This window comes from Takifugu rubripes, chromosome 5, assembly GCF_901000725.2.
Source record: "Takifugu rubripes chromosome 5, fTakRub1.2, whole genome shotgun sequence".
Classification (NCBI taxonomy): domain Eukaryota; kingdom Metazoa; phylum Chordata; class Actinopteri; order Tetraodontiformes; family Tetraodontidae; genus Takifugu; species Takifugu rubripes.
In genome coordinates, this window is record NC_042289.1 from 9,452,218 (window position 1) to 9,510,617 (window position 58,400).

General features: G+C 48.1%; 6 protein-coding genes across 10 annotated transcripts; 2 read left to right on the plus strand and 4 right to left on the minus strand.

The window, feature by feature from the left end:
* Nucleotides 1-3,408: 3,408 nt before the first annotated feature.
* Nucleotides 3,409-20,710, plus strand: arhgap44a (Rho GTPase activating protein 44a). Of its 4 annotated transcripts, XM_029836526.1 has the most exons (23): nucleotides 3,409-3,752; nucleotides 9,199-9,238; nucleotides 9,369-9,488; nucleotides 9,585-9,661; nucleotides 9,820-9,931; nucleotides 10,008-10,084; nucleotides 10,159-10,273; nucleotides 10,405-10,473; nucleotides 10,562-10,643; nucleotides 10,822-10,949; nucleotides 11,398-11,509; nucleotides 11,768-11,849; nucleotides 11,977-12,057; nucleotides 12,190-12,303; nucleotides 12,382-12,473; nucleotides 12,575-12,758; nucleotides 13,293-13,310; nucleotides 13,396-13,581; nucleotides 14,509-15,015; nucleotides 16,096-16,241; nucleotides 16,312-16,707; nucleotides 17,253-17,304; nucleotides 18,212-18,343. In XM_029836526.1, the coding sequence occupies exons 1-22, from the start codon at nucleotides 3,700-3,702 to the stop codon at nucleotides 17,258-17,260; spliced, it is 2,799 nt and encodes a 932-aa protein (XP_029692386.1). In that variant the 5' UTR covers nucleotides 3,409-3,699; the 3' UTR covers nucleotides 17,261-17,304; nucleotides 18,212-18,343. The 4 variants fall into 4 exon arrangements, with proteins under 4 accessions (XP_029692386.1, XP_029692384.1, XP_029692385.1 ...); XM_029836524.1 differs by lacking the exon at nucleotides 17,253-17,304 and having other exon boundaries at nucleotides 18,212-20,710; XM_029836525.1 differs by lacking the exons at nucleotides 13,293-13,310; nucleotides 17,253-17,304 and having other exon boundaries at nucleotides 18,212-20,710.
* Nucleotides 20,711-21,354: 644 nt separating this feature from the next.
* Nucleotides 21,355-23,198, minus strand: LOC101073812 (RING finger protein 222). Its single transcript, XM_011604030.2, has one exon. It carries the CDS (start codon nucleotides 22,720-22,722, stop codon nucleotides 22,111-22,113), a length of 612 nt encoding a protein of 203 aa, XP_011602332.2. The 5' UTR covers nucleotides 22,723-23,198; the 3' UTR covers nucleotides 21,355-22,110.
* A 153-nt stretch (nucleotides 23,199-23,351) lies between these two features.
* ndel1b (nudE neurodevelopment protein 1-like 1b) lies at nucleotides 23,352-29,431 on the plus strand. The gene is made up of 9 exons (XM_003964695.3): nucleotides 23,352-23,498; nucleotides 25,003-25,099; nucleotides 26,175-26,328; nucleotides 26,982-27,130; nucleotides 27,255-27,391; nucleotides 27,471-27,641; nucleotides 27,730-27,821; nucleotides 27,908-28,053; nucleotides 28,134-29,431. Exons 2-9 carry the CDS (start codon nucleotides 25,014-25,016, stop codon nucleotides 28,213-28,215), a joined length of 1,017 nt encoding a protein of 338 aa, XP_003964744.1. The 5' UTR covers nucleotides 23,352-23,498; nucleotides 25,003-25,013; the 3' UTR covers nucleotides 28,216-29,431.
* Nucleotide 29,432: 1 nt separating this feature from the next.
* On the minus strand, nucleotides 29,433-33,839 carry LOC105416457 (acyl-CoA synthetase family member 2, mitochondrial-like). Its single transcript, XM_029836173.1, has 16 exons — nucleotides 33,539-33,839; nucleotides 32,872-33,067; nucleotides 32,666-32,794; nucleotides 32,445-32,498; nucleotides 32,169-32,287; nucleotides 31,385-31,547; nucleotides 31,213-31,308; nucleotides 30,983-31,134; nucleotides 30,819-30,910; nucleotides 30,656-30,729; nucleotides 30,465-30,572; nucleotides 30,235-30,386; nucleotides 30,008-30,149; nucleotides 29,797-29,907; nucleotides 29,657-29,725; nucleotides 29,433-29,582 (listed from the first exon to the last, which is right to left on the minus strand). Exons 1-16 carry the CDS (start codon nucleotides 33,637-33,639, stop codon nucleotides 29,526-29,528), a joined length of 1,815 nt encoding a protein of 604 aa, XP_029692033.1. The 5' UTR covers nucleotides 33,640-33,839; the 3' UTR covers nucleotides 29,433-29,525.
* Nucleotides 33,840-34,364: 525 nt separating this feature from the next.
* On the minus strand, nucleotides 34,365-41,094 carry LOC101074035 (acyl-CoA synthetase family member 2, mitochondrial-like). Of its 2 annotated transcripts, none has more exons than XM_029836172.1 (16): nucleotides 40,934-41,094; nucleotides 40,414-40,609; nucleotides 40,208-40,336; nucleotides 40,081-40,134; nucleotides 39,841-39,959; nucleotides 39,320-39,482; nucleotides 37,264-37,359; nucleotides 37,028-37,179; nucleotides 36,864-36,955; nucleotides 36,698-36,774; nucleotides 36,519-36,626; nucleotides 36,289-36,440; nucleotides 36,062-36,203; nucleotides 35,831-35,962; nucleotides 34,686-34,804; nucleotides 34,365-34,611 (listed from the first exon to the last, which is right to left on the minus strand). In XM_029836172.1, exons 1-15 carry the CDS (start codon nucleotides 41,038-41,040, stop codon nucleotides 34,700-34,702), a joined length of 1,824 nt encoding a protein of 607 aa, XP_029692032.1. In that variant the 5' UTR covers nucleotides 41,041-41,094; the 3' UTR covers nucleotides 34,365-34,611; nucleotides 34,686-34,699. The 2 variants fall into 2 exon arrangements, with proteins under 2 accessions (XP_029692032.1, XP_029692031.1); XM_029836171.1 differs by having other exon boundaries at nucleotides 34,686-34,754; nucleotides 35,852-35,962; nucleotides 40,934-41,093.
* Nucleotides 41,095-47,305: 6,211 nt separating this feature from the next.
* metrnla (meteorin like, glial cell differentiation regulator a) lies at nucleotides 47,306-52,569 on the minus strand. Its single transcript, XM_003964696.3, has 4 exons — nucleotides 52,206-52,569; nucleotides 50,356-50,744; nucleotides 48,200-48,259; nucleotides 47,306-48,109 (listed from the first exon to the last, which is right to left on the minus strand). The coding sequence occupies exons 1-4, from the start codon at nucleotides 52,301-52,303 to the stop codon at nucleotides 47,796-47,798; spliced, it is 861 nt and encodes a 286-aa protein (XP_003964745.1). The 5' UTR covers nucleotides 52,304-52,569; the 3' UTR covers nucleotides 47,306-47,795.
* Between the last annotated feature and the right edge of the window lie 5,831 nt (nucleotides 52,570-58,400).

Sequence of the window (58,400 nt, forward strand, 5' to 3'; positions counted from 1 at the left end):
AACAAGGACACTTTAGCAACATTCCTGTGCAATGAGCTCATTGATAATCTATATTAACAATAAATCGGTGACAAGAACCTCTAAATTATTTGAGATCATTTATAATCTCTTTTAACGTCAGCAACTTTAAAATCGCCATTAGCCAACCAACAAGGCTCTCACAAGTTGTGTTGTGTGTGCGCGCGCATGTATAAACACGCCGTTTCTCACAACTCAAACACGTCAGCGCCGTGCGGCGGCCGGAGCTCGCCACACCCTGGCAAACTCTCTTGGAGCCGGTGCTCCAGAAGAGGTGGCAGAATGTGGCACGCACGGTTTTATTGAGAGATTTAACACGTCAATGAGGTTGCCGGGGGCTAATAGCTGTCACTCCCTTCAGCCCGTTTCTGTCTGTGCTCTGAAGGATGATAAAATAAATAACAAAAACGCCTCGGAGACGCTGTAAAACTTCCTGTCAGGAGTTTATTGAGTCTAAAAGCTCTCAGCTCTGGTGAATATTCATTAGGAATCAAGGGAAAGTGTTTATTCCCACGGTAGCAGGTCACATTTTCCTTCAATTAATGCAGTTTTTTTAAGATAATAACTAAGATTTCAAGCTAACCAAATCAACCTGTGACCTCCAAAGTTGACCCTGAATGGAAGAGTTTAGTTTTTTTATGTGTTCTAATGTACGTTCTGGGGTTCTCTTTTAATTCTTAGTATTAAATAGAGATGAGAGAAAAAAGATTTGAATGAAATCTGTGTTAGCGGTGTTCCGTGCCCGCCCACACAGCCGCAACACGTCAGGTTAACGTCGTTGTTTTGACACCAACGACAGACGGGATGTGTGTTTTATGGAGCTGAAGAGCTTCATTGGATTCTGGCTTCCACCAAAAGTGACATTTTTACGTCCCGCTCCTCGCTGCCATTCCTCAGCGCCTCTTGTTTAATCCTTCTAAATTAGCATCGGTGCGTTAGAGGGCAGCATCTGTGAGCATCTGCACACGGTCTCGCCCTGATAGCTCCATTTGGAAAAAACACCGCACATATTCGGGCAGGCAAACCTTCCAATCAGAATCTCCCATCTCGACACCGAAGTCGCCTGTTGCGTCCAAACGGGGACACGTTTTCAGGCTTTAATAGGTGCTCTTTGTTTAACCAGGGTTTAGTCTCAGAACTGCAGGCCTGCCAGTCAGCAGACCTGCCTGTAGCTTTGAGTGCGATAACCATCATTTTCTGTCACCCGATGCGTGTTTAAACAGCTCCAGGAGCCCTGTGATGGTTTGGGGGTTTTTCTTCAGCTCAGACGATCCAGCGGTTTCAGCGGCGCTGGTCGGGACGGCCCTCACGGTCCCGGCACCTCCATTTCTCCATCTTGGTGATCGAATCGGCGTAGTTTTGTCTGGTTTAGCACTAAAGTGAGCGAGTTCTCTTTGCGAATGACCTGGGCGGCGAGTGCGTGCACACTCACGTACACCCTGATGAACATGTCACAGGTTCCTTTAATGAGAGACCAAAGGCTCGGAGCCGTCCGGCCCTCACACCCACAGCCATTGATCTGGGTAATGTGATGCTGCGCCTCTGAAGATAAAACACAAGCGCGGCGCGCCGGGCGATCCCACCAATCTTCCACTCCAGAACTGGCGGCTTTTAACTTGAGCAGTAATTAGCGCTGTCCCAGCGCCCCCACCTTGTTTGTTTAGAACAAAGCTAACATCCAGCAAGCCCCAACCCATCTAAGGAGCACATGCAGAGGTGAGCTCCAGTGCAGGGGGGCACAGGCTGTGCGTCTGACCAGCAGCAGTGGTCATCCAGAGGCGAAGGTATGACCCCAGAGAAGAGATCATTAGGAGCACCGATTACTCCCCACAGGAGGGGGCAGTGGGGGGGGGGGGGGGGGGGCGGACACTCTGTCATCCCACTGACTGGCAAGAGCAGCAGGAACCCAGATGGAGAACTGTCTAATGCTCTTTTCCTGTCGTGCTGCCATGAGACGCATGCTGTTTCTCCAAATCCACCTCAAGCGGGTGGGAAGAGACTTCCTCGATGATCTAGACGTGCCCAGAGACCCCGCAGGGGCTGGAAGTTTTTTTGGGCTGTGGAGAGGTCGGGGTGAGGATCCCAGGAGAAGCATTAAAAAAATGTTCCCTGCTTCTGGGTGGGGGCAGGGTGGGCGCCTGGCCCAGGAGCGGCCAGTTTGTCTGAGTGGGGCCTAATGAAAACAAATGATCCTGGAAGGTTGAAAGGTTGAGATCAAGGCAGAGGGATTCCCTCCCTCCCTTCCCCCACCCCCACTCCACCCCCACCCCACCCCCCACCCCCCGCCCCTCTCAATTTTCAGCGTGGGAGATTAATGAGGGCACAGAACAACCATGTCTCTGTATCATTTACTCCCCGAGGCCCCCCTGAACCTGATGTCAGGGGGCACGCTGCCCACCTGTTGGTGACCTTTTGACACCCAGCCGTGGGGGCAACGCCTGGCTTGAGAGGCTGCGAGCGTACGTCCTGCCCCCAGCACAGACCAGGGGATGTTACGCTGTCATGACTTGACCCAAAACTTCCTCCAATGTGTCCATATTTGACAACAATCAAGATGCACTCGCATGACCTGACATGTCCGGCTCAGTCGTCATTTTACTTCCTTCTTATTCAAAACGGTTTTTATTTACCAGAAGTGAGTCGGCTGGTGACACATGTCAGGACAGGATGCAAAGCATTTCATGTGATTTGCCATTTCTTTTATGAACACATTTCATTTGAACGCGCAGGCATGTGTTTGAACCTGTCAGTGGACGACTTTGCACGGGCTTCACGTGGCGCTGAAGTGGTTTTGAAGAACAAGACCGCCCCCTTCTGGAGTGTTCCGCTCCATGCAGCAGCGGTGGCTCATGGAGCCGGTCACATCCATTAATGTCAATTTAACAAGAACAAGAATTTAACAGGACAGCTGATCAATGTAAAAAAAAACATTATCAGCTTTATGCTAGCTGGTTACCTTTGTTTAACTGTTTAAAGTGGCGTTTTCTTTATTTTGGGTGCAATGTCGAGTTTGGGCCACTAGATGGAGACATTTGTTAGATGGAATAGTGGTTTTCGCTTGTTTCTGTTTTTGTGCACAAGCTAATGGTCCCGTTTAGGGAAGGGGAATGGATGCATTAAAGATAGCTGGAAATTAACACAAAGGTTATTATTGTTATTTATATGGTTGTTATAACTATAACTTGTGACAAACATCTATAATACTACTAGTGCTAAAAGTAATAATAAGAATAAGAATGCACACATACATAGATATTTTTGCGATAGTTATCGGTCTGATCATGGAAGAATCTGAATATACCAGCCAATGAGAGTGAGGGCGCGTCTAATCTGGTCCCACGCTTGTGTCTTCATTCGCCTTTAAACTACATTTCCCACACTGCATTGCTGCGCAGCCGCTACTTGTCGCCGCTGTCGCTCTCTCTGTGAGTGTCCGCGGTGAACTGGGTCCAGCATCCCTGCGCAGGCAGCGGGGGCACAAATGTAGATGTCCAATTTTCATTGCATAAAAAAAGATGTAATGGCGGGATGCTTCCGCTGTCGGCTGCCTGCCATGAAGGGAGAGGGAAACATGTGAGAGCGGATTCTGCGCTGCGCCTCTGTGGAGCCCGGACCGTCACGCTGAGAGAAATAATGCGGAATATCACCCCCCAGTAGGCGTTAAAAGACAGAAAATACAAAATGAAGAAGCAATTCAATCGGATGCGCCAGCTCGCCAACCAGACAGTGGGGAGGTAAGTGGCCTCTTTTTTATGCTCGCCGGGCCAAGTGAAAGAGAACCCCCCCCCCCCAGATCTGCCGGCCGAAAATATGCCAATAATGTTCACACAGACCTTATTTCTGTCATGTTTCTGAGCGGGGTGTGTAATAAAGAGCGCAGCCGGGGAACAAAAGAATGTTGTGTGTTTAAAACGCCTTTGGTGCTTTCATAGTGTGCATGCGTAATGTGGTACCGCATAGGCAGCGTGGAGGCGCATTGCTCCACTACAACCTGCCCACGGAAATTAAATATAGACAAGGTTATATAGGCTGGCGTGCTGCGGAATGTCATGAAGAACATGTCAAAGGTGTGAATTGCTTCACCTGCAGCCTCCGAACCTGTCAGAAGGTGAGCGTGATGCGGGCGGATGCGGCGTGGGCTGCGACGCGAGGAGGGGGGAGGAAGGAAAAGGGCGCTATGTTTTCATTACGCAGTAACATATCAGCTGTGAGGAGGGAAGCACCTCCTGGGAGTGGGTTAACACGCATTCCTGAAGGTCGCGCTCGGCATCTGGGTCTTATTAAGCCCCATTTGGACATAGTGCACCGGGAGTTTATTAGTGAGGATGCTCAATCATCAAACTACCCCCCCCCCCCAGACCAAACCCCATATGAGAATATTTGTTCACCTCGTGAGGGGGGGCAGAGCAGCTCACGGTAGAGCTGAGGTCCTCCCAGCTCGGTCCCGGGGTATTGGTGTGGTTGGAGGGGGGGTCATTGTTCCAGGAGGTGTGGGTCATCATGATTATAGGTCCAAAGGCTGTGCGCTGCAGCCTTTGAGGGGGGGAGTTCTCATCTTGTCTCCGTCACTCACCTCCTTGGTGGAAGCTGCACACATTTCAGCGTGACTCATGCGTGTGCGCGGGGGTGGGATTCTGGGGAGGTGTGTGGGCCAAAGAAGATGGAAGAGAGTTTGTGGCCGTGTGTCCTATTGCGGCCTGCTGAAGGGCTCCACGTCAGCTCCGCCTTGACCCTCAGCACATCCGTACTGACCAGTGACAAATGAGGTGTTTCCATGGAAACGTTCCAAACATTCCCATCGTTCCTCCTCCTTCCTGATGTGATTGCTGCTGTTGCAGGGCCGGGGGCATTAAGGCTTTTAACGGATGCTGAACACAACCAAAACTCCCCCCCTTTTTATCACCACTGATACCAAATCTGCTGCCTCGTCTCTTCTGCATCCCTGAGTCGGTTCTTTCTTAGCGGATCTTATGGGATGGAGACTGAAGGACTTTCTCGCTGGCGGGTTAGCGGACAGGTGTGCTGTGTCAGCGTCCCTGTGCAGCCACCTCGGCGTCACGTGGACGCGTCGACCAATCTCCTCGGCCCGAGCAGGTCCTCCTACTGCAGCCATGCGTGCAGCCATGCGTGCTCCAGAGGAAATGTGCGCTTGTGCAGCGGGTGAGGCAGGAGGGGGGCCCGCAAAGTGAGAAATTCAGCGTGAATTTGCCCTGATTTTTGTCACTTTCGCACGGCTCCGTCTCGGCTCGTGTTCGTCTGCTGTCTGCAAAGCCTCCCTGCGATTCTGAGAGGGTTTTTTTTTTTTTATTCGGTGAAATGTTCCTACGCACCAAACCCGTCGGGAGGAGACACTTTAGGTCCAGCCAGCTCCCCTCCTTCATTTCTCTTGACCTATTTCTCTATTCCCATTTCACTGCCCTATCTAGGTCTCGGACGGGCTGGTGAAAGATCCCATCGTGCGGCACAGAATTCAAGTGAAAGTGCCTGCTCTATATTTCAAAGAAGGCTGCTGCTGTAGCCGAGACCTCCTGAAGGATTGCCGGTCTTTTATTACGAGGAAATGGCAGCCCATTTGTGGGCTGACACATGCGCTGCAGATGCGAGAGAATCTGTGAGAGGAGAGGGGAGGTGACACTTGCTCGCTGGCGTGAAGGTAAAGCGCAGCTATATGGAGGCCTCAGAGCGCGCTCTCAGCCAGTCCGCACCAGAAATAGATCTACGTTTGTTGTCCATGGTGAGTCTTTAAAGCCAGACCTGTAGCTTTAATGAGGCTTTTTGTGACACCAACGACCCCCCCGTAACCCTGGCAGGGCCCCCAGGAGCTGATGGATAAAGGTTCCCCTGTTTTCTGCATCCCACATCATGCTGAAACACTACCCACCTGTCCGGTACCAACAGGTTGTCGCCCATTTACACTTTAAATCACCATGGAGATGCTGCTGGGTTCAGCCTCAGTCATGGCGTATCAAGATCGGCCCGGACTGTCGTGCGCGATCTTATCTCCAACAGGAAGCGACCCGACCTCGGGGGGGGGGGGGGGCAATTCCAGCAGAGGCCACGGCGAGATTCCAGGAAGATGCTTCGAGGTTTCCCTTTAATAAAAACGTTAAAGACTGTTGCCACAACAGCCCCCCCTAAATAACGTGGGCTCAACTCTTGGAGGCGCTTGCACGTGTTCGTTCCCAAACCCGAAGCTTTGGCTTTTGTTTTGGCTTTTCCTTTAACCTCCGTTAAAAAGGAGTAGCAACAATTGGATTGTTGTTTTTAGAAAGACCCTTCTACAAAGGAGAGGGGGGCAACTCCCTCTTCACATGCTACTTCCTTGAATTCTAGATTGTCATTACACTCAAAACAGGAAGCATAAATCCACTAATTACACTTTCCTGATTCTTATTAACAGTAGCAGCAGCGGTAGTGGTGGCTGTATTTTGGTGAATAAAGATGGGCAGCACGTGTGTGTGTGTCTGTGTGGGTGTGTGTGGTGACCAGCCAGGGTGGCTCCAGCACCGCCCTTTGACCCTGAGGAGAAATGGCCGTGGTTGCTCGCGCACACTTGCGGGACTCTGGACTTCGCACGTGGCATCGGTCAGGTGTGTGTGTTAAACACACAGCTGGAAAAATGCAGTCAAGTCACATGACAGAGGGTTTCTGGTGTAGACTGTTCACCATGAATAAAGTTATTAGAGATAATTCAACGCTTGTGTTTTCAGTGAATCGTTGCAAAATGCTGCGGGCTCGCTTGGTCGCTCTCTCTCTCTCTCTCTCTCCTCGCTGGACGGGCATGTGTGTGTGTGTGTGTGTGTGTGTGTGTCTGCCAGTTATTCTTGCATACTTAACAGAACTGTGACCTAGTTTGCTGGACAACTACAGTAAGTGGGTTTTTCTGTTTTAGTAACCTTGCATCCCATCAGCCCCTCTGCTCTGTCATTTGGGAGGTGTGGGCCTCTAGATGCATGTACACAGGAGTGGTGGTGGGGGGGGGGGCATCAAATGGAGACTTATTAACAAAGCATCTCCAGCATGAGCCCGTGTCTGCACATGTAGGCGCTCATGTGGGCTTCATGCCAGTCCTCCAGGCAGGCTGGTGCCCTGTTGAGGCCCAGGGCCACCATTCTGCTCTGCTGCCCCCCCCCCCCCCTTCCCCTCTGCACAGCATAGGACCTAGCTTCAGTGGACCCGAGTCCAGAGCGTGGGGCACTCTCAGGTGGACCTGTGGCCTGACGGTTGCTGGAGTCGACAGATGGCCAACAACGCAGCGTGTTGAGGGCTACGGATGTCGCTTTATTCACATTTAGATTATGTTAACATGGATTATTCATGCTCTCATAAACAATGCAAAGCACTGGAGGGCTGAGCAGGAGGATTTATGACATTAATGTATTGCGAGATAGGAATTTTTGAAGCTTTCTCAGATGCAAGGGCAGAAATTGCTCGACGGCACGTGGTCCATATCTTACTTTTATGAAATTACAGTGACTTGGAAAGCAAACGGTTCCTGGGAAACAAATCTACACGAAAATTCCTTTTGTGTTTGGACAGCTGTGAATACAGAAGCCCAGATTTCCTACTCTAGACTCTCCTCTTCATCATTGGCACAGTTCAAATTCTCCCAGAGTCTAGTTAGACCGACGGATTCCATTTATCAATCTGTGGATTACAAACATGTGTTCATGTTTGTATTGAGTCATCAGCACCTCCAGGTACAGGAATGCCTACAAAGTGGCAGATGGTTGGCATAAACCTGGCAACGTCTCCCTCCTCCTACGCGGCTGCCAGCTTCTCCACGCGGCCGACTCTCCCCCAGAACCCTTTCTGCACGCTGTCTGCAGAGACTGATTCCTTTCATAGCCCTCAAAACCTTCCGTCTGTTAGCTTTAGAAGCTAGCCAGCTCTATTTTCCCCCGTCTTCCAGCCCGCGCACGTCTACTTTATCTCTTCTCGGGCCACTTGTGTACAACACTGCTTTCATAAGAGGAAATACCACAATCTGAAAACAAACAAGCTCAAAAGAACAAGACGCTCCGTTTGTCTTTGAAGAAAGGCTCCAATCTGCTGGAAGTCATCATGACCTCTCAGCAGCGATCTGCAACAAAACCAGATGGCTGCCTTTAAATTTTCATCCTACCAAAACGTTTCATTCCGACCTTGTGTTCTATCATTTTGAGCATATCATGTGTTCAGCAGTGTCCTCACTGTTAAGGACGACCATGATGGTGCCACAGGATTAGAGTTCCTGAGCCCGACGCCCAGGTCACCGGCATCATCAGACGCTGCTAACTGATAATGGACTGCTGGATGTTCTGCCCCACTGGGGTTAACATTTAGAATTTGGAAGTGTGAAACTCGGTGCTTAATTTAGCTGCCCGACCAGAGATTTATTTGAGGCTGCAGGGAATCTGAACCAAACTTTTCACACCCGGCTCAGGATATTTTGGTCCCCCCCTTTTGTCGCTGCAATCTGCGATCACACTAATCTCCACATGGAATGCCAGAATTCACTCGCTGTCGCTCTCTTTCCTCCACAAATATGCACACACTTCCTGGATTTTTCATCATTTTCTACATTGCTCAGCTAGCCGAGGGCCATCAGTTCACGGTTTGACCCAGTTCCCATGACTCCACGCTCACATCTTGGCACAGACATCAGGCGACACTAATAACGGACGAAAAGCCTGACTTTTAGTTGTTTGCTTCACTGTATGGCGCGCGTACAAAAATCTATACGTCAACAATAGACAGATAAAGTTGTGTTCCCATATTTGAGACTGATAAGAGATTGGACAGGAAAACTATTTTGGTGCTGATGCATGTCAGAGCACAAATGAAATGTTTTCAATGAGGACAGATTCTATCTTTAAATTAATGATATTTTTAAAAAATGTATTATGGGTAACCGGCATTGGCACAGTTGGCGTACAATAGCAGGAAGCAGTCATGCAGACAGGAAGAGGAAGTGTTGGGAGAGCATGTGCACCATCCAGTGGCCTGCCTCCCCTGTCAGTCAGCAGTTCCTTCAGAGCAGGAAGTGCATGTTATCCTTCAGCGTGATAAGCTGCTGGTGAGGAAAACAAATCAAAGTGGATACATGATAATGCAGCATCAACTCTGCTTTTTCCCTTTGGACTTCTGCTAAATCCGCTCATTTAAAATGCTAAATGAAATCCTAAAATCTCTCCACAGGGCGGAGAAAACAGAAGTGCTGAGCGAGGACCTTCTCCAGGTGAGCCGTGGCATTGGCGGTCTGTTGGCGGCCCCGCCGACTGTCAGGACCCCGGCGCTCTAATGCACGTGCGTCGGGACGGCTGTCATGAGACATTCTGCTGAGTGTTTGCGTTCGTGTGTCTCTCCAGGTTGAAAAGCGTCTGGACCTCGTCAAACAGGTGACGCACAGCACTCACAAGAAGCTGACCGCCTGCCTGCAGGGTCAGCAGGGAGCTGACACAGAGAAGAGATCTGTCAAGTCCCCTTCTGTAAGCACCAGAGTCCATCTTTCTCCCGGCCGGTGAGGCTACAACAGCTGAATCCTCGTAGAAGCTTTATCCTGTCATGTCGCATCGTGTTTTCAGAAGAAACTGCCACTGACCACCCTGGCACAGTGCCTGATCGAGGGAGCGGCAGTCTTGGGGGATGACTCGCTCCTGGGGTAAGTCAGAGTAACATGCATGAGGTCACAGCCTTCACAAGCACACACGCGCTGGGATGGGGGGTCGGCTTTAGGTATCGACTGGGCTATTGAATTCTCCTCTGTCCTCATTACCCTTGTGTGCCGTTCAATCGCCTCTGATTGGCGGCGACTCACAGGAAGATGCTGAAGCTGTGCGGAGAGACAGAGGAGCGGCTGGCCCAGGAGCTCATCCAGTTTGAGTTCCAGATAGAGAGAGATGTGGTGGAGCCTCTGTGCCTGGTTGCTGAGGTGAGACTTTCTGGCACAAGCTGCACTTTTACCCTCCAGGCCAAGACCCCCACTTTTCTCCCAATGTTCTCGGCAGGTGGACATCCCCAACATCCAGAAGCAGAGGAAGCACTTAGCCAAACTAGTCTTGGACATGGATTCTGCCCGGACGAGGTTAGAGACACGCTTAGAGACGTCCACGGATTTTATGGAGCTGAAACTTCCTTTTCCGTTTGCGTCCTCTGCAGATATCAGCAGTCATCAAAATCGTCCAGCCACCCGAGCTCGCTGCAGCCTGGCACAAAATCCGAGTCCCTCAGAGAGGAGATGGAGGAGGCAGCCAATCGGATGGAGATTTGCAGGGTGAGACATCAGACGCAGCCGCCCCCTCTGATTTATGTCCCTCCTGCAGGTTTTACACACAACGGGGCCACAATGACGGGTCCTCGGATCCATTCAGATTCATTTCGAATGATTCATTTCCTCTGTTTCAGGACCAGCTCTCGGCAGACATGTACAGTTTTGTGGCCAAAGAAATAGACTATGCAAACTACTTCCAGACGGTAAGTGCTCTTACACTCATTCAATATTGTGCGTTTACGGGATTTGATGAGACGGTTGCATGTTTTCCCCTCGTCTCACCTTTTCTAGCTGATAGAAACGCAGGCAGAATATCACAGGAAGTCATTAGAAATCCTTCACAGCATCCTGCCCCAGATTAAAGCCCACCAAGGTGAGTGTTCATGCGCGCTCACGCGTGCGTTCGTACTGAAACGACCATATTTTCCTGACCGTACCGCTTTACTTTAAATTTCCGCAAGTTGCGTTTTAGGAAAACAAGATGTCGCGTTTTAATTGTCAACGAGGCGTCTCCAAACATCCCTCCAGCTCGTGCCGATTTGTTTTTGCAGAGGCGTGGGTGGAGAAGCCGTCTTTCGGCAAGTCTCTGGAGGAGCACCTGAACATTAGCGGGAGAGAAATCGCCTTCCCCATCGAGGCCTGCGTCACCATGCTGCTCGAGTGTGGCATGCAAGAGGAGGTGGAGGGCACAAACACACGCACACACACACACGCACATAGACACACTGTCTGTTCCCGTGCAATCTGAAGCAAACACAGATATCTGTTTAAAGGATCCTTAAGAGCCGAACGAGTCCATTCACTAAGGAAGGCCACTGGAGTGCAGGTTTATTCCTTATCGCCACTTTTGTAAAGATAACCTTGAAGTGACTCACACACACATTCAGGCAAACGGAGTGAGCAGTCAACATGAATAGAGGCACCAATCTGTGGCAACAATGCCACTGTATCCTTCAAAAAAATGGCAGGATTTCTTTAGGATGATTCAGTGAACTGTGAATGACTGGGAGCCGCAGTTATTTTTATGATTTATTATGCAGCATCAGGTGTGGCAGCGTTTTTGTGCTTGTCCTGCTGGACCCCAGAAGTGCGTCTGATCGTGGGTTTCCTGTGTGTGTGGGTTGCAGGGCCTCTTCAGAGTGGCGCCTTCGGCCTCCAAGTTAAAGAAGCTGAAAGCGTCGCTCGACTGCGGGATCGTGGACGTGCAGGAGTACTCCTCCGACCCGCACGCCATCGCAGGTGCAGTAAACAACGCCAACGGAAGTGTCCTTGTTCAAGGTTTCCATGACAACCGCCTCTGACCTGTTGCTGGTGTTGCTTTTGCACAGAAAGGTGGATGTTTTGGAGTTGCTGTGTGATTTCCAGCAGCTCGGTGCTCAACCTTTTTAAGCGGAGCTGATTATTTAAATATTTGTGTGAAAACTGAGAAGAGCTGTCCAGGAGTGTCCACGTATCACCCAGACCTCAAATCTGTTGGTTTCCTTTCTTTCTCTGAAGGAGCTCTGAAATCATACTTGCGTGAGCTCCCTGAGCCCCTGATGACCTTAGAACTCTACGACGAGTGGATTCAGGCCTCCAAGTGAGTGTCTGTTATCCAAACTAAATGCATTTTGTTGAGTTGTCTCAGAAAACAGTTAAAAAGTCTCCACAAATCAAACACCTGGAAACAGAGACTGGCCGTGACTTAACGGGTTTTGATTTCCCAGCGTCCAAGATATGGACAAGAGACTACAAACACTGATGTCCACGTGTGAAAAGCTCCCCACGGACAACTTAAACAACTTCAGGTCAGCCCGAACTCCCAAACGCTGGGTTTCGCTAACTCAAGGCCATTTTCTTTGGCCTCTGTCCCACCAGCCTGTTCAGAACTGATGATCCTGCCTAAGATGAAGAAGCTGATTCTGTTTTCAATCCCGTAGGTATCTGATCAAATTCTTAGCCAGGCTCAGCGACTACCAGGACGCCAACAAGATGACCCCCAGCAACATGGCCATTGTCCTCGGCCCCAGCTTGCTTTGGACCCACACCGAGCCGTACGCGTTGACCTGTTTCACGATGACCCCGGATCCTTCACTTTGTGCTTCCTCACTTCTTTCATCCCTTCTTTGCAGGAACATGACAGAGATGATGACTACGTTGTCCCTGCAGATAGTCGGCATCATCGAGCCCATCATCCAGCACGCTGACTGGTTTTTCCCCGGAGGTACAGGCCACCTATAAAGTTTCAAACCAGTAAAATCAGTAAATCTGGGTTCACACCCCTGTAGTTCCCACGGCATCAATCCTCCGTTTGTCCATCCTCAGAGATCGAATTCAACTTGACCGGCAGCTACGGCAGCCCGATTCACACCAACCACAACTCCAACTACATCCCCATGCCCTCGCCGGACATCGACCAATCAGAGCACAAGCAGCAGCACGATCAGAGCCGGCGCCCACTGAGCGTCGCCACGGACAACATGATGCTGGAGTTTTACAAGAAGGATGGGTACGGTGCCGAGCGCATCCTTCTGCTGCCCACCTCTCTCTCTCTTTCCCTCTCGCTCCCTCGCTCCATCCGCCCACGCCTCCTCTCAAGCATCTGATAGTCGCTCTTATATCTGAGGAAAGAGAGAATAAAGATGCATAATATCACTGCAATATTTGTGCATATTATACATCTGGTCCCTCCTCATTTGTCGGCATTCATCAGTAGGACTGAGGGTTCATTAACGTTCAGCATCCGTGTCTGCGTGGCTATTAAGCAGAACAGTGTCTCTCAAATTGTCCCCCAGTCCTCCCACACCCAGCTCCTCCTTCCCGGTCCGACTCGCACGTCACCTGTCACCTGTGCTGGTGGACAAACAGTTTAGATTCATTCTAAGAGACAGCAAAAGTCCATAGGTTGGTAGATAAACACATCATCTCACCTCGAGTGTCCGTGCTGTCCCCACGTCTCACTTGAGGGACTTTAAGACTTCCAAACGTGTCATATTTCCTTCTGACCTCATATCCCTTCTGTCTCTTCCCCCTGTTAATGCAGCATTAGGAAGATACAAAGGTACGCTGCTTTGCACATGCTTACCTCACTACGTCCTCTTTGACATCGTATTTGACTAACTTCCTGTGTGGGCGTGTGTCCGCAGCATGGGCGTCCGGGTGATGGACACTTCCTGGGTGTCCCGTAAAGGTTCGGCCACACTGGCTCGCAAGACCTCGTCCACACCTCCGGGCATGCCAGGCTCAGGCCCGGGGGACGCACTCATCCCCGAGCAGCCCGGAGAGCTCGGCGCGTCCCCGTTGGGGACACCACCACCTGCGGAGAGACTTTGGTAAGTTACCGCGGAGACCGTTCCTGTTCTTTTTTATTGCCGTCGCAGTCATCGTCATCATTAGCGTCTTTCCAAACCACCTCTGACCCTCGACGTCTTAAATGTCCCTCCAAACTCCTCGTACCGTTTTTCTTTGTCCCTGCCCTCATGCTGTTTTTTCCAATCTGCTCATTTCACTTCTTGGTTCGTCGGGTTCATGCGGGTAAAAGGTTCCGACGTATAATTTTACCGCAGGACTGTATTTAAAACGCTATTTCTCTGGTGTCGACTGTGCACACTCCTCCGCTTGTCCTTCACGAGCATGCAAATCTTTCCGATGCTCCATCTTTGTGGCTTGGCTTTCTCAACTTTGGCGCCAAACTGCTTCCTTTTCAGTTCCCAGATCGGTTGCACCTTTTTTTTTTGTTGTTCTGAATGTCATCGCCAAACCTTCAAGTAACCACCGCCCGCGTGTCGGACAGGTGATTTTTACGGCTTCTTGCTTTGCTGACTGTCCCCTCCTCTCCTGTGGCTCTTTCAGCCAATGAAAGGGCTTTGTGTCTGTTCCTCACTGCGCCGGGCTGGCTGCAGGACCTGCAGTGTAACCCTACCACTGGCAGATGTTCAGTCACCGGACCAGAACTCTGTGCAGTGGGCAGACACAAGCAGATCACAGAGGGAGTCTGGTGTTGTTTTCTTTTGGCAATTAAAAAAAACCCTTTGTTTCCTTCCTGTTCTTGTGCTTGCTTTTCTATTTTCACTCAGCTAACTGTGCGCTAAGCTCAGTGGCCACCGCTCGCGCTCCAATGCAGTTCTTCCTTTGTTTTGTTTTCGGTTACCAGCCGACTGACGCTGACATCCAGGCCGCCCTCTGTCGCTCCAGAGCATCTCGCTTTAGTCACTAGAGCTGTTTTTGTTTTGTGCTGTCTATTCTCTTAATATCTGCAGCGCAAACAACGTGTCGCCCAATCGGTCGGACACCTCGCACGGCCACCCACCCCCAGGGGAGGACCGGCCGCCTCCCCCTTACCCCACCTCCTCGTGCAACACTGCCCAACACCACTTCTACCCCAAAGCCCCTCCCTGCGCTCGGCCCGTGGCACCGGGTCCAGAATCCCAGCCCCCCGGCTCACCTCCTCCCCCACTTCGCTGGTCAGGCTTCACTCCTCCCGCCCCGCCCCCCTTGTCCTCCTCCTCCTCCTCCTCCTCATCACTTGACATCAATTCAAACCCCAAGCCCAGCTGCCTGCACTTCCCCAAGCACAGCCCGCCTGGGGAGATCTTGCATGCGCCCCCACCAGACGCAAACGCTTCACCTCTTTACATCAAAACCCCATTGGTGCTAGCCCGCCATGACCCATCCCTTGGCAACCCCCCTAGCCTCCCTTCATCTGTGCCCCCGCCGTGGGCTGCCTGTCCATGTATCCGAGAGCGAGGACCTCCCAGGCTGACTAGGTAAATACACCACACCCATGGCCGCTGTGGAAGACTCACGGTGACGCCTGTATCTGTCCTATAGCTCGCTGGCTCATCTATTTTTCTTTTCTATTTTTTTCTTCCCCCACCTCCTTCAGGTTGCCAACGTCAGATTCTGTAGCATTCAGGTTGTCCAGGGATGCTTCTCATGGGGTTGCTTAGCAACTGAGGATGTTTCTTATACAGTGCTGGGTATACAGACCGAGTCGAGGATGCAGATAAATATGGCTACGTAACAGCGTGTAGACTGATTTATTCTACAATTTCAGCTGCATTTACTCGATATCATGTTAATGAAGCAAGGAAGAGTTTTGTTAACGTACAGATTCTTTTATGTTCTTGCAGTAGAGCACCCGAGTGCAAGTGGTGACGGTTTTCTGACTCACATCTCCTTCATTGCAACAAACCTTTGTCAGCGCTCTGTGCAGGTTGATGAAATAATTACCCCCCCCCCCCTTCCGTGGTCTGAAATTCCTTGACGGTGGATTCATTTTTGTAGATGTTGCATAATCCCAATATTGTCGTGTTTGTTGTTAAATCATCCAGGTGTTCGTCCGTCTTGTGTTCAGGGGGAGGAAAATGATTGCATGTTAAAAGCCACACTCATTATTTCTGTCTTTTAGCACTATGCTAATGATAGCATTGGTCTCATATTTGATGTACAATGTTGTGTATTTTACAGCTCTCGGTGTTTTTTTGCTGAATACAGACACCACAGATATGTGCACCATCTGTTCACTCGCGCTGCATAGGATGCCTCGGGCTAGGTGGCGCTTTGTCAGCAGTGTTTTGAGTTCAGTTAAGCTCCCAGCTGGACTGCACTTGTGTCAATATCATTTTTCAAAATACTCCTATTTTCTAATGCATCTATTCAGAACATACTGATGCAAATGTGTTTAAATGTTTTTTTTGCCAATGCAGCTTAACTGTGTCATTTGAGTCAATCTCTGAAAGGTCAGAGATGTTTTCTTGATGATGGTGGAGGTGGTGCTGGTGGCAGCTGTTCAACGGTAGCCCGCCGTACTATTTGATGGCTGATATTTGCCTGTCTTGTTTCAGTTCGCTCAAGAGTAAAGAGCTCTCCCCTGTCACTGGACACAAAGCCATCCAGGTGGCTGGTCCAACAGTCCCCCCTAGCAGCAGTCCACAGAGCAGCAGCCAGTCCCCCCATTCCACAGAACACAGTCCACACACCCTTCACAAAGGTGGGACCATTTTCTATTTTATGCGTTAGAGATTTAGATAGGCAGCAGTAATGATACTTTACCTTTTCAGGTTCCAAAAAGTTGGCCCCAGCTCCTCCCAAGGTCCCCTACAGCCAGTCTGGTGGGTTGTCTGACCAGTCCACAGGTCAGCCTTCGCCAGTCAGCCTGTCCCCAACGCCTCCCAGCACGCCTTCTCCATATGGACTGGTCTGCCCTTCAGGGCAAATGCCGCCACCTAGCCCCGGGCAGACCCCACTTGGGACAACGCACTCCCTTTCATCCCCACCGTCCCTGACTGGAACGCTCACCAAGTCACGACCTGCTCCAAAGCCCAGGCAGCGACCCAGTCTGCCCCCTCCTCAGCCACCTACAGCACCTTTGGGACTCTCTGCCCCGGCCCCGGGTCCTCAGCCCCTGGAGCAGGGCTTCCTGGACGGGCTGTCTCCTGGGGAGAGCATGTCTACAGGTAAACACCAGTCCGTGCCAATGGCACCACCGCCAGTACAGGTGGGGCCGCAGCGCCCCTCCCTCAGACTTGCTGTGGCACTGTCCAATGGGGACGGTGGACGAGTGTAGGACTCTGTAGGACACTGTAGATAATAAAACCGGTGATCAAAAATTGCCTTTAAGACAAAGAATCCTGAGAAAGGCCGAATCCAGCATTAGCATTTTGATGCTACTGTAGCGAGCGAATCTCCTGACCTACTGTATGTATTCATTGCTTGTGTTATGTGATGATGTTTCTGGGTAATATGTGGAAACATCAGAGCAGCATAGCCCGTCCTGCTTGTATGGAAGTTGCCATCATCACGTGCTCTCTGTTTATCTGTGTTACCCAGACCCTCATCCGTAGAGGCTTACGCAGGTCTCAGGAGTCCAGGCGTGGAAACCTAGCCAGACAGACCCTAAATTATATCTACAGTGTGATGTTGTGATGATGAGGTGTTCTCTCATTATATACCAACCATTCTGTCACTTCTTGTCCCCCTGCTATGATTGTGTACCCTGCAGCTGTGTGAGGCCAGGGATTCAGTGTGGGCTAAGTGTGAGGGGGACTTTTAGGGTAAGCCAGACCGTCCCCGTCTCCATTCGCTCCATCTCACTGCCTGGCCTCTCGGTGTGGTTGCCTCTGGGGTCTCCTGAAGCCTGCCTCCAACGTGTCAAACACCAGCTCTCGATCGGAACGCTACCACCGTTTCATCCAAGCGGGATCTCACGATTGACCCCCCCGCCAGGGTGCGGCAGACGCACGGCTTCAGGACTTCCCAGAGTGCACCACACTGCGCTCACATCGCAGACAATGTCACTTTAAGAGGGTCCATCCTAGAGCCCCTACCCTTTTCACTCCCCATTCCCAGCCCTGTCGCAGCACTCTTACCCCTCTAACGCTCATTTCGCCACTCTCGGGGGGGCTTCAGGTAAACCCCCTCCCATCGCTTTTTATGACCTCCTTTTTACAACGCCGCCGCACTTCATTTCATTCGTTCCTGAGATTTGCTGCTCCGACTAAAGGCAGCCGCACCTTTAGAGCATATTTAGAGCAAATACTGTATTTTGTCCGCAAGAGATTTCCGTTGTTACTTTTGGCCCACTTGGTGTCTCGGCGCCATTGTTCCACAGTTCCACGCACATCTTGTTGCCTCTGTGTTGATTATCTGGCCATTGTTGTAAATGTATGAAGTAGTGTGTCATTTTTGATCTGTTGCTGTTATTGATCTGACCTCATGTCTGTTGAAAACTCTGGAAAAGACTCGTGTGACAGGAAGCACACAGACCCCCCCGCTACCCCCCTGTGCAATCTGTGGCTTTTGTGATTTGATGCAGAAGAGAACGATTAATATTTTTTCTGCTCTCTTCCATGTACTTACACTTCATTGTCATCTTTACACACCCTTTTTCTCCCCCCTCTTGTTCGCCACTTCCATGTCTGCCTTCATCACACTCACCTCCCACGCCACACCCCCCATTAGACATCTTCAATTACGAAATCCCCTCCATCAATGTCAATCTGGACAGCCTCATCGACGAATTCAGCGGCGTCCCGTGCAGAAGGTCCATGGCAGTGACAGACTCTCCAGAAGGGGGCGCTGTGCCTGAGGAGGAGCCCCAGAGCACCACTCTATGACCTTAAGGCACCAACTCTCGCAGCACGCCTGCGGCTGGACGCCCTCCTTACTGCCACCATCGAGGCCTGATGGTACCCTCAACAATGCCCACCCGAACCCAGAAGTTGAACACATCTGCTGCAAACTCGTCTCTTACAACTACTCGCTATACAGAAATGAGATTTTCAAAAAACATACACACAAACAAACACCAAAATGCCATTGTAGAGGAACAGTTGCCTTTTAGTGGAAGTTTGCTAAGCTTTTTTTATTTTATTTTTTTGATGCAGTGGTCTCGTTCTGTCATTCTGTTTCTCTTTTTTTTTGCCTTACTACGACATGCAATCGTCTTGCAATATTATATTCACAAGCTTCTACTAGGTTTAGTCGGGGAAACTCAGAGCCTGACATGGTTAGGAGCAAAGCCCATCCTCAGGGGGACTCGGAGAGACCAAGTGAGATGTCTCACGGCACTGGCAGGGTATCGAAAGTTTGTGCACACTAATGAACCGCTCAGCGCTGGAGAGGGGATTTGGAACTTTTGACTCCGCCCCTTTCGGCAACCTTCCCCTTCCCCAGAAATGACCTTTACCTTCTCACAGTCCAGCTCACTTTATACCAGCACAGTATTTGAAAAGAATGTGACTGTAAATCGTTGTTTTTCCTTTGGAGCTCGCCTCTCGTTGATTTTTGGACGAAGCACCGCAGCGCTTTTGCATGAAAAACCAACGTGAAGAAACTAGTTTGTATCGCGGGCCTCTTTTGTGCGATTGTTGTTTTCATTTCCAGACATTCAGACAACCCAGGAGCAGTTTGACGATAATGGATGGATGACTACACTGCCTTTAGGTTCTTATGATTCTCCCTGGTGACCTTGTCTCAAGTGCTTCAGGCTCAGTGACCTTTGACCCCTGGTGTAAATACAAATGCTGTACATAAGTGGGTGTATATAAGTGAGAGGAAAAGTATATGTAAAATGCATATCTTCTATATAATATTATATGTGCTCATATTTAACATGTGTGGAAAGTGAGAATTTTGTGTTTTGGGTCCCTGCACACACCTGAACAGAACTGTTTTGTCGATGCTGCAGCACAAAATGCCAAATTTCTCCCGGAAGTCCCGCGTTCTGAAAAGGTCAGCTTGGACAGGTTATAGCACCATTAAGTTGTACTCTAATAAAATTCAAATATGTTGTTTTATATTATTTATTTATTTATCTTGAGCGCCAACGAACGGATAACGTTCTGCACGCTCGGGCCGATACATGTGAAAGAGCCTCGTCTTTTATCATAGACGTTATTTAGAAATCAGACGACTGCTGCAGCGTGACCCGTTCAACGGCAAAAACGTGAAAGGTGAATAATCCTGTCAGTTAAAGTGCAATTACGGTGTCCGCCGATCCACCTCAGTCTCGGCCAAAGTCCCCAGGTCCTACAGATCAAGTATTTTTGAGCTTTTCCCTTTGGCTTTGTGAGTTTCTCTCTGGCAAATTGAAGTGGTTCCTCGAGTGGTATGCTTCTGTGTGTGTTCAATGGACTCTGATGGTGTTGATAATTACATTGGTAGTCGTGGTGATAATACTGTTTGACAACAATTGCAAGTGCCCTCATGCTGGTTGTTCTTCTGAAACTATAGGCATAATCAATGTGTTAGGTGATTTGATTTTCTGTGCTGACTCCTTACATCTCTAGGAGGCGGGGGGACGGGGGGGTGCGCACACTGAATGTGACATTTCAAGATTTTATGTTGACCTCACAGGCAAAGGGGAGCTTGTGTGTGGACGAGGGTTAGTCGGGACCTGCTGCTGCGTGTTCGTGTCCACCAGGTGACCCTCCCAAAAGCATGCGACATACCCCAAAACACTTGGATCTGGTTTCAACCGGGAAAATTGACTTTACGGACATTTTAAAGAGCTTATTCTGAAGAGCCGCCTTTTGCACCAGAAGCGAAACTGTTTGGACTTGTCAAGCTTTTTTTTGTCATACGGGAAAGTTGTCTAAAATAAAGATGAACTTGTTTATATTCAGCAATAGAGGCTGCAGTTGGGTGGTTTGAATTAGGGGCAAAGGCAATTGAAATCTGGAGAAATTGTATGCATGTGCTTTTGGTAGTCTTTTGATGGTCCACATTTTGTGTCAATCACTGTCCTTTGAGGGGATGGGGGGGGGGGGGGGGGGGGGTAGACCCTCGTAAAATGACAGCGGGGAATGTGGATTGAAGCTCGAGTGGTCCCGAGGAGGTTCCCAGAGAAGTCCATGTTGCCTGCTGATGTCTCGCCTCCGTCTGCTTTACTAGTGTCGGCCAAAAACCTGCCACTTGTTTAGCTCACCACACCCCCCCCCCCCCCCCCCCCCCCCCCCCCCCCCTCTGCTTAGCATATCAACACAGTGCGTACTGTGCAGCCTACCTGCAATCCTTATTAGAATGTCAGAAATAAATAAATATATATATATATATATATATTAAACTACATTTTTTATAATGTGCCCTGCTTTGTGTGAATCTTTTCCCGGCTGTGCCTTTTCTGTAAGTTTACATCCATGAAGTTATAGGGTTGTTTAGAATGGTGGGTCTGTATTAGATGTTTCACAGGGCAAGAATTCACCTACAATGATTTCAGCTCTTTTCTCCGTGATCACCCCACCCTTCTCTGTCAGACTGAAACAACTTGAACACAAAGCATCCACCTTCTCCTCCCTGCATTGGACGACCAGGTATGACTGGAAAGCAAATGCCTGAAGAGCAACCTGTAGGACTGGATCAGCAGGAAGGCCTGGGTCTTCTCCGAGGGGTGGACGTGTTTGTGACAAAGTTCCTTCTGAGACAAGGGATCATCGTTCAGTGCCAAACTCACCGTCCCGGTTTGCTCGGCGCAGCCACCTGCTTCCTCATTCCTCGGGCCCTGGAAGTACAGTACTGGGAGTACTGGGGGGGGGGGGGGGGGGGGTGATCCCAAGCTGTAGTCCAGCAGGGATATATCTCTTTACAGCAGGCAGGCACCAGCGTCTTTCCATCAGAACACCACATCAATTATTTCTCAGTCAGTGTTTTAAGGGCGGCTCTATTTACATCCTCTGTTTCCATCGTATACAAGACTCTTATATAAGATGCTTTTGCACGGTCTCATAAAACAAAAGAACACCTCGTGATATCTCTATAATTAAAGCTTAAATTAAACTTAAATGTAAGTTTTTTTTTTCTTTTTTCCCCATTTTTATTTTACACGTTGCACACAGAGCAGCGTGAAGCAACGCGCCTATAATCCTAAAGTTAATGTTGTAATTGTAAAGCCGCTGCTTGGAAACTGCATCCAACAACAAAGTAACGTGACAATGAGCTGGAGTGCTTTAGCAACAATCGGATTAAATGGTATTCTTTATTGCATTCTTGACACATCTCTAAAGGAGCCTGGTCAAAGTCGCTGAACACTGTAAAAACACTGGTTAAAAAAAAGCAGGGATCTTTACGAGCCCAACGCTCATAAATAACCCTTTTTTTCGTCTTTTTCTTCACATAAAACCAGAAAAACGCGTTAGGAATGCAAAACAACACACTAAAGATTTACCAAGTTTAGACTGAAAACCCAGTAAAGTGCCTCGGAGCAACATTTTCTCCGAAAAGAAGGAACGTCAAATCTTAAATAATAAAAGGAAAATTTGTCTTTGCCAGAAAAACAGCTATTCCACAAGTGTCAGATCAGTTTCTAAATCTCAGCAACAAAGTCGATGGCACTTCTTAACCCGGCCACGCTAGTCAGTGATTTATGCCAGTAAAATCCACGGTAAAGTCGCAGCCACCAGTGCCATTATGGTGAACAGCGTTAGCAGAAAGAACAGACACCGCGCCGTTGTGCAAATCTTGCGCCTTCTCCTACGCTGGGGTTGAACCGCGGTCATCACGATTCTCAGCGCATCGTCGTCAGCCATGGGTCGCCCCTCCGCGCTTATGATGAAAATAGACGCGTTGTGGTTGGGGTTGACCAACCTCTGTCGACGGAGACGCTCGCAGAGGGCCCTTGAGCATTGAAAAAGCCACCTGACGCCGGGAGGAGGCTGCCAGTCCGGAGAGGCGCGCTGTGCGCCCCGCAGCTGAGGAGGAAGAGGCACCTCAAGCGTCTGCGCTTCATTCTTGTCCCCCACGAAGGACACCAGCGTGTCCTTTTGTTTTTTGATGAAGGTCAGATGTCGACATATGGGACATACTATAGTGTCTCTGATGATCCCATTGCTGTTGATGCAGACCAGCGTTTTCACCAGACAGTCGTGGCAGAACACATGTCCGCAGCACAGGGTCCTCTCTGTGCCCGACAGACACTCATAACACACCGGGCACTCCCGCGCGTCCTCCTGGCTGTCTTGCTTCTCCAGCGCCATGAAATCAGATGTCCATCGGTTTCAATCAGAGAGGCTCCTAAGCGGAGCGAGAATCCCGCCTCACCTGCTCAGCGCACCCGAGTTTCCTGACTCTTATTTGTGGGTGGAGGCGAGAGCTGCGCCTCGTAAAACAGGGCCTGCCACCTGTGGATGCAGTGACTCAACCGCGCACTCCGAAACGCAGCTCGAAACCGGCTCGTTCCTATTTCCACAACTTCAAATATATGGTCGCCACAACGCTTCGTTTGTTCTGAGCAAATGCCAGATAAATCTTGAAATTCAATGATCGTGCTTTTATGATGAGAGCAGTTGGACCAGCAGTTCGTCCGCTAGCAACAAGCCCACTGTTGTTGAATTTTGGTGACTTTAGACAGAATTTTTTTTTTAAGTGTTGTAGATTTTTTCCGCAGCTGCACTATACCTAAACCCTATAAAGAGTAATACTTTTATAAATCAAATTTATTTTAACATTTATCTGTTAATCACACGCCATCTGGTGGCAACTTTGAAAACTGAATGCTACCGGTGAACGCCCCCATCTATGGCGGCCCCGCCCAGTTTTGACGTTGACGTAAAATGACGTAAGGTCGTGCGTCCCCTTCACGCCTTACGTCGCTTCCGGGAGACGCGTTGGCAATTTCCTAAACATAGCTCACTCACTTCTGTGTCCACCGAGGCCGGGGACGTTCGAGAGGCTCGTTTGTTGGATTAAACACCGGCTGGGAGACGGACCGCTGGGAAAGGGAGACTGCTGGACACCACTTGGACATGAGCAGGTACCCAAAACCTACTGGAAGACCTTCGGTGCGGGCACGTTTTGTGTCGGTGAACGCGCGACTGTTGGTGTGATGACAGCTATCTGCACCGCATTTCGGGTTTCGTCTTAATTTTGTCTTCCGTTTTTAATGGTCTCTTTTGGGCCCGAGCCTCTGGACCGAGTGTCACGCTTGTGTTTGGGTCAGTTCGGATAATTACGGCCTATTTTTATTTTATTTTTGTCTTTATCGTGGTCACAATCCTCAGTTCCTCACAGCCAGGCTGTAAACGTCCATGTTTTCTATTCATTTTTTTTTGTTTTATGGGTTCACTTTTATTCAGGTGAATATAAAGCAGTTTCAACATTTATCCTGCTTTCCAGACTGCTCCACTATTGTCTCTAAATATATTGTCACTTTAATAGTATATTTAACCCTGGAATACTCACATTTGAGGGATAGATCTCATAAGTGTTGAGCTCACATGTCTGCTTCTTCCTCTTTTTGAGGGGGTGGTTACCCTCAGTGACCCTGTGGTCCCAATCACCATAGCAACAGTGTCTTGTCACTCTCTACACCGTCGCCTCCGTTCCTGTATTTTGGTCTCAGATTTCCTTTCGAGATTCCCAAAGTAGTGTACTGACACGTGAGGGTCCTTGGCGTGTAGGTTGTGGATGACGCCATGTCAGAGGAATGCCTGAAGGGAAGAGCGGGTCCAGCCCCTGAGTCTAGGCCACCGTCTGGAAAAGCGGCACATCCTCCTATTTAGCGTAGTGGTGCCATAGAGAAGCCACATTTAGCTCCTGGCCGTTTGGTCCCGGTCGTCATCGTGATCCTGGAGACGGCGGGACGACGTCATCCGCGGCAGCAGCTGGATGTCCTCCCACGCACCCCGAACACTCGCCACAGGCCGTTCCACATGCATTTCATCACTTCCTGATCACATCTCTGTGTTTTCAGCCGCCAGGGCACAGCCAGGCTTCTTACGAACTCGCCACAAAAGAGGAAACCGTACACAACAGAAACGGGGCGGAAGACATGAAATCTAAAGATTACGGTTCAAACCTTCGGGCGAGGTTCAATTTTAAGTCCTTTTTTCAACAAGACTAAGTTTAGTCTATTGAGTTGAACTTTCTTGACCTCCACAACTGCTTCTTTTCAGTATTTTGACTTGGACATCATTGTGTCTACAACAGACAGAACATTATTTGTGTGTCAACAAATGGAGTCAACACAAATATGGAGACATGTGACCCTCCTACGCGCATAACAAGCCAGAACTGAAGCCAATTCAGAATCCATTCTATACTGGTGTGATCATTGATTATTCATTTAGCAGGATGGCATAATGGGGTCGGACAATGTCTCTTTTAAACACACAAGACTTCTGGTCTGTTTTACCATGAATGTGGACAAATATTGAATTTTGTCCAGACAAATTGTTTAGTTGAGATAAGAAAATGTGCACCGTGGACCCCTCGTGTCCTGGGAGGGGAAAAAGTAACCATAGTCCTTTAATCCTCAGGTTCTTCTGACATGGACAAAGAGATGATTCCCAAATTTGCTTCAAAGGACGAGGAACTTGATTACTGGAAGTCCCAGGCCCTCAAATATAAAAAGAGGTAGGTCGCACACAAATGAATATCGTCATTAGTTTCACACTGTGGGTTTAGTGTGAAGTTAACGGAGGCGACTTTATGAAACCAGGCTGCAGCTCCTCCAGCAGCAGCAGCAGAGCTGTTAACTCCTTCTGCCCGTGCCGGGGCGTGAAGGGTTAAATCTAATGGCTTTCCAAGAAATTCTTGCTCTGGGTTCATGGAGGGAATATTATCTAACCCAGGGGGTGGAAAAATACGGTGTGTACGGTTCACTGTGGCCTGGCTTACATGTGTTTGGAGACTTTCCCAGAAGTACATTTACAAAACACATACACATACACACACACACACACACACACACACACACACACACACACACACACACACACAGCTGTGTTGCGGTATGAAAGAGGGAAGTTCTGGGTCCCAGTCTGCTGATGAAGCAGCCGCTCTGCTGTTGGCATGTGTGGATTCACGGTGAGGCCGTCACCCCGCCGTGCGTCAGCTGATCTCAGAACAGTGCTGGCCACGGTGTCGTCACGTGCACGTACACAGGCAGAAAAACGATGATCCGTTTAATTTAGGGTACAAACATACTGCAGATTTATTGGTGATCATCTTGCCATTACCCATACTGCACTGGGAAATAGCGGTCGTGTCAGCTGTGACCCGTGTCTACACACTTCCTGTTTGTTATTCTCTGCCACTCTGACCTTTAACCTCACCCCCAGCTGAGGCGTCTTGATAGCAGGCCTGTTTTTCGGAGCCACTCCGCCGCAGCTCGGCTGCCTGCGGTTTATTTCCAGCCTTTAACCCGCTGAGCTGTTTCCTGTTTGGCAGAGACGTGAATGAAGGTTAAAAATCTGCAAAAGTCTGCCTGGCTTTTCAGTCGGGTTTATTTCTGGCCATTGATGATTAAGCTTAGTGGAAAACGCCTGAGCCCGGCTCACCTTCCAGGACAAAGGCCGGTCGGTTTTCCAGAGCCGGTGTCCGGGTTCATCCGGCCTGTCGGCTCTGCAGAGAGAATAGGAGCGCAGGCGGCAGGGTCGCGCTGCTGTTTGAAAGATCGCCATTTACGCGCCTGTGTTTGTTTGCACAGTTGCCAAGATGCACAAGAGGAGCTGCAGGAGTTCCAGGAAGGGAGCCGGGAGCTGGAGGCTGAGCTGGAGGCGCAGCTCTGTCAGGCGGAGCATCGCCTGCGAGACCTGCAGAGTGAAAACGAGAGACTGAAGAATGAGATTTGTAACCTGAAGGTAACTGAAACAGGCAGTCTGATCGAGGGCGGTATTCTTGGTGTCGGCCTGTGGTTTAAGACAGTCTCATTTATTCTTGCCTGTTTATCTGATCCCTGTGGGACCTTGAGGACAAGGTGCAGTGTGTTATCTGTGTGCTGCTTTATAAAGCGCGCTCTTAGGTAATCCTGCAGCGCTTCTTAAGTGGATTTTAGGATAAAGGAGAAAAAATAGAAACAAATGACAACAAATGACCAAATTCATTCATGAAACCATCTCAGCTGCAGGTCAGAGCAGAAAAGGATCTGGGATTCCACACACAGCTCAACATGAGAGCTTTATTGTAGCCTCTAACGCTAAAAATAAACCGGTGAAATGAACTGGAGGCTTCATGAATCATGCTTTCCCATCATGCTTCAGCAGAAACAATGCAGGCCCGCATCACTGCCCGACTGTTACAGTAAAGAGCCGATGGGCCTCCATTGGAACAAAAAGGCACATTCAAAGTGCAAAAAATGCAGAAGACCCTCTTATTGTCCCATGATTCACCAGGTTTTGTCAGGAGCGCCAGTATTCATCATTACTTGATGAACTGGAATGTTGTGGGCCTCAAAACAGGAACAATTTATTTTAACCAATCGATCAAACTAAATGACGCTCTCTTCCTGCTGCAGGAGAAGCTGGAGCAGCAGTACGCTCAGAGTTATAAACAGATCTCTGTGCTGGAGGACGACCTTGGCCAGACACGCAGCATCAAGGAGCAGCTCCACAAATACGTTCGGGAGCTTGAGCAGGCCAACGATGACCTGGAGCGAGCCAAAAGGTTGGAACGCCACCGCACGTGTTTGACAAATAGAGTCAGCTCTTGCCTCACAGTTAAGAAGTTCAAATGTTTCAGCGGCTGTTGTTACAACTGCGCGAGAGGTCATTTCTCCATCGCAACACAGGGCAACAATCGTGTCTCTGGAGGACTTCGAGGGTCGTCTGAACCAGGCCATCGAGAGGAACGCCTTCCTGGAAAGCGAGCTGGACGAAAAAGAGTCCCTCCTGGTGTCCGTGCAGCGACTCAAAGACGAAGCTCGAGGTAAAGACGCAACGGTGGAATCGCTGGTATTCCCGGTTTCCTCTGACCCCCCTCACGTGGTTGTGGCCGTGGTTTTCAGACCTCAGGCAGGAGTTGGCAGTACGGGAGCGCAGCACCACTGACAGGATGTCCGCCCCCAGTTCACCCACCTTAGACATCGACAAGATGGACTCTGCCGTGCAGGCGTCCTTATCCCTGCCAGCTACCCCTGTAGGAAAGAGCATGGAACTTCCCTTCAATAGCACCAAAGGTCAGACTTCTGAACTCGCCTCGTGTTAAATAAATAACGTGGACGTTTGGTAACTCGTGCATCCTAACGCACGTTTCTGCCGGGGCAGCACTGACCAACGGCTGCGGCAGCTCCTCTCTCACGCCCTCCGCTAGAATCTCAGCTCTTAACATCGTCGGCGACCTCCTGAGGAAAGTCGGGGTTGGTATAAACGCTCTTGGCTTTTCTTAACCACGCATGTTAAATCGGGAAGAGGCTTGATTCTTATCCTCTGATGTTGCGATCAGGCTTTGGAGTCCAAACTGGCCGCCTGCAGGAACTTTGCTAAAGACCAGGCGGCAAGAAAAAACTTCTCCAAAGACAACGGGGCGCTCATCAACGGCAACGCCAACAACTTCCCTCACGCTTTGCACACCGCTTACTTTGACAAAACGTGAGTTGACAAGTTTCTCTTTGGGTTCTTTTTTGTGAAGCCCACACGGGGGCTAACGCTCACGTCTGCCGAACCTGCAGGACTGTAAATGGGTTGGACCCCGGCGCCCTGACAGCCTCCAGAGCCATGTCTCCCCCAGGAATGCTGCCCCTGAGTGTGTGAGGAGTCTTCATAGCACACTGAACCTGCTATCCACCTGACACAGACCCACGGGACACTTGAGTGTGTGTGTGTGTGTGTGCGTGCGTGTGTGTGTGTGTGTGTGTGTGCGTGTGCGTGTGCGTGTGTGTGTGTGTGTGTGTGTGTGAGAACAGAAGATGTCAGCGTGTGTGTTTTCTGACCATGTGTGAAAAAGGAAGCCTGACTTTCTGAGGTTTGCAGCCGAGTAAGCATCAGCGAGTCGGTGCGTCGTCACACGTGCACACGTGCACACGCTCCACCACATCCTTGCATGTGCCTAACACTGTACTGTACTGGGCTCGTACGTTTTCACCTTCTGCCGCAGCCTTTGTTGCTTTCTTTCTATATTTTCTTGGAATTGCACAGTGGAGTATTCATTAAGAATGTATATTATTTAAAGGGATGTGTTCATATGAATTAATTTATCTGGCAGGATGCTTAAAAATGCTTAAAATCAAGTGCATCTGTAATACTGGGTTGGAGGAGTTCGGAGGGTCCTCTTATTCTTGACTGAAGTGAATGTTAAAGCCATGGAGCCTCCCTGCAGGCCTTCCTCCTGTTCCTGGCTGCTTGCTGAAGCTTTGAAACAGCCAGTTCTTGTCCTCTGGTTCCGGCAGGCACTTGGATCACACCTCATGGATGTTGTTGCAGTTCTGCTCCTTCTCATCCAAATTTCGGGGTGAACAGATTTGTTTGTTTGACGACGGACTCATTGACCGCATAAGTTCATTATCTTGTCCCAATTTGTCCGAGCAGCACACGGCGCTCCCAAATGATTTCGTTACTTGGCTGGCGTGTGTGAGTTCCAGGTCCTCTGCTGCCTTGGTGTCTGGCAAACACATTTGCTGATATTTGCTGTTTGTTCATTTCCAGTTTGACGCTTGGATTTTTAGCAGGCTAAAGGTGGATGATGGAGTCATTTCACACCCTTGAGTTAATCTGAACTTTCTACCCCCTCAGTTTAGGTATTCAGTATTATTTGAGGAGTCATCATATTGGACAAACTAATGAGCTGGATTAAATAAAGTCTGTCCTACGGTCCATGTATATAGTTTGTAAGCATTGTTTGCCGTCTACATATGTATATAACATTTGGCATTAATGTCCTATTTATTTCAGATTCTATTTGGCATGTTTCGATAATTAACGGTGAAAGTCAGGATATTTGTCAAAGTTAAATAAAGATTGAGACATTTAAGCCAGGTACTTTTACATTTATTGTTGTTTAAAAAAAAAAAAAAAAACCTTTTGTCCATCCTGCTGCCCCAGCGGGGGCATCTTCATCTTCGTGTTCACTTTTCCAGGCCTAGTTGCTGCTCCATCCTCTCCTTTAACACGTGCTTCTTAATCTGGAGACACAAACATCAACCACTTTAATCCATTATAGCTGCACCTCTGGCACTTAGATATCAGAATATGGTACCTTTCCAGACACAGTCAAGGGGTAGCCGTCCACAAACACCACATAGTGGGGGATCTTAAAGTTAGAGATCTAGAGAAGAACAAACAAACATCAGCCCACAGAATGTGCCAGCACCCTCGTTTTGCCTGTCCTAATCTCACCTGGCCTTTACAGAATGCTTTAATCTCCTCTGGACTGGAGCTCTGGCCATTCTTCAGTCTGATGCAGGCACACACCTGCTCACCCAGCCGCTCGTCTTTCACACCAACCACCTGCAAACATCGTCGCATCGATCCTTTTGTGAGAAGTTCCAGCCAATAATATTTACATCCGTTGTGTTCTCTGCTGCCATCTAGCGGTGAAGCGCCACACCTGCACCTCCTGTATTTTCGGGTGTTGGAAGAGAAACTGTTCTATCTCTGCAGGGTAGATGTTCTCCCCTCCTCTGATGATCAGGTCCTTTATCCGACCTTCAATCTGACAGTATCCCAGACTGTTCAGGCTGGCTGTGTCGCTGCAGTGAAAGATTAATAACAGCAAATTTAGATCAAAAACACTCTGTCCTTTCAAGAGAACCATTCATTTGCGTTTGTACACACCCAGTCTTGTACCACTGACCATCTGTGATGGCCTCACTGGTTTTCACAGGATCGTTCCAGTATCCCTTCATCACACAGTAGCCTCTGATCATCAGCTCCCCTGATGTCCCCAAAGGAACAGTTTGTCCTGTCACAGGGTCCACAACCTTAGCCTGAGGACACACAGGGATGAGTCCTGCTGCTTGCTGAGGGTATTTTTAAAAAAAGGTTTGTGAAAGTAGCAGTTTCACCTCAGTGTGGTCCATTATACATCCAACAGTATTTGTCTTCAGGTCCTCTCTGTCTTGTGGGAAGCCGATGAATGTTGCTGGACTGTTCTCTGTTGTTCCATAAACTACCTGTTAAATCATCACACACCTGTTCTTATGTAGTGGACAAGTTTGTTTTACTTGGCGAATATCTACAGAACATCCCAGCGTACCACACTCTCCTTCATATTCACGTCCATCATTTTTTTCACTATTTCAGGAGGGCACGGAGAACCTCCAATGATACCTGAGTAGACATGAATACAAAGATGCTTTCAATTCCTATAAAGCCCCAATAATTAATATCAAATAAATCCCTTTTCCAGCATCCCTCACCAGCTTCCACTGAGGACAGGTCATACTTGGGTAAGTCTGGATGGTTCAGTAAGTCGGTGAACATGGTGGGAGTGCCGAAGATAAAATTACACCTTTAAAAGTAGAACGGACGGTAAATGAAAGGGCAACATTTTGTCCATCTAAACCTTATTTGTCGGCAGTACTTTTCTTTCTGAATGGCCTCCAGGTTGGCCTGGCAGTTGTAGCCGTGGGAGGGAAAGACCAGGGTGATGCCGTGCACCGCCATGCTCATCCCTCCTCCAACAGAGCCAAAACAGTGGTACATGGGTACTTGCAAGCATATTCTAGTCCAAGGCTGATGGGAGTGAAAAAAGTTCATTTAAACAGACGCTAGTTGTGCTTTCTTCCAGCTAAAGGAGGGCGCTGGACTTACTCTGCTGTGAAATCCTACTCGCCGGCCAACAAAGTAAGCGTTATTGACAATATTGTGGTGGGACAGAGTGGCGCCCTTTGGATTCCCCGTAGTGCCCTGAAACCAAAGAAAGGCCGTCACGCTTTGATGTCGGTGGCGAGTTCGTGTTTGAGGGTGTGAAGCTGACGGTTACCGAGGTGAACTGGATGTTGATGGGATCATCGCAGGACAGCTTGCTCTGCAGCTCCAGCAGCTCTCTGTGGTGGCGGCTCTCCGCCGCCTGCATCACGTCTTCGACGTGGAGCATCCCCGGCTGCCTGCTGTCCGTCACGATCACCATTTTTAAATCTGGTAACCTGGGAAACCAAAGCCGGGATGTGTAACTGCTCATAACTCAACACTGACATGGGGGGAGCATTATGGGACAGTAATAAAGGACACACTCACTCCAAGATAGCAGGATAAATAAATGAATCCCTCATGTATAGTTTGCTGTTGCGTTCTGCAGGGATGTGTGTCTTATCTCAGAATTCCTTTAATAGGATATATACTGTTAAAATTCCAGTATGATAAATATCTAAATTATGACAACGCTGATGACACCCAATTACAGTTTTCTGGGAGTAAACAAAACTGTCGAGCCTTAACTTTACTCTGACAATGTCACATAACAAATCCAGATCATTAAAGTGGTGCAGAATCCCGCTGTAGATGTTCCAGCAACAACAACAATGTTTCTCCCTCGGCTGGGGGCAGCCAGTTGGTACTGAGCAGTGGATTCATGCTTCTTACTCTTTTTTTTGTGCAAGAATGTGTTTTAATTTAAAACCAGGTTTAATCACACCAGTTGTCATAAGGTTACACTTCCTTTGGAAAACACACAACACACACACACACATGCATCCCATCCCATTTATCTCCTGCAATAGGTGACCAGCATGGTCTTCGGAGTGAACTGTCTTTAAATTGACTCAAACCTGGAGCTTTTGATCATGGCTGCTGGCGTGGTGCCGATCTCTGGACATATCTCCCTCAGCATCTCACAGTATTTTTGGGTTCTAAAGCTGGTCGGGCAGACCACTGCGTTACATTGGACCTGTATGACACATCAGTTTTTTTGGCACTTTTGGACATTTATCATTGAGCACAAAAGGACGATGAGCAGATGTTAGTTATCGTGCATGTAAATGGAAACTCAATGCGTTGGAGGTCAGGGCGAGAGTTTTGGAGTCCACGCCAGCAAAGTGTCGTACCTTCTTGAGTGTAAAGTCCACCTCACTTGCCTGGTAGGCTGTGTTCAGGGACACCTGTATTGATAACAGCCGTTTAAAGAGTTTTCACATTAGTTTTTCTATCCTCTGTTCTTCTGAGACCCTCCAGAAGACCTCTGACAGGCCCCAGAGCAGGTTAAAAACCCCCAGGGTACAAATGAAGTAACCCTGTAAATGCATCCCTAACAGTTTAAATCACTGACCAGTATGATTCCAGCTTTGGCTGTAGCAAACTGGAAAAGGATCCATTCGTACATGTTGGGTCCCCACACTCCCAGTCGGTCTCCTGGCTTCAGGCCCAGAGCGAGGAGACCTGCAGCCACCTTGTCAACCTGTGCACATCATGTCCCCCATGAACTGGCTTTGAGGTTCTCACAAACGCACCAGGACAGCAGATGAAAGGACTCACGTCTTGTTGGAACTGAGAGAAGGTTTTGCGGATGCCGTCCTGTACGCAGACCACCGCCTCACGGTCGGGCCAGCGCTGGACCGTAGAGTCCAGCCTCTGCCCGACTGTCTGGTACAGCAGAGAGACGGAGGAGGTGCCGTGGACATAGCTGGTGGTCAGTGAGGGGACGGAAGGAGGACCGTCCACGTGGATGGAGCTGGTGTTGAAACAAAATTAAACTGTGGAACTGGACAAAAGCAAAGATTCATCCAGCCGCCCGTCCTGTCACAACAGTTTAACTAGTCACTTCTAAAACATGACTAAACTATCTGGTATCTTCTCACCCCTCCAGTTTTTCTTATCTGGACAGTGATGGCAGCCCCGCCCCCACAGCTGAACCGGTTTCTGGCATTGATTTGGCTCACATTCCAAAAAGCCCCAAACACTTCTCTGTCCTACGGAGGCAACCAAACCTATAAATATAACTCCATGCAGTTACTTGGATCCTTGTACAGGGTTTGGAATTTCCGCCCGTCCCTCCACCCAACGACTTCCCCCTCCAATGTTTATTCGTGAGAACTAATTCACGCGATGCATTAAAAATCTGAGCCAAACTTGTAAAACTCTCTGCTAATTGACTTGTACTCCTGCGTTGAAACCACTGACTTTTGACCCGCTGACCGCTTACCGGCACCACTGCAGGGCGCTGATGTTGCGTAATCTCCATAGTTTGCAGCTTTGACCGGAAGTGAAGGATTTACGCAGGGTGGCCGAAATCAAATGGGTCATCGTTTTCCTCTGGCAACTGGCAACAGGTGGATCTGGGTTTTAATCCTTGCGCTGCGGCATTTATGTCGAGAGTTCACCTCTGCCCCACTTTCATCTGCCCTTATACAATCCCTCTTCCTTCGTCCTCATTGGTCGTTAGTCGTCTTCGGCTAAAAGCCGCGCATGTTGTGATGGTCCGATAGAGTACGTGGCTGAAGGCGATCTTTGCTCCTCCCAGTGCTGCACCAGAGTCAAATTTCAACCTGGGAAATCCGGCGATCCAGTCCAATCCCAAACGCAATGTTGCGCTCGGATCTCACAGTGGGTGGATCCACAATTCAAATACAATAAATTCAGAGGTGGTTATGTCTGACACAGTGGCCCATCATCCCCAATAAGAGCCAGAAAGAGCAGATAAAGTCTGCAGGTCCTGGGCTGTGCACGTCAGGGTTTGGAATGTTAATGGGTGAGCTCCGTTCCGGACTAAAGGAATGCACTGTGGTTTAGTAATCCTTAGATGGGATTATTTTAACCTGAATTCTGTTTCTTTCTCATATTTGACTCTCTTGATCAGGTTGTGGTCCAGGAGCACCGCGTCATTGTTTAAGAGTTGAGAGCAGGTCAGGAAGGAGGTCTGTAGGAAGTATGCATTTGGAGTTATAGTCATATTCACAGCTGGAATTAGTGGGTTGTTTAACATCTTTGGATAATCTGCGATTGTACAATTTATAATGAAGTACACAAAGTCAAGGTGATGTAGTTATTTAATGAGAAAATGTTATAAGATGATCCAAACATCTGCAGTGAAAGTGAAACACACCACATATCATAGTGTGCATGTTGAGACTATTAAAGTCATCAAACCAGTCCAACCAGTTTCACAGTCTTGATTCAGGCACCAATTCCTCCCCAGCGGGGGCATCTTCATCTTCGTGTTCACTTTTCCAGGCCTAGTTGCTGCTCCATCCTCTCCTTTAACACGTGCTTCTTAATCTGGAGACACAAACATCAACCACTTTAATCCATTATAGCTGCACCTCTGGCACTTAGATATCAGAATATGGTACCTTTCCAGACACAGTCAAGGGGTAGCCGTCCACAAACACCACATAGTGGGGGATCTTAAAGTTAGAGATCTAGAGAAGAACAAACAAACATCAGCCCACAGAATGTGCCAGCACCCTCGCTTTGCAGCGCTGGTGTCCCGCAGGGAACAGTTCTGGCTCCTTTCCTGTTCACCCTCTACACCGCGGACTTTTCACACAGTACATCTTCATGCCACCTCCAGAAGTTCTCTGACGACTCTGCTGCTGTCGGCCTCATCACTGATGGGGACGATGAGGAGTACAGAGAACTTATTCAGGACTTTGTGGACTGGAGCCTGCGGAACAACCTCCAGATCAACGCTGACAAAACCAAGGAGCTGGTGGTGGATTTCCGCAGGCAAAACAACCCCCGCCTGTACCAGTGAACATCCTGGGAATGGATGTTGACGTGGTGGAGTCCTACAAGTACCTGGGTGTTCACCTTAACAATAACCTGGACTGGACACACAACACAGACGCCCTTGTCAAGAAGGGCAATAGCAGACTGTTCCTGCTCAGGAGGCTGAGGTCTTTTGGAGTGCAGGGACCCCTCCTGAGGACTTTCTATGACTCTGTGCTGGGATCAGCCATCTTCTATGGGTTTGTCTGCTGGTCCAGTAGCATCACGGACAGGGACAGGAAGAGGATGGACAGACTGGTGAGGAGGGCCAGCTCTGTCCTGGGATGTCCCCTGGACTCGGTGGAGGTGGTGGGAAACGGGAGGATGATGGCTAAGCTGTCATCCATGTTGAACAACACGTCCCCCCCCCCCTACAGGACACCCTGACAGCACTGGGCAGCTCCTTCAGTGAGCGACTGCTCCACCCTCGCTGTGTGAAGGAGAGGGATCGCAGATCTTTCCTGCCGGCTACTGTCAGACTGCACAATAAACATAACACCCGCTAGCACAATCTGAATATTATTTATTCTGATATGTATATTGTATTCACCCTCTGTACTATGTACAGGTATACAGAGGCCCTGGATTATTGTAAATATACATCCTCTTTGTATATTCCAAATTCTATTCTATTCGATTTTATCTTATTTTTCTCTGCGTGCTCTGGTGTTGTTGCACTGTAAATTTCCCCGTGTGGGACAATAAAGGACCTGAATCTGAATCTGAATTTTACCTGCCCTAATCTCACCTGGCCTTTACAGAATGCTTTAATCTCCTCTGGACTGGAGCTCTGGCCATTCTTCAGTCTGATGCAGGCACACACCTGCTCACCCAGCCGCTCGTCTTTCACACCAACCACCTGCAAACAAGTCGCATCGATCCTTTTGTGAGAAGTTCCAGCCAATAATATTTACACCCGTTGTGTTCTCTGCTGCCATCTAGCGGTGAAGCGCCCCACCTGCACCTCCTGTATTTTCGGGTGTTGGAAGAGAAACTGTTCTATCTCTGCAGGGTAGATGTTCTCCCCTCCTCTGATGATCAGGTCCTTTATCCGACCTTCAATCTGACAGTATCCCAGACTGTTCAGGCTGGCTGTGTCGCTGCAGTGAAAGATTAATAACAGCAAATTTAGATCAAAAACCCTCTGTCCTTTCAAGAGAACCATTCACTTGTGTTTGTACACACCCAGTCTTGTACCACTGACCATCTGTGATGGCCTCACTGGTTTTCACAGGATCGTTCCAGTATCCCTTCATCACACAGTAGCCTCTGATCATCAGCTCCCCTGATGTCCCCAAAGGAACAGTTTGTCCTGTCACAGGGTCCACAATCTTAGCCTGAGGACACACAGGGATGAGTCCTGCTGCTTGCTGAGGGTATTTTTAAAAAAAGGTTTGTGAAAGTAGCAGTTTCACCTCAGTGTGGTCCATTATACATCCAACAGTATTTGTCTTCAGGTCCTCTCTGTCTTGTGGGAAGCCCAAAAATGTTGCTGGACTGTTCTCTGTTGTTCCATAAACTACCTGTTAAATCATCACACACATGTACTGGACAAACTGTGTCATACAGTATATAGGAACATATTAAGGCTTACCACTAACTCTTTCATATTGATCTTTGTTATTAATTTTCTCATAATCTCTTGAGGGCACGGAGAACCTCCAATGATACCTGAGTAGACATGAATACAAAGATGCTTTCAATTCCTATAAAGCCCCAATAATTAATATCAAATAAATCCCTTTTCCAGCATCCCTCACCAGCTTCCACTGAGGACAGGTCATACTTGGGTAAGTCTGGATGGTTCAGTAAGTCGGTGAACATGGTGGGAGTGCCGTAGATAAAATTGCACCTTTAAAAGTAGAACGGACAGTAAATGAAAGGGCAACATTTTGTCCATCTAAACCTTATTTGTCGGCAGTACTTTTCTTTCTGAATGGCCTCCAGGTTGGCCTGGCAGTTGTAGCCGTGGGAGGGAAAGACCAGGGTGATGCCGTGCACCGCCATGCTCATCCCTCCCACCACCGAGCCAAAACAGTGGTACATGGGTACTTGCAAGCATACTCTAGTCCGAGGCTGATGGGAACAGAATTTTGATTTTTTTTAAACTACAAATTAACTTTTATTTATTTTTTTACTAAGAGAAATATCCAGACTCACCCTGCTGTTGTAACCATTTCGCAATCCTATAAAATAGGCGTTATTTACAATATTGTGGTGGGAAAGTGTGGCGCCTTTTGGACTCCCCGTAGTGCCCTGAAAGGAAATCAAGAAAGAATTAAATACATTGGTTTTAATAAAAATGCGTATGTCACACCAGTCTGTTCTTGCATAGTGCTCATCTTTTGCAGAATTCAAGCTCTGCAGTTTCTATCATTTTATCACATTTCAATGGTGAAAAATTGCGCAATCCATATCATTACGCCCAGTATGGCACGATTAAGGGCGTTCTTCGGCCCGACGCGAAGCGGGGGGACTACTTTGTTGCTGTTAGAAATGTCAACATTTCCATTTTTATTGAAGCTTATTTTAGGCTCCGTGGGTTGTGCATCCACTACCAAATGTGTCGATGCGGGGGTCAACAGGAATAATTGAATGGGGAATCGTGATGTGGCGATTGATCCCTGCAAAGATACAGATAAGGAGTTCGCCTTTAGCATTGCGGCAGGAGCATAAAGGCCGCCAGTGTTTAAAGCCCTTCATTTACATTTTTTCCTTCACTTATTGTAAAGTCTATCGGTTTTTGCAGGTCTAATTTTAAACTAGTTGGTGTTGTTTCTCAGACGCGGAGTAATACATTAACATGCGCGACTGTGTGGTTGCGCCGCGGCTCAGACCCGACCGGATTGATTGACCTCTGTAGGGACCAGAGATGGTGGTAGAATTTATTTGGAACAGGTCAAAACAACAACTTTCCAAAATTCGGAAAGGTCAATACAACAGCACGAACTAAATTGCAAAGACAGCAAGTTTCCTGCTGGTCATATCAATGTTTTTTTTGTTTTTTGTTTTTAAAGGAGTGGGATTCCTCATTCTATGTTAAGAAACAATGAATTAGAATTAACAGAATAAATAAAAGAAAAATAGCAACAAGCAGAAAGAAGACTAAGAGGGAACGTAATAGACATAACCACATAGCAAAAATAAGAGGATAAAGAAGACCCAGTTCAAATATTTAGCTTCTGCCTTCATGGAAATCCATCTGTTTTTTTGGCCGGGTTGTTGTCTTTGGGTGTTCCAGTTTACTCAGTGTTGTACAGTGCTGTCTTAATTCATAACAGTCATTCCTCTTGTTATTTGTTTTTTGTAATTATCATCGTGTTTGTTTGCTCTCATTTGGAACTTTGGTTTCCAGTATGGTAAATGCTTATTTTTAATTTTGTACATGAATATAAACATTTTGCCCTGATTTGGGTTATTTGGAGTTGAATGAAGGGTGTGTTTGTTGGTTCTTTATGGTTGCTGTTAGATATTTATCTCATGGCTTTTCTGTTGAGGGATGGAAACTGGATCTGTAATATTGCAATTAAGTCTGATATTTTTACTTTCACATCATGGTCTATTGTTATTTGTTAAAAGTTGATTCCATATACTCCACATATATGTCATTTATTCTGAGGCTTTTGTTCTATTTAGTTTTTGTTCTATTATATATTTTGTTTTGCTTAGGCTTGCTGCATAAATAAATAAACAAAAGCCACTTCTTCGGCTTCTGCAGTTCATTTTCCAGTGTATTCAGGAGGTGTTTCAGACCTGAACCCCCAGAACAAGTTTGTGGCCCCTGAAAATAAAATTGTTTTAAAAAAACCTCACAAATATAGTTTCTTTACAAAATAAACAGTAATGGTCCCAACACTGATCCTAGGGAAACCCCACCTTCAACCTCCAATTGTGATGACTTCTGTGACGATGTCTGTTCTCCAGTTATCAAAAAAGTTCTAAACTTCCAGTTCCATATGCTCAAAATGTATTTAGCAACAGTTTGTGGTCGACAGAATCAAAAGCCTTTTTTCAGATCTAGAAATATTCTTTATTTCTAATGTGGTTGTTGTCTATTAGTGCATATGAAGTGGTCCTGATGGTTCTGAATCCATATTGCTGGTCATAGAGTGCATTATGTTTCCTGATAAAGTTTCTCTTTTAGAATCAACAATGTGCATTTTCTCTTCCGAGCTATGCAAACATTTGAGATGATCGGTGTGTAAGCAAAGGTTACCGAGGTGAACTGGATGTTGATGGGACCATCGCAGGACAGCTTGCTCTGCAGCTCCAGCAGCTCTCTGTGGTGGCGGCTCTCCGCCGCCTGCATCACGTCTTCGACGTGGAGCATCCCCGGCTGCCTGCTGTCCGTCACGATCACCATTTTTAAATCTGGTAACCTGGGAAACCAAAGATAGGATCTTTTTAGTTTATCACCTGCACGGTTGGAAGAAGAGAGCAGGATCCGTGCGTGGACCAATATTATTCATCATCTACTGTACAATGTACAGTAAATATTTCAGGCATTCAAAAACATTTTGTCAAAAAAACACAATTTTTTAAAAAAAATTTATTGATACATATTGCCTCCCTGTGTTTAAGTTTTTGGGTTATTTGCTGAGTTGCACCTGTTCTGTGATTTATGGCACCGTTTAAGGGACAAACACAGTCATTCAGACAAAAACAACAACAGAGAGCTCTGATATTAAAGTGGACTGTCCCAGAAAATGTGGAAATCGGACATGGGAGCAGTCAAACCTGGAGCTTTTGATCATGGCTGCTGGCGTGGTGCCGATCTCTGGACATATCTCCCTCAGCATCTCACAGTATTTTTGGCTCCTAAAGCTGGTCGGGCAGACCACTGCGTTACACTGGACCTGCACAGGAATCAGTTGTTTTACACTGCATGAGAGCATGTTTGTGTATACATTTATGAAGCTTTATGAAGCTTTCTCTGTCAGAATGTTCACTTTATGAGTGGTAGCACAGCTGTTGGACCTTCTTGAGTGCAAGGTCCACTTCATTGGCCTGGTAGGCTGTGTTCAGAGACACCTGGAAAAGAAGACAAGCCTAAAAAAAATGAAGTAACCCTGTAAATGCATCCCTAACAGTTTAAATCACTGACCAGTATGATTCCAGCTTTGGCTGTAGCAAACTGGAAAAGGATCCATTCGTACATGTTGGGTCCCCACACTCCCAGTCGGTCTCCTGGCTTCAGGCCCAGAGCGAGGAGACCTGCAGCCACCTTGTCAACCTGTGCACATCATGTCCCCCATGAACTGGCTTTGAGCTTCTCACAAACGCACCAGGACAGCAGATGAAAGGACTCACGTCTTGTTGGAACTGAGAGAAGGTTTTGCGGATGCCGTCCTGTACGCAGACCACCGCCTCACGGTCGGGCCAGCGCTGGACCGTAGAGTCCAGCCTCTGCCCGACTGTCTGGTACAGCAGAGAGACGGAGGAGGTGCCGTGGACATAGCTGGTGGTCAGTGAGGGGACGGAAGGAGGACCGTCCACGTGGATGGAGCTGATATAAAATTGGCAGAAATATTTACTTCTAATGACAACTGTAGCATAGTTTAGAGCAGCATAAGCTGTCAGCAGCGTCACATGAGGAACAAGCACATGGCTAAACTTCTATTTGATGACTTTTAAAGACATTTTTCCACCACTGAATCCATTTGGTTAATTCAGTTACTATAATCAGTAAATCTTCTTGACACAAATTGCTTGAATCAGATTATTCAGATCAGAGATCAAATAGGCCACAAACACACTGACTGTTAGCAGGGCTTGGAGAATTTTGTGCAACATCTCTGGCCTTTGATCAGCATGTTAATCATAAACTTACCGTAACCCCAGCGGAGCATTGGATCTTTGCAGTCTCCAAAACCTGCCAAATGTATTTACAGATGTGCGGCAGCACCTCAGCAGCGAGGGAGAACTGAGCGGCGCCATTGTTTCCTATATGAGCTAGCCGACTGCACTCAGTCCTGTCAACAGGTGGCAACTACCTTTACTCAGTTTTTTTTTTTTGCCTTCCTGATCAATATTTAACCTTTTCCCCTCCCCATTTTCCTACCCACAGACAACACACTTTTTAAACACTAACATGTGAATGCAGATAAGAGCTCTGTGCAGCTTCTCTTTGAAAAATACTCGCAAATTTTTTACCAGTTTATTGGCAATAACACACATATGTGCACGTCACAAAGAGGAAAATTTTAATCTGAAGTTGTGCCTCATTACATGAGTGGGCAACTCATGTCCACATCTGTTGCATAACAATCAGGTTTGAACTGGTTTGACACCCCCAGCTGAACGAAAATCTTTTGAATGTTTTATACTGGCTCATTTTCTGTCACTGGTATAAATATATGTTATCAAGAATTCAGTAAGATATATTTGTGAATCCTTTTTCATTTGTTGAGTTAGTCCCCTCCTTATGTTTCGCCCACGGCCCCGTTCACACAGCGTTTTCGGGTGAAAATGACAGTTTTCTCTTGTTTTTTTGGCTGTCCTGAAAACGGAGCGATCAGAAAAAGATAAATCGAATCTGGTGCTTTTAAGGACTAAAAACGCAACCAGAACGGAGAAGTTCAACAATTTCGGGCATGCGCACTACAGCTGCCGGCAACAACGCTCGCGCGAGTAGGCGTAGAAGAAGAACATCTACAGTAAAAGAAGAGCTGAATTTATATATTTATTTATCAGTCGTATAATTCAAGAGTTCTTTATAGAACATTGGTTACTAACATTATAATCGTTGTTCTGCGAAAGTTGTAATCACGAGCTTCATTAAAACTCAGACAGAGAAGCGCCCCCACCAGAATGCAGTGGATCGTTACCGCCACCTACCGACCTGATCTGTGTACTGTAGCGTGTTGGTGGGCTGTGTGCGGTGCAGTCTGTTTCTTCAAAAACATCGCATTGATGGGGCCTTAGAGTGACTTTGTGTATTACATCGACCTTTAATATGTTTTGAAATCATCATCTTGCTACATGAAGTGTTTTAATTGGCACATGTTCTTTCAATTGTTTAACGTGTCCTTCAAGTTTATGAATATTAAAATTCTCACCGAATCTGTTTTTATTCTCACACTTTTCTGTTACAGAGACGCGGGATATTTAAAACTTGTACATTTTAAAAAGAGCTTCTAGATTCAGGTTTGTGCACGATGATGCAGTCACAGTTTCACGAAGCTGCTAAACTGTCCTGCAGGAGGCAGCATCTGCGTAGTTGACAGAAATCCTCGAACTTTAACAGCTGTCTTTTTTCTAAATCTAAACTATTACAATAGTTAAATTTGTCAGGGATTTGTTTAGAGTAAGCCAGATAAGAGAGAATAAGCAAATTGCAAATCAGATCCACGTGGTTAAACATAGTAACATGTGGTTGATTGTAAAAATCTTTTCAGTATATTTACTTTATAAAACAAAACACCAGGATGAGAAGGTTAATTACACAGGGTTACAATGCAAGCATAAAGTTACCTGTACCATTAAATACTCAATAGATGTAATGTACAGTATAATAACATTGTTCTAGCTTCTAATATTTTTCCATACATCTGCGAATTCATGATTTTTTACATGTAAATAGCCGGCAGCAATATATTCAATTAAAAACAGGTAAATTGTCTTGTGAGCTACTAAAGAATCATACAGCATGCACAAAATAATCCAAACCCGTATAAAAACTGCTGGGTCTACTGAAATCGGGATGATGGCATTAACAGTTTAACAACCCAGAAGAAAAATCTTTGGGACCGTGGAAACTCTTGAACTATTTCCTCACATCTTAAGCTGTGGCAGACCAGCAGGAAATCCTGCTGTCAGCAAATTTCCTCTTCTATATGCGTCAAAATCAAATGTGATAATCCTCCAAAGATATGCAGCATGCAGTATAGCGCACGTATGTCCTCGTCACTTTGCAGTTTGACGTGATGGTTGTGTTACAACCGTCGATTCAATATAAGATTCCTTAAGTAGAGGAATATTATATTGAACTGATTGCTCATTTGTTTCATTAAATTTAAAAAAAAAAATAGTAGCAATATGTATTGTTCCATTTGAATAACATTAACTGCTCTATTTGCAACCTCGGCATGAATCCTTCAGCTTGACCTCTGACCTCACAGCATGCACAAGCTTTTCACAACAAGGCCTCTGATTACACCAACTGTCACCTGTCCTCAGCTCCACAGAAGCAGAAACACCTGACGTGTGTGTGTGTGTGTGTGCGTGTGTGTGTGTGTGACCCCCGAGTGTTTTGACTTTCCCTGAGCTCAGCCATTCTCTCCCCAGCTGACCGCCCAGCTGTTGCCGACATTTCGCCGCTTGAAAAAGGTTGTAATTCAGAAGACAGCCGATGGCCCCTGTAATGACCTGTAATGATTTTACTGCGGCCTCTGTGTTCTACAGTTGTGTTGGCTTCATTTTGGTGACCGCGCAGGCAGATGTTCGACTCGGAAACACAGATTTGTGTTTTTTTTTCACTAATTTCATTCAAACTTTTTTACCGAAGAGTTTCTATATATATATATATTTATATTTTAGCCTGAACAGAAGAGTTTGTTGGAATTCTGATCCTGTTTGCACTCTGACTTTTTGAGCATCACTGAAAATGCAGATTTCTTGTCTTTTGTATAAACTGCAGTTTTAATAAAGACCCTTCGGAATCCACCTCCCTCAAAAATCAATCGATCATTCTGTCCCAAAAAGCAAACAGCTCACATCCGCTTCTGTGTGAAAATCTGAGCCCCAGCTTCCTACCTATCCATCACTCAAGCTATTATGTTCTTCATTTGGACCTCCATCAAACGTCACATGTGCAATTAGACGATCCATCACACTCTGGACGTGGTCTGCCTTTGGCTGATCATCTGTGTCACCATGAGATGTGTGTTTCCTCTAGAGGCTAGAGGGCATGCCCCCATCTTCTCCAGAGTCTAATGGCTGATTTAGACAGGACCCATTTTCTTCTCATCCCAAAGCCGTGACTCAGGTCAGAGGTCAGTGTGGGTCGGCCCGGTTGCCAGGGTGGAGTCGGGCAACAGGGCAAAGCCACTGGTGCTCAGTGGACTGTGCAAACAGTGGATTTGCTGGGTCTGACAGGCCTGAGAGCAGAGGATTCTGGGTAGATCTCATTATCGCCATTGCACAAGAGCAGAATGTTGATGAGTGACAGCTTGAGCAGAGCAAGAGGCAGCGCGCTCATTTGCGATCAGGTCAAGAGAGCAACGGCAGCGGCATTTCGCTAATGGCTGCAGGAGTTAGTCCTGAAAACTAGTCAGTGCAAAGTTTTGCATCAGAAGTGTAACTATCCTGCGTTCAGAAGGGGGGTGTCACGGTCGTGTCTGAAACAAGCGGAATGGTGATGTTGCATCAGCAGACCGGTGAAGAAAATCAGCTACAAATTGGATGCTGGGACGGAGCTCCAAGCCTGGTCGCCGTTCACAACGGCACGGTGACATCATGAGAAAGTTGTCTCGCTCCCCCCTCCCATTGACACGTCCCGCTGTTGCCATGGGGCCCCTGGAAATGCTACTGTGGATCCCAGTAAATGAAGGATGTTTGGGGGAGGGGGACAAAAACGCATGTCAATAAGAGTGCCATTTGCAGCGTGTTTGCTTGACGTCTGCAGAGCCAGACTCGGCCCCCCGTTTTGGGGCTGCTGACCATGACGGAAGGGGGGGAGGGTGCCCTCGCAATCCTGGGGGACAGGCGTGTTTGCTGAATGGACAGGGCACCCCAATGAGGTCCCTGGGAGTCATGTGAGCTGACAGCAGCCGCACACATTCCCCCATTGAGAAAAGAGGCAGACAAAAAGAAGAAGGGGACAGTTCTGAAGCCACAGACCGCAGCAGCAAATCACTACTCAAAGACCCAAACGACTGGACAGAATAAAGACATATGGGCAACAGGGGGGAGGGAAAATAGCTAAATTAGAAGTGTTTTCACACATGCAGAGAGATTATAAAGTCATTTTGGTCATAGTTTGTCTCTGGCTGGTCCTCGTGCTCTGAGACAGAGTCGTCTTGACAGCCCAACATCATCCAAGATGACGCTAATCTCTAAACCATCTGACGGCGACCACGCCCGCACCGCTTCTCCACCACTTCCCGTTTCCTTCGTCACAGCACATTATTCCCCGCTCCCCTTTGATATCTGATATTTAGACAAGCAGGGCCTTGCTGTGACATCCCCCACCCCACCCCGAAATTGCTTTTTGCTGTAGACACCCAACACCAGAGTCCTGAATCCGGAGGACCGCTTCAGAGGGGCGGGGCAAAGGAAGGGGGCTGAAAGGCATTTCATGGCTGGGAAACCCAGGGCCCACTCGGGATTAATAAACATTCTGGGAGGTGTCTACTTGACCCTTGCTGTCCGACACGCCAAACCTGGCTGGAATTAAACGCCGGTCACCACCCATGTCTCAGGAAGTGCTCGTAGCACTCGACGGTTCGTGGAATTTGAACTTAGATGGTAAAATATTTCCCAAAATATTGCAAGAATGCGAGAGCTGCATCGCTGAAATGTTGGGGCAGCAGGGTGTCAGCCCGAGGCAGTGAGGAATGCAGAGCGAGACGCGGCTTGGCATGGGCGGCGACTTTTGCACCGATGGGGGCGGCGTGTTTATATGTGCTCGGGTCAAGACCGCGAGCACAGCACAGGCACACACACGTTTACACAGGGGGGAAATACAAAGTGTCCATTGATTCCAGCTAATCAAGGCTGGAGGATGCCACTCGCTGACTTATAATGTGTGTGTGTGTGTGTGAGAGAGAGAGGGACAGAGAGACAGAGAGACAGAGAGACAAAGAGAAGCTAATGCTCTGCTCACACTAAAGTTTAAGAAACTTTTAGGTTTCACTTCAAAAATCAAAGATAATTTGAATGATGTCACAATCACATTCCAGAAGAGTTGAGTTAACTGACCCACAGCTGACCCACCACCTTTCTTTCCCTTGAGCGTGTCCTCCTGCTCCTTCTGGGGGGGTCAGCCAGCACCTTTCTGGCCTTAGCCTCAGAAAAACCTTCTGCTTCTCCATCGGCCTCCTGCAGGAGCTCTTTGGGCTGTCTGACTTCGTCCCTCAAGCTCTTGTCAGAGATCTGCGGCTCTGAAGTCCTTATGCTGAAATGAAGAAAAGAACTTGCAGCTTCAGGCAGCAGTATCTCTGAAGGATAGAGATAAATTGGACCATTTCATCCTCTTGTGTGATCCTATCAGCTTCGCTCTCCTCCTCTCCTCAATCTCATGGACATCCTCTGGCTGCCTCCTCACATCCTCTGATGGTCGTAAATAATCCTGAACAAAGAAGAGAAAATATGGCATAATCACATATACAGTACCGGTATATATATCACCAAAACTCCAGTGTTCTGTCAATGTCTATTAATAATAGGTTACCATAGTAACCGCAGAGTGCTTTCTTGTTATGTAATACTGGTTGGCCAGTTAATTTTTTGAACAATACATGATGGAAAACACAAAACGTAAATGTGATCCAGACATAATGTTGATGAACCTGACAGTCAACGACCAACAGATAAATGCCTGAGCCAGAGGTTTAAGAGTAGGACACGGTTGCCATAGAAACTCTGTTTGCATTTCCCAGTGAACAGTGGCTTTCAGCTGGAATTCAGACGTAGGATTCATTGCGGTGTTGTCCAGAGCGGCAGCGGTCGAGGTGCATTTCCGTTGGAGCCTGAGGGAGACTGAAGTAACAGCGGAGATCCGGACGCCGGACCGTCCCGACGCAGCTTTAATCAAATAACGGGACTCGTTTTGGGTTTTGAAATTAGAGGTGATGCAAAAGAAAGCAGACAGGATGCCAATCATAGGTGGTTGGGGAGCGCTGGTCTCTGCTGCGCACTTAGGTCTGCCTTCAGCTGCGCCCAGACAAAGAGGCCTTTCAGACTGACCTTGACATGCAGCCACCCCCATCACCACAGGAACCAGCGCGGAGGAACCATCGCCAGCTCTCTGATATCAATCTCCCCGAGCCCTCGGTCGCAGCTCAAGGCTGAGGTGAAGACGAGGCCGAGGGAGCTTTTATTCCTCCAAAGAGCGCCGCAGAGGTCACTCATTAGCGCTAATGCTAATGTTGCCTTTCAGAGCAAGGTTTGGGTTTGTGTCAATAGTGTTGGAAAAATAACTCATCAGTTCAAATCAATACAAACTTCTCAATGTGGATTTAACTGAATAAAAAGTCAGAACTTTTCCGCAGAATAAAATATTTTATTCTCAGGGTAAAAAAAACAAAAACTTGTTTTGGTTTGTTTTTAAGCAATGTACATCATGAAAAAATGGACTTCAGACATTACCTTGTGATTTTTTTTTTTAAAACAAAATAAAAATTAGAGCTTTTTTTACTTTTTACATTGTTTATCATAAGAAATAGCTTCAGAACTGTACAACAAGCTTTTTACAGAGCAGGCCGAGCTTCAAAATATACAACGTTCATTCACATTTTATACACATTTTTAAAAAACAACGTCTTGCTACATTTAAAACTCCAGAGCTCCTCGTCTGCATGTAGATGCAGTCCGACTCCCCGTGGCATTGAGGTCAACCGAGGTCGACCATGTCCACTGAGACCACTGGGGTGCTCTTCCATCATCGGACTGCAGGAGAGAAGACGACGAGGGTCAGCGCGTCTCCTCGCCCAGGGAAGACTTCCGTCTCCGTGCACGTGCGGGTCAAACGCTCAGTCGGTGTCCACGTGACAGGGGTTGGTCCCCTGCAGCTGCGCCTCGTTATAAACCCGCAGGAAGTCTTTGTACCGCGGAGCGCAGCCCATCCAGGCCTCGCCAAACCTCACCATTCCCGTGAAGAGGAACTCCCCTTCGCCCGACCTCACCCTGCACTGAGGGGGCATCTTGATGCTGCCGGTCCAGCTGCGTACCCTCACCCCGCCACCTGTAAAGATCTGGGTCTTCTGTCTGTAGAGACGGCTTAGAACCACACTGATGGACGAGTGTTCCTCTTCCTGCTCCACCTTTGTGATGCTGCCTCGCGCCACTGGACAAACAGAGCGGTTGGACCGTGTTTAGAGAGCGGTCCGGAATTTATTTCTGGATTCCTCTGCAGGGTAAACCAACAGGGACTTACCGATGTCACTGGTGCAGACAGCCAGAAGGATCTCGGCATCACTGCAGGGCTGACACGGCGCTGAAAGGACACAGAGCGGAGACAGGAAATGAGCTTTGATCCAATTAAATGTTCTGAAATATACATTAACATAATTTGCTACCATTAAAACCTGTTGGATTATCATCAAATGGAGTTTAACCAAAGCCAAAACCCCCTCAGACAGGGAGGACCCAAGGATACCATAGAAGAGTATGGAAGCCCAGAGGGGGAAAACAAAAGAACAGCCTCTGCAAAGTCATTGGAAAGGCTGGATTTCACTTATGTGTGGCAGTGAGTCTTTAGAGTTTTACAGCAGGAGAAAGGACCCTAAATGAGAGCAGTCAAGTCAGTGATTAGTTGACTCAGGTGGACCCGTGGCCAGCCTGACCACAGCCCCTTTATGAGCTGCAGCTCTGCTGTGTTGGGGGTGGGAGAAGGTGCGGAGTCAGCAGTGGGCCTAAGATGGAGACTCAGTGGGAGCCCCTTCATAAAACCAATGTTAACTTGTGTGGCTTCAAACAACTGGATTGTTTGTCTACAGGCTCTGGTGATCAATCTGGTTCTGTTCCGATGTCTTCTGGGGCAAAAGAACGACTTAAATCAAGAAATAAGTCCGAGCTCAGAGCTGCAGCATCAGCAATTTTTTTAGCAGGCCGATCCGACCTTTGTGGTGAAGGGGAGAGGAGCGAGCAGGTCTGGGGTCAGCCTGTGCAGCAACACAAGGTGCTGCCTGTCTCACCGCAGAGGTCAGAGGTCAAACAGCCACAAGCATAGCAACAGCTGGAGCGCTGGGGTCCCTTTAGAAGGCTTGACCTCGCCCTAGAGCGGAGCCTACGGGCCCTTTGAAGTGGGCCCGCGCGCTGCCGTCGCATCAGAGCTGAGACCTTAAACCCTGGGTTGTTTTTTTTTCCCGTCCAGCAGAACCGAGCGGGGCTCACATAGCGGACATGAAACAGAACCGCAGGAATGGACCGGGAGCCAAGTCAGCATCTCTCGCTGGCCCGTGCACACGTAGCAGCGCTCTGAACCACTTCACAGGCCCAAAGTGGGATGAAAGATGGAATGAGTGGAAAAGTAGGGGGGGGGGGGTCCCTGCAACATCTGGGCCTTCCTGCTTTCTGTAATGAAGCAGAACTTACTAATACCACAGCAGCACAGACGAAAACCACTTCAAGAAAACCTGGCAGCAACGGAGGGAAGATATACGACCGGTCGGGGGGTGACAAGAAAAATAGCAGAGTGATAAATAGAGAGGAGAAAAGGGGGGAAAACATTTTAATTAAGCGACAGGACTGACTAAAGGAAAGGGGAATGACAGGGAGGTGGGGTTCAGCTCCAAAAAGGTCCTCCCAACATCTGGCTGTAGACACATTCCATTTTGACAGGGAGCAACTCAATCCCAGCACAGTGGGTCCAAGAGAAGAGAAATGGAGGGCAAACAAAGCGCACGAGGAGAAGCAACAATCAATCCAACAACCCGGGCCTCGGATGACACGAGGCCCCCGTCTTAAGGAATCATCCCGGTGGCACATCAGGCCGCAACGTTCCCTTTTTCTAGCTTCCCTGCCAGAGAATGATGCAGGACGGGGAAATGTGAGCCAGGAGAGCAATAAAAACAGATGTGAGCCTGATGTGGCTCTTATTTTGCTTTAGGTGTGAAACAACAGTTGCACAGTTTGAACCCTCCGCAGGTCTGGCAGGTACGCAGCGTGAAAACAATCGGCTGTTTTTCCAGCGGAGAGCCTCTCTGGTCGGCTCTACTTCTCTTTCTTTTTCTCGGCCTCTCAGACACACACATTATAGCTGTTACACTTTGAGTTTTATTCTCAGCAAAATGCTCGCGAGGAAAAGTGCGACGAGGAAGAAAAACCTCTTCTTGGCCAGACTAAGACTGCCATGGTTCCACCCGAGGAATTGATTTGGAGTGTGTGGGACATTTACTGAGTTTCCATCTGTTTGAAATCCGCCAGTAGATGCTGCATTTGGTGCACAGCTCCCGCCACAGGGAGAACCATAAAGGACCAAAGTCCCAGAGGTCTGCAGACACTCACCGTGTTTACATACATGAAACAATTAACCACTGGTTTACGGCTGAAATTACCCAGTAAAAATATTACAGCAGAGATTCGTCTTACCACCCAGAGAGCGCGCATCTGGTCCCGGCCTGTTGCTGAGCAGCTCGTACTGGAACGCTGTGGTTCTGCGACTGATGTCCATGTGTGGGACGGCTTCGATGAAGAGCGCCCCCTCGGTGATGCCGAAGCACTGCACCTTGCCCCGAGCCTGGTCCTGCTCGCGCAGCAGCAGCCGCAGCTTGCCGCTGCGGTCCAGGTAGACGTTGGTGCCTCTGGAGTCCGGAGCGGGTTTGATGCAGACGGAGAGACGGGCGGCGGCCGGGGAGAGGATGTTGGGTCGGAGATTGACGATGATGGCCCCGGTGGGGTAGAGCCACTCCAGGGAGCCCTGCGAGCAGCGCAGATACACCTGCTCCACGTCCCTGGCGTGGCCTTCGTGCATCAGACCGCTGGAAGGAAAGAGCAAGAAAGACATGAGCAGAATACTCAACAAAGCCGAACTCATATAATCCAGAGATGGATTATATCATGGCCGACCATGGATCGGACATAAGACCACATTCCCCCTAAAGCATTGACGGCCGACTGCGCGCAAGGCCGGCGGCCTGTGCGGTCACGAGCCAGAGCAACCGGAGTCACCCCAGTTCCAGCGCGCGCACCTCCCTCCAGGACCACACTGCTCTCCCAGGGCTCTGGCCAAATGAACCCCTGGCATTCTGCCTTTTGGGAAGACTTGGGTAGCAGGAACGGATGAATGGGGAGACACAGGGGCTCCTGGGTAGACAACGGCGGCAACAGTAGCCGAGACCTGCTGCATGCAAGTGCAAATGCAGGTCACGCATCGAACCTCCCCTGCTTTCAAGCCACCAAAGAGCCTGGAAGAGACTTGTCCGGGCCGCACTTTGGACCTTGGCGCCAGCACCACCAAACGACTCCCTCCAGAGTTTAATGCCTGGTCAGGGTTTGAAAACTCAAAAACTTCAGGCCGTCAGTGATTCTGGGGCGAAGCCAGAAGCAGGAAGCCGTCGGCAGTCTACCAGCATGTGCATGCCAAGCTAGCGGTTAGACTCCGGGGGGAGAAACGCCCAGCTTCCTGAAAATGAGATGCTAAAATTCAAATTCACCACAGCTCTAAGGCAACACATGGCCCATACTGAACACATGCAACCAAAGCCGGGCCTCATAAAGAGCCCCCCCATGCACCTCTAATTAAGCCTCTTCTTCACTTCTGCATGCAATTAAAGATTAGTCAGGACTGAGTAATGAGCAACAGATTATTGGTTAAAGACCTCAGCTCAAAACCGGAGGATGAAAAACAAAACCACACTTTGAGGCTCAGCTTCTCAAGTGCAAAACACATTTCAGCAGATGTTTGATGGGAGGTGAAACTTTCCACAATATGTCGCCTGAGGTTTTTTTTTTTTTTTTTAAGCGTCCGTTAGAAATATAAAATCCAAACACGAAGCCACCTCAAGAGGGGCTTTTGTTTCCAGCTTGATCGTAATAATTCTGCAACATCGAAAGCATCAAACACTCTTTTTTGTAGTTTAAGACACATGGAGACAGTTATGTTTATCGGCTGAAGATTAGATACGTTTATTGCAAAATGTTATAATACGTGTAAAAGAATGAATTGCATGTAGTTTAGAGGAGGAAAACGCAGCTCTTTCATAATTCCGACATGAACTAACAACTGAATGATCGGATCTAGATCCCAGAATCTTCTTTAACAAGTTAATCTAACTTTGCTTTTGTTTGCAACTATTTTCTCCCAAATGACCTTTTCTCCGTCTAATTCTGCCCCTCTGGATGTGGGTCGGCCTGATTTTGAGATCCACTGGGATCAAACGTTGGCGTCTCAAACATCTTTTGACCGTCGGAATTGCCCCCGAGGGGCCATGGAAGCTCACCTGCCCTTCCAGCTACACTGGTCGCTGGAGTACTGGCAGAGGGAGATCCGCCAGAGGAGCAGCAGCGGCAACAGGGGGGCCAACGTCGGGCTGAGCATGTTGACGTCGCCGCTCACTTCGCCTCCTCCGGGGTGAAACTCAGATGAAGTCCGCCGCCCTGGCTCCAGCTACGTAGTGTTTCCATGTGCCCCCGGGTCCGCTCCGCGTCGTTGTCCGGGACTTTTTGGTCTATTCTCAGCTGGAGCGGAGGAGTAGGAGCGGGTGTGCGCAGCTCGTATATCCGCCGGTGCTGACAGCTCTCCGTTAAAGGTAAACTGAAGCGCTCCGGCTCCGACTCCTGCCCCGCTGAGGGCCAGCGCGCGACGTCACACCCCAAGCCACGGGTCTGTGATGCGTTCAGGGACTCCAGTGAAGCTCAGCAATAGGAGCTTCCCCTTTTAAAAAAGAGAGCTGGGTTGCATTTAAGTCCTACTTGCGCGTATAAAGTTGGAGGTCAAATTGGACGTTGGGAAAAATAATTCAAGTATTCATTATTGATTTGATTTCAAAGTAATGTGAATGAAGTGAAAATATGGAAAAACAGATGACAGTTATATTAAAGTGGATTTTTAAGTAGATGGCAAGCCTTCTGCGTGTTAAAACTTGTTGAAAAAGGATTTCAATAGTAGCTTCAAAATGTGCAAATTAGTATGTAAGTAAAATTTGAAGTTACACCCTAAAAGTGACATGAACTTCCACTCATCGTTAGTAAGGCCGGCTCTCTCGTATTTTGCAATAGTTTCCAGGAAATGAACAGCATGATGAAATCAGGGGTTGAATAGTGAAGTACATTCCTGTTTTGTAATCATCAAGGGGTGCATTTTCCATCTGCCTAAAAAGCAACCTTAATGTATGTCCTTTTAATTATTTTCAAATTAGAAATCTACTAATACCAGTAAAACGAATAGATCTTTAATCTCCCAACCGATATTTGAAGATCCACCTTTCTCTGACTGCAGGGACTTGTTGAGTAGTGGGGTCTGTTACTGCATATGTAAATACAATCTATTCATCACCCGTGTCATGGATCCCAGCTTTTCTTAGGGAACAACATGTGCGTGTGTGGACGGTGCGCGGCATGGGAAAGAAACCCGTCCAACAGGGAAAACCAGAGCAGTTTGTAACAGCAGTATTTTTCCTCCCCTTTCTGGTTTCTTGGGAATTGGAAATGGAGAGTTGTTTGACTGATGTGTCTTTATTGCTGACTGACATGTAGGCTGCAAGTCGAAGCCTGAGCCAGGCCACATATATATATTTTAAAGTTGCAATTCGTGCTCCTTCGAGGATTAATCAAGCAACTCTTCCAGTATCATTTGTGTAATCGAGCCAGCGGATTAGTGAAATCTGGCTGTTGGGGGTGAACTCTAGTTTCTGTTGGCTCTCTGACAGACTGCAGGCCGTTGGGGAGTTATACCTCATCGTAAGATAACAGAACAGCAAGACAAGACTGAACTTGATGAGTCTGATTGACTCGTTGCACCAAAGCTACACCTGTGCTGCCAGTTTGAAACCGATAGCTGTGACAGATAATTACCTACATTTAAATGAAAAGAACGAGTGAAGCGAATCAACTGCTGCCTCGACTCTAAAAGCCCGGAGAGGAAAATATTTCATTAATAATAATGTTTTGCCGAGGAAATGAATCTCTTTGAAGAGGGGCGGTTTGCCATCTCTTTGTTATTGCAGTTGGTCGACGGCTCGCTGCTCATGTTTGTTATTTTCTCCCTTTCGGCAGCTCGGGGGGAAGCAGGTCCGGCTCCCACCCTCCACCTGTCACAAGTTTCACTAGTGCTGGAACCCCCGACAGGAGCGTGCACGGAGCAGGGGTTGGACACACAAAAACAAATCCATGATAGTTAATCATCGCACAGCGCGGCGCTCTTGTTGGATTCCGTTGGCAGAGGAAGCGTGACATACAACACAGAAGCGCTGAACTGTATAGCCTCAATTATGGGATCAGGGGCAGTTTGGTAAATACAGTATGTGGTTTGGGATAGTGAGGGAGAACATTAGTTTGGTTTAGGGTGGCTGGGAAAGGAGGGGGGTGAGTTCGGGGGAAGGGTGGATATTTTTCCTTGTCAGACCTTTTGTCCTAAAAGGAAGGTTTAGTGAGTGTGACTCACTTTTATGCCTGCAGTACGCCTGCAGGTGTAAAAGCAGCCATAAATGTATCAGGCGGCAGACAGGAAGTGATCGTCCTGCGTCTGCATGTGCAGCATGTGTGCCACTGTCCATCATTTCAGTTGTTTGTTTTTTTTAAATTCTAGCAAATCCAACATTGTATTAAAGTCACTATTTTTTCCCGCAGTGAAAGGACTCATTGTTCCCCAAAGGTAGTTTACCGCATCTGGAGTTAATCTTCAACCTTAAATCTTCCGTTCCAGGAACTGTTTGATTAATTCCCCGCAGCTTTAGCTAATAACAGCCACATAAACAAAGCGCCGCCTTCACACAGGCATGTGCGATATCCTGCGGTATGCGCGGGCTGATTGGTAGGTGCTGATACAATCGGGAGGCCGTCTGCCTGTCATCGTCCCTCTCTGGCTGCTGTCAGAAATGCAGCTGAACTCACACCTTTGTGAGCATTCCTTTTTGCAAATGGAAACCTGTCATCTTCAAGTACTAGATGCTGCACGAATCTCCTCTGACACCTTGCATAGTAAGGAAGATAGCGTACATTCCAGCGGTGGTCACTCTATCAGCGGTTACAGTATTATGAAAGCCCACACATCCACCAGGGTGTGTGTGTGTGTGTGTGTGTGTGTGTGTGTGTGTGTGTGTGTGCTTAAGAATGTCTTTTTCTAGGCCAGAAAATATGTTGATTTTGAAAGGAAAAGAGGCACTTTGATATATAGATCTTGACGTTTTCTGGAAGACGTATATGATGTGAGGGGCAGCGGAGGAGATGAGATCCTGGCCAGGCCCGGACGCGGCGACGTGCTCGAGGCCCTGCTGGTTTTATCCTTGATGCTGTTCTCAACACCAAGCTATCAGCTCCATATCAGTCCTTCGGCAGCAAAGGGAAACTTGAAGAACTCCAGAGCATTGGGCTCAGCGGAAGAATCTGGGTCACGGCTGGTTTCGGCGTGGCGAGGTGCGAGAGGCAGGTGGGCCCTTCTGGCCAGGAGTGAACGTTCCACAGAGCTCCCCTCTGGATTACAATTACAGGTCCAAGTGGTTCTGAGGCGGCTGGATTAGCAAAAGCCAGAAGAAGATCACAAAAGAGGGACAGAAGCCACCAAATGAGCGTTCAAAGTAAACATTGACCTGCACGGGGAAGCAGACGGGGCCGTCCTCAGAAGCCATTCTCCAGGACCACATTCGATCTACAGATTCGCCGCGCTCAAAGCTTCCTGCGGAGGGACACCGCCGGACCACGTCCATTCTGTTCTTTCACGGCACGGTGACACGAGGGCTTCTTTGAGGGGTACACGCATTCTTCCATTCACTCCATCAGTTCAGGATGCGGCCCACAAAAAGGTTCAGCCATTGGGCCTACTGATGCCGGGGGACAGGCATGACCGTCCCAGAGACCGCGGGGGAGCGAGCCGGAGCCGCGGCACCGTCCTAACTCTGGAGATTGACAGGAGCATCAGAGCATTCTCCGTCTCTGGGAGAAATATTAGGGTTTGTATTCTACATTTTTTTGTCTCGAACAGCTTCAATTAAGATGTGTTTTGCTGTAAAATATCTCCAATTGGGATTTAAAGCCTTGATTTTTGTGGCTGATGCATTTTTGTTTGTGCGGTGAAGCGATTTTAACTCAGCAAATCTCATTTGCCTCCAAACAGGAAGGATTTGTTTTACACTTTCGGTCCAATGAAGGACCTGGATTCGACCTGACGCGGCTAAAAAGCACACGCTCGTGTTTACACAGGGCGAGAGAGCGAGTGGAGGAGGCGAGGGAATGCAGGTTAGGAGAACAGGCAGCCTTTTGTGTCCATCCACATGTGCACAAGTTTGAAGTCTTGCCTGGAGAAAAGCAACAATTTAGAGTGTAATCAATCGAATCTGGGTCAATTAAAGGCCTCTCTGAGTGAATGAACCTCATGAATGATGTTTATGTTGGGTGTTGTTTTCCAACACACATATTTTTGTGGTGCATCTTAATCTGCCTCTTACCAGGATGTCAGATGCTGTTTCCTCTTTCCGTTCAGTCTAGAGACGCGTGCTCGGGCTGGCAGCTCCGAGCAGGTTTCAGAATATCAAATCAGCTTTTTCGATTTGATTTATGTTTCTGTCTCAATCGTCTCGGCAGGAAAATGCCTGTTAAGAAAAATGAAAAACCTAAATTTAATATACTCTCGTCCAGGTAGCTGAACAATTAACGTGTCATTGCTGCATACTGTAATCTGTCTTTTGTCAGGAGCCCTCAAATGGAAAACAACCCAGGGCATGCCAAAGCTTGAAGCGCAACACTGGATTACAAAGTAAGACGCAAATAACCTGTTAGGTCTGAATCTTCAATTATTCATCTTTCGCTCATGACAGGCAGCCTGCCAACGGCGTTCGGGAGGGAGGGTTTTCAGAGCTGTGGTCTGGAGTTTCTGCAGTTAAATCTCTGCATGCAGGAATGCACAACTGTATTAACACGCTGACAGACCACATCCACATGGAGGGATTATAACAGGCAGGTGGCACAGAGCCGCAGTGAAAAATCCAACTTTTTAATAACCTTTATGGAGATGAAAGCAGCTGATGAGCGAGGGCAACACAGAGGCCGTCGCCGCCAGATCAGCTGAGGGATCATGGGGGCTGTGATCTTATTACGGCGCTCCGTGTCCGTCGGCACTTTACCCAACTCCTCAAGTGACTGGCTTCACCCGGCTAAGAAGCTCAGGGTCTGGCATGAGATAACACACAGGCACACATACACATACACACACACACACACACACACACACACACACACACACACACACACACACACATGCACACGCACACACACACACACGCACACACACACACACACAGACAAGCAAGCTCTACTGGATGTCCTCAAACTTCTCAAACCTGTTGCCTGTGACACGTTTCCAGCACATCAAAAGTCTTTCCCTGCTGTGTGAAAGGTTAAATAGCACATTACTGATCTGCAAAACTACATGAGGCATAATGGATTAAAAAGCAAATCAAGGTTTTGTATGTGAACAAGTACATGCACTTTAAGGCGTTCCTGTTATGGTTGCACTCTCTGACACCTGTTGATCAATGTGGTCATGATGAGACACGTATCTGGGCAGGTGCTGCAGCAGGTGAGCCAGCCACACGTACACACACGCACACACACACACACCTCACGAATGAGACATGAGCTAATCAACTGAGAGGCGGGAAACAAAATACAAGAAAAGGAGTTTATTGGCAACCAAACCTGCATCAAAAATGCAGTGTGAGGTATGTTAATTTAGTCAAGACAAAGGCAGACCTTATACATGAACTAAGATCAGGCTAGTTTGGCTAATGTCGAACATAAAGTTAAGCGTGTTCCCATCAGCAGGTGAGTCACAGGGATGAGTTGACTCAGACATATGCAGGACATGAATATGCTATTGCACAACTGAAACACTGTTTCAGAGCATAAATAAGTGATGTGGGAAGCTTTAGCATTTAGCATTAACATGTCTGCACGCGCCCGACGCCCTGTGCGGTCACGGGTGCAAAGCTGAGCAGCTTTGAGGCCAGACGGTTGAGCCGGCTGCTTAAAATCCAAAGACTTGTCTGCAAACGAAGCCGCCGGATCAGTGGTGGGCGGCTGGCTGGCCCCTCACCTCCACCCTGTCCCACTCTGCCCTCGCCAAGCTTTAGAGCCACCGGCATGCTGGGGAGGTACGCGTCGCACAACAGGTCCATTGTAGTGCGATGAGGTAAGACCGTGATTGTTACAGTCGCATTCAGGTGGAAATACACCCATGACTCCCGGTGACAGTCGCTTTGTGGCTTCTGGGGATGTTTAGATCAGACACAATGGAAAGAGTGGTGGGTGGTGCGCGCACCTGAGGTCATAACTGCAGCCAACATAAGCTCTGCTGCATATTTCCATGCGTCTGCCTGAGTCAAGGCAGAGGCTACGAAGTTTTAATAACACGCTCATATTTGCGTTGGCTGAATCTGTCAGCTTTGAACAAAGAATAATCCAAAGCAGAAGGCCATTAATTC

Bases quoted from the DNA above. Each gene is read 5' to 3' on its own strand.
- arhgap44a (XM_029836524.1), top strand. From the start codon at position 3,700: ATGAAGAAGCAATTCAATCGGATGCGCCAGCTCGCCAACCAGACAGTG. The intron at 12,058-12,189 runs GTCAGCCCGAAC...TCAATCCCGTAG, and splicing joins GACAACTTAAACAACTTCAG to GTATCTGATCAAATTCTTAG. The intron at 16,242-16,311 runs GTGGGACCATTT...TTACCTTTTCAG, and splicing joins TCCACACACCCTTCACAAAG to GTTCCAAAAAGTTGGCCCCA.
- LOC101073812 (XM_011604030.2), bottom strand. From the start codon at position 22,722: ATGGCGCTGGAGAAGCAAGACAGCCAGGAGGACGCGCGGGAGTGCCCG.
- ndel1b (XM_003964695.3), top strand. From the start codon at position 25,014: ATGGACAAAGAGATGATTCCCAAATTTGCTTCAAAGGACGAGGAACTT. The intron at 25,100-26,174 runs GTAGGTCGCACA...TTGTTTGCACAG, and splicing joins GCCCTCAAATATAAAAAGAG to TTGCCAAGATGCACAAGAGG. The intron at 28,054-28,133 runs GTGAGTTGACAA...CCGAACCTGCAG, and splicing joins ACCGCTTACTTTGACAAAAC to GACTGTAAATGGGTTGGACC.
- LOC105416457 (XM_029836173.1), bottom strand. From the start codon at position 33,639: ATGACCCATTTGATTTCGGCCACCCTGCGTAAATCCTTCACTTCCGGT. The intron at 31,548-32,168 runs GTTTGAGTCAAT...TTGGTTTCCCAG, and splicing joins GCCATGATCAAAAGCTCCAG to GTTACCAGATTTAAAAATGG. The intron at 31,309-31,384 runs GTAACCGTCAGC...CTTTGGTTTCAG, and splicing joins TCAACATCCAGTTCACCTCG to GGCACTACGGGGAATCCAAA.
- LOC101074035 (XM_029836172.1), bottom strand. From the start codon at position 41,040: ATGGCGCCGCTCAGTTCTCCCTCGCTGCTGAGGTGCTGCCGCACATCT. The intron at 36,956-37,027 runs GTACTGCCGACA...CTACTTTTAAAG, and splicing joins GAGGCCATTCAGAAAGAAAA to GTGCAATTTTATCTACGGCA. The intron at 36,775-36,863 runs GTGAGGGATGCT...ATGTCTACTCAG, and splicing joins CCTGTCCTCAGTGGAAGCTG to GTATCATTGGAGGTTCTCCG.
- metrnla (XM_003964696.3), bottom strand. From the start codon at position 52,303: ATGCTCAGCCCGACGTTGGCCCCCCTGTTGCCGCTGCTGCTCCTCTGG. The intron at 48,260-50,355 runs GTAAGACGAATC...GTGTCCTTTCAG, and splicing joins AGATGCGCGCTCTCTGGGTG to CGCCGTGTCAGCCCTGCAGT. The intron at 48,110-48,199 runs GTAAGTCCCTGT...CTGTTTGTCCAG, and splicing joins TGTCTGCACCAGTGACATCG to TGGCGCGAGGCAGCATCACA.